Source organism: Amblyraja radiata, chromosome 29, assembly GCF_010909765.2.
Source record: "Amblyraja radiata isolate CabotCenter1 chromosome 29, sAmbRad1.1.pri, whole genome shotgun sequence".
In the NCBI taxonomy this organism is placed as follows: Eukaryota; Metazoa; Chordata; class Chondrichthyes; order Rajiformes; family Rajidae; genus Amblyraja; species Amblyraja radiata.
Window position 1 is genome coordinate 10,118,402 of NC_045984.1, and position 62,804 is coordinate 10,181,205.

The window sequence follows — 62,804 nt, forward strand, 5'->3', positions numbered from 1 at the left end:
TTGTAAACGGAAGGCCTTAGGAGAAACGAGAGGATTCATGGTAATGTTAGTGTCCAAAAACAGCAGCTGAGAGATAGAGTTATACAACATGTTGATGGGTGTAGGGAAGAACCTGCTCATGAACCTGGACATTACATTTTAGGTTCCCACTAAATAAATACCCTTAGGCCCAGTTGATTATTGACCAGAAAGAGTCATCAAATTAACTGGCTTAACTGCCACCTTTGCCTCATACTGCAATGGATATCTGGGTCATATCTCCATTATAGCTACTACATAAATGCATATTGTCCCTACTGCTTCTACATTTGGGTCAATGACAGCATTTGTCACTGGATGGAGAGTGAAATTCCATATCTCAATAGCAAGGAACAGGCAGATTTTCTGGACTTTATAGGCCTACATCACGATGGTTCTATGTACCGAAACAAAGCATTATCAGGATGACATCTGAAGAAGGGTCTCAAACAGAAGCGTCACCCATTCCTTCTCTCCAGAGATGCTGCCTGTCCTGCTGAGATACATCAGCATTTTGTGCCTATCTTCAAAGCATTCTATTCAGTGAGCAGAGCAAGGGTATTACGGCGGTGGAACAGGCAAAATAACTCCTGGTTTATAAATATTTCTGTGAACTGAAAGGCAAACTAACGAGACACAAGTTCACTCTGACAAATTTATTCCATTCTTCCAATTGTTGTTGTACAATGTATTCATAATAAGCAGTTGATTATCACTTAGTCCTTTTTTTTCTCTCCTTCTTGCAGGATAACGTTGTGCCCTTTCCAAAGGAAATGGGTTCCAGAGAACGGGAATCAAGAATCAGAGGACATAGGTTTAAAGTGAGATGGGGAAAGATTTAATAGGAACCCGAAGGGCAACCTTTTCACACAGAGTGTGGTGGGTATATGGAACGAGCTGCCAGAGGAGGTAAAATGTGTAGGAAGGAACTGCTTTATCTTCAGAGATGCTGCCTGACCCGTTGAGTTACTCCCACATTTTGTATCTGTCTTTGCCATAGGAGGTAGTTGAGGCAGGTACTATAACAATATTTAAAAGGCATTTGGACAGATACAGGAAAGGTTTGTCGTGGCATGAAATGTCACCCATTCCTTCTTTTCAGAGATGCTGCCTGTCCCGCTGCGTTGCTTCAACATTTTGTGTCTATCTTCGGTTTAAAACAGTATCTGCAATTCCTTCCTACAAGCAAGATTTTGCTGGATTTGGGCCAAACATGGGCAGGTGGGACGAGTGTAAAACGGGCATCTTGGACGACATGGGAAATTTGGGGAAAAGGGATTGTTTACATGCTGCATGACTCTACGAGTCTATGACTATGGTCAGATTTATTTAGCTACATTGCATCAATGCAAACCAGTTGCAGAACCTGGTGCTGTGATGGACAACTTCTATCTGACCAGAACGTGTTGGTGTCCTTAGAAAGCTCAGCTCTGCAGTTGTTTGGGAACTGACCACAAGCTCTGGAATTTTGGTATGACTCAGTATGACGTCTTCAAATTCTCCCTGGTCTGCTTTTAATGCTTGCAAATGTGCGTTTGGCAGCACAGGGCCTCTACTCGCTGGAGTTTAGAAGGTTGAGGGGAGGATCTCATTGAAACTTACAAAATAATGAAAGGCATAGATAAAGTGAACTTGGAAAGGATGTTTCCACTGGTTAGAGAGTCTAGGTCCAAAGATCATACTCAGAATTAAAGGGCGCTCAATTATGAATGGGGTGAGGAGGAACTTCTTTAGTCAGAGGGTAGTTAATCTGTGGAACTCATTGCCACAGAGGGCTGTGGAAGCGAAGCCAGTGAATATTTGTAAGGCAGAGATAGACAAATTCTTGATTAGAACGGGTGTCAAGGGTTATGGGTAGAAGGCAAGAAAATGGGATTAGGAGCCATGATTGAATGGCAGAGCAGACTCGATGGGCCGAATGGCCTAATTCCAGTCCTACAACCTGTGAACTTGTGCGGCTGATCTATTTCACCAATCATTGATACCGACTGTGTTAGTACATTCCCTTGAAGGCAACGATATTTAGGATAATGCAGTTTATCCAGCCCATAAATAAATCTTCAGCCACATTCGTAGTTTCTTTGCTGTCTCTGGAGCTTTATTGTTGCTTGAGCGCTGGCGTCACCAATGGATTTAAGAACAAAATACCATATGCAATCATTTTACGGCGCAATTGATGAGTTACATTTTTATCTCCTACTGTGGAATTATCAGTGAAAGTTATTTGCATCTTGTTATTTGTTTGGATTTAGAGTCATACAGCACAGTGACAGGCCCTTCAGCCCACTATGTCCATGTTGATATTCTATACTAATCCCACTTATTGGCTTCAGTTCAGAGATACAGTGCGGAAACAGACCCTTCGGCCCACTGAGTCCGCGCCAACCAACGATCCCTGCACATCAACACTCCCCTACACACGAGGGAATGGGGGTGGGGGGGGTGTAGGTGGGACCACAAAGGACAATGGGGACCCGGCGTGGGGGAAATGTTGGGAGGAGGGGGGAGGGGACAAAAGGGGGAGCCAGCGTGCTTTGTAACTTTGTCAGTGCCGTAGGTGGCCGCTATTTGTATACATTGTGTATTGAAGCAAAGAATCTCACTGTGCCTAGTCACATGTGACAATAAAGATCTCGGAGAAAACCCACGCAGGTCACGAGGAGAATGTACAAACTCCGTACAGACAACAGGCCCGTATGAAGCTTTCCAAAAAGGGGGGTGGCATGACAGGATTACAAAATTTTTAATGTGAAATAGTGTGCGCGCTGCACACATCATGAGCGCGAAGCATGAAGTCCCTCGATGCCAGGGTCCAAGGCCCGTTTAAGGGCCCTGGAAGCTCTGGGGTTTTAGATACTCTCTGGTGCATTCTGAGCCTTATTTTGCAGCATTTTTGCACCAAATTTATGACCAATATTTCAGAAATTAACAGGAATCTGAGAGGTATCTTTTTCACACAAAGGGAGCTGGGTGTATGGAACGAGCTGCCAGAGGAGGTAGTGAAGGCTGGGACTATCCTAATGTTTAAGAGACATTTGAACCTCGGTGACTGCCAATCACCCCTCCCCCCCGGACACTTATTATTATTTATTCAAATCATTTGCTATGTCGCTCTTCCAGGGAGATGCTAAATGCATTTCATTGTCTCTGTAATGACAATTAAAATTGAATCTGAATCTGAACACGTACATGGATAGGACAGATTTAGATGGATATGGGCCAAACACGTGTGACTAGGTTACATGGGACATGTTGGTCGGTGTGGGCAAGTTGGGCTGAAGGGCCTGTTTCCACACTGCATCATTCTATGACTAAAAAGTTAAGAAGAAAAATGAATGTAGATAAGTAGAGCAGATTTGAAAGAGGAGTGAAATGTAAAGGCAGAGAGAGGTTTATGGGTGGAAAGGAACATAGGAAAGGAGGGGGGAGAGTGGGCTTGGGCAGATGGGTGAAGGGAAAATAGACACAAAGTGCTGGAGTAACTCAGTGGGTCAGGCAGCATCTGCGGAGAATATGAATAGGCAACGTTTCACAGAATGCTGGAGTAACTCAGCGGGTCAGCCAGCATCTCTGGAGAACATGGATAGATGACATATCACAAAGTGCTGGAGTAACTCAGTGAGTCAGGCAGCATCTCTGGAGATTATATTTCAGGTCAAGACCGTTCTTCAGTAATATTCATGATGTGGCATGCATAGACATTCCTGAATGTTACCCAAACCATCGTGAGCTACTTTGTTACAGTGCTTGCCCTCTCCTATAATGTCTCTGCTGCCTTGGGTGATGCAGGACAGGACACGAGCTTTGGGACATTGTGTGAAGCTATTGCAGTCTGTCCCAGCCTGGTAAAAACCTGGATGGAGTGGATGTGGAGAGGATGTTTCCACTAGTGGGAGAGTCTAGGACCAGTGGCCACAGCCTCGGAATTAAAAGACATTCGTTTAGGAAGGAGATGAGCAGGAATTTCTTAAGTCAGAGGGTGGTGAACTGTGGAATTCATTGCCACAGACAGCTGTGGAGGTCAAGTCAATGGACATTTTTCAGGAGGAGATTGATAGATTCTTGATTGATACGGGTGTCGGAGGTAATGGGGAGAAGGCAGGAGAATGTGTTTGAGATGGAAAGATATATAGAGCCATAGAGTGATACAGTGTGGAAACAGGCCCTTCGGCCCTGCATGTCCCATCTACACAAGTCTCACCTGCCCACGTTTGTTCTATATCCCTCCGAAACTGTCCTATCCATGTACCTGTCTAATTGTTTCTTAAATGTTGCGATGGTCCCCGCCTCAACTACCTCCGCTGGCAGCTTGTTCCATACACCTACCACCCTTTGTGTGAAAAACATACCCCACAGATTCCTATTAAATCTTTTGCCGTTCACCTTAAACTTATGTCCTCAATTCACCTACTCTGGGCAAAAGACTCATCCATATCTATTCAAATCATGATTTTATACACCCCTATTAGATCATCCCTCATCCTCCTGTGCTCCATGAAATAGAGTCCCAGCCTACTCAACCTCTCCCTATAGCTCTGGCCCTCTAGTCCTGGCAACATCCTCGTAAATCTTCACTGTACCCTTTCCAGTTTGATGACATCTTTCCTATAACATGGTGCCCAGAACTGAACACAATACTCTGAATGCGGCCTCACCAACTTCTTATGCAACTGCAACATGACCTTCCAACTTCTATACTCAGCCTGACCAGCTAAGTTACTCCAGCACTCTGTGAAACGTCACAGAACAGGGCAAGATTAGTAAGTTTGCTGATGATACAGATGTGAGTGGTTTTGCATATAGTGAAGATGGTTGTGAAAGATTGCAGCAGGATCTGGATCAATTAGCCAGGTGGGCAGAGGAATGGTTGATGGTTGCATGGTTCCTTGAAGGTCGTGTCGCAGGTATATCAGGTGGTCAAAACGTATTTTGGCACTTTGGCCCTCATCAGTCAGAGTATTGAGTATAGAAGTTGTGAGGTCATGTTGCAGTTGTATAAGACGTTGGTGAGACCGCATTTAGAATATTGTGTTCAGTTCTGGGCACCATGTTATAGGAAAGATGTCAAATTGAAAAGAGTACAGAGATCCTCATCCTGGATCAGTCCAATCAGGGTTGTGTCATCCGCAAACTTGAGAAGCTTGACAGAGGTGTCTGTGGAGGTGCAGTCATTGGTGTGGCGAGAGTAGAGGAGAGGGGAGAGTACGCATCTTATGGTGCTCCTATGCTGAGCGTTTGCGGGTCCGAGATATGCTTTCCCGTCTCACATGCTGCTTCCTGTCTGTCAGGAACCTGGTGATCCACCGACAGAGGGATTCAGGCACAGTCAACTCAGAAAGTTTGGAGCGTAGTAGCTCTGGCACAATGGTGTTGAATGCAGAGCTAAAATCAACAAACAAAATCCTCGTGTAGGTCCCCTGGCGGTCTAGGTGCTGGAGGATGAAGTGCAGGCCCAGATTGACTGCATCATCCACAGATTTTATTGGCCCAATGTGCAAAATGCAGAGGGTCCAGCAGAGGGATTGTGATATTTTTCAGCTTGGCCAGCACAATCCTTTCAACGGTCTCCATGACTACAGAGGTCAGTGCGACAAGCCTGTAGTCATTATGACCGGTAATCCTTACCTTTTTGGGTACAGGGACAATAGTGGAGACTTTGAAGCAGGCAGGGACAGTGCATCTTTGCAGGGACTGGTTAAAAATGAGTAATTGGGTGTGAAGTGTTGGTGGGGGTGGGAAAGCGTCCACTCTTTTCATTACTGGAGTCTTGCCTTAAGTAGGTGTGAGGTGGTGAATGGGGAGGAGAGGGTGCAGGGTCCATTCTTTGCAGACTGGGGTCTGGCTGTGTTTGTTGGGGAGGGGGTACCAGGGTTACGTTTCTGATTTTCAAACCTGCAGTAAAACTCGTTCAGGTAGTTCGTCAGCTGACGGTTGTCCACAGAGCGGGGGCCTTTCCGCTTATAGCTGGTGATTTCTTGCATGCCCTTGCAAACTGAAGAAGAGTCACTAGTTGAGAACTTGCTCCTCAACTTCTCAAAGTACCTTTCCTTGGCGGCTCCGATTCCTCTTCTCAACTCTTTAAAAATTAGGCTATCTTTTAACTCTTTAACGATTAGGCTATCGGCTTGATGCATATTTCTCCCCCCCCCCCCCCCCCCCCGATCTCGAAATGGAAATGTTACATCTGTATATAATGATCCCATTAAAATGTATATTTATGTCACAAACTATGGAATTCATATTTTTCAGTATTGTTATCAAGGAAAAGAAAGCAGTTCCAATTGTATTATTGATATTGTTTCATATTACTCATGTGGAGGAGAAAATATAATAGAAACATAGAAACATAGAAATTAGGTGCAGGAGTAGGCCATTCGGCCCTTCGAGCCTGCACCGCCATTCAATATGATCATGGCTGATCATCCAACTCAGTATCCCGTACCTGCCTTCTCTCCATACCCTCTGATCCCCTTAGCCACAAGGGCCACATCTAACTCCCTCTTAAATATAGCCAATGAACTGGCCTCGACTACCCTCTGTGGCAGGGAGTTCCAGAGATTCACCACTCTCTGTGTGAAAAAAGTTCTTCTCATCTCGGTTTTAAAGGATTTCCCCCTTATCCTTAAGCTGTGACCCCTTGTCCTGGACTTCCTCAACATCGGGAGCAATCTTCCTGCATCTAGCCTGTCCAACCCCTTAAGAATTTTGTAAGTTTCTATAAGATCCCCTCTCAATCTCCTAAATTCTAGAGAGTATAAACCAAGTCTATCCAGTCTTTCTTCATAAGACAGTCCTGACATCCCAGGAATCAGTCTGGTGAACCTTCTCTGCACTCCCTCTATGGCAATAATGTCCTTCCTCAGATTTGGAGACCAAAACTGTACGGTAATAGCTCTAAAACCTACCTTAATTTTGCAATCTCACTAAAGATAATCCCCCTTTCCCTCTTCCCTCCCCCATCTCTCTCTCCCCTCCCTTCCCCTCTCTCTCTCCCCCTCCCACATCCCCCCCCCCCTCTTTCTGGCGGAGGGGATGAAGATGAAGGCGGCGTGGGCCCAGCGAGGCCCAGTGGGGGTCAGGGGGGGTTGCATGGGCCCAGTGGGGATGGCTTGGGCCCAGTGTGGGTGGCTTGGGCCCAGCGGGGGTGGCGTGGGCACAGCGGGTGTGGCGTGGGCCTAGCAGGGGTGGCTTGGGCCCAGCGGGGGTGGAGTGGGGCCCAGCGGGGGTGCCTTGGGCCCAGGGGGGTGGCTTGGGCCCAGCGGGTGTGGCGTGGGCCCAGTGGGGGTCAGCGGGGGTGGTGTGGGCCCAGCGGGGATGGCTTGGGCCCAGTGTGGGTGGCTTGGGCCCAGCGGGGGTGGCGTGGGCCCAGCGGGTGTGGCGTGGGCCCAGCGGGTGTGGCGTAGGCCTAGCGGGGGTGGCTTGGGCTCAGCGGGGGTGGCGTGGGCCAGCGGGGGTGGAGTGGTGCCCAGCGAGGGTGGCTTGGGAGCAGCGGGGGTCAGCAGGGATGGCGTGGGCCCAGCGGGGGTCAGAAGGGGCGGCTTGGGCCCAGCGGGGGTGGCGTGCGCCCAGTGGGGGTGGCTTGGGCCCAGCGGGGGGGTGTGGGCCCATCAGGGGTGGTGTGGGCCCATCAGGGGTGGCTTGGGCCCAGTGGGGGTGGCTTGGGCCCAGTGGGAGTGGCGTGGGCCCAGCATTGGTGGCGTGGGCCCAGCGGGGGTGTCGTGAGGGGAAGATGGTTAGGGCCCCGGCAGCGGGAGGAGGCGAGGGGAGCGGGCCCCGCCGCAGTGGCGTCTAGTTTTGGGGTTACAGCCACTGGGTTCAGAATCAGCCACTCCCGCCCGGCGACGGGAGGATGGTCTCCTGTTGGTGAGGCTCTGACGCTGGAGACGCAGGACTGGGCGGGCAGACACCGCACCCCACCCCCCCCCCCCCCGGGCCCGGAGAAATGGGCACCCCCTTATCCCGTGGGCCAGATTCTTTTCCAATTTCTTTCTTTTTTTTCCTCTCGGGATTTTTTCTTACTCTGGGGGAAAAAAGGGGGGTGCGGACGCACCCAACGCACCCCCCCCCCTTCAGACGGCCATGGACAAGCAGCCATACCCAGGATCGAACCTGTGTCTCTGGCACTCTAAGACAATAGCTCTACCGCTTTGCCACTGTGCCACCTTTAGTTTAGTTGAGTTTAGAGATATAGCATGGAAACAAGCCCTTCGGCCCACTGACCATTGATCACCCATTCACACTAGTTCTATCTTATCGCACTTTCACATCCACTTCGTACACACCGGGAGCACTTTTTTCTTTTTTTTTAGGCCAATTCACCTGCAAACCCTCACTTGGCCTCTCATGATATTAATACACATCTGTCAGATCACCCCCTCAGCCCTCTCCAGTCCAGTGAAAATAAACTTAGCCTATCTAATCTCTCAGTGGTGCAACTGAGAGAGCTGCTGCCTGACAGTACCAGAGGCCCAGGTTCGATCCTGACCTCAGGAGCTGTCTGTGTAGAGTTTGCTTCTTTTCCCTGTGATCATGATGTGTTAGGAAACCGGAGCATCAGGAGTTTCATCCCAAAATGTGCGGGTTTGCGGATTAACAGGCCTGTGTAAAATTGTCCCTAGAGTGTAGGGAATGGATGCAAAGTAGAATAACATAGAACTAGTAAGAACGGGTGATCAATGTGGACACGGTGGGCCGAAGGGCCTGTGTCCCTGATTTATCTCTAAACTAAACCAAACTAAAGTAGACAAACGTAAACTAAATGAAACAAATGCATCTGCTTTCACTTTTAATAATAAATTGCAACTTAGTGACATAAGTAACACAGAACACCACTGGCAGGCAGAATTAAGGTAAATCTGAAGGCGTTTCATTTGTATATTAAGGACAAAGAAATAACCAGGTAAAGTAGGAACTATTAGGGACAATCCTGGGCATGGAGGGACAAATGAGATCCTAAAAGGACACTTCTCAAAATTCACAAGAATTAGAACATAGAACGTAAAAATGACTTATGGTGCTATCTGTGTGGAGTTTGCACGTTCACCCTATGACCACGTGGATTTCCGACAGGTGGGAACGACATGCGAGTTTGTAGGTTAATTGGCCTCAGGAAATTACCGTAGAGGTTGCAAAGAAACTCCTTCAAACTTCAGTCATGATGCAGCTTTATTGGACTTTGGTTAGGCTACATTTGGAATGTAAACATCACAGTTTTTAGGCAAGATAAATGACTTGCAGAAGGCTTCAGTCACCAGACGGTACGTACATTCCTGCAAGCAAGCCTGAGTGGATGGTGAAGGAGTGTGCACTCAACATTGAAGTACCCATGTGAGAATATAACCCACAGATGTAAATGTGTAATGCTTTTAACACTATGAATCATTGAGTCACGCAGCACAGGAACAGGTCCTTCAGCCCAACTTGTCCATCTACACGTTCCACCTGCCCGCGCTTGGCCCATTATTATCCCTCTAAATCTTTCCTATTCGTGTACTTGGCCAAATATTTTCTAAGTGTTGTTTGGATTGAGGACAAAGTTCTGGATGCTGAGATTATTTCCAAAGAGCAGAACAAATTGCAGGAAGTGTGGCCATAGAATTCACCGTTACATAAGTTTCAGATACAGGGTATGGAGTAAAGTTCGTTCATCTGATTTGAGGAAATGAGAGGCCATTGATTTAATGTTGTCACCGTAAGCATGAGGAACTGGATGAGGAAAGTGGTGACACAGGAAACTGCAAATGCCATATTCTTGAGCAAAAAAAGTGCTGGAGGTACTCAGCAGATCAGGCAACATCTATGGAGGGAATTGGACAGGCAGCATTTCAAATCGGGGCCCATCTTCAGACCCAATAGACAGACAACATTTAACTTGGGATTAGGAATTTATTTTTAATGGGGAATATTTGGAACACGGCATTCCCTGAACACATTCCACTCAGTGCAGTCAAAGCAGGACTGTAGGTTTTCAATGCCCTCGTTTGTCCACCTTTGCACATGGAATAGTTGTCATTTATGGGAAAGATGACACATTGAATGCAGAAGACGTGGAGCTATGGGGAGACCAAAATCATGAGAGGGATAGATCGGGTAGACGCACAATGTCTCTTGCCCAAAAAAGACACACAGAAGGGGAATAACCAGAGGACATGGGGTTGGGGGGGGGGGGGGGGGGGGGGGGATTGGACAGGCTAGATGCAGGAAAAATGTTCCCTGGTGCAGCTGGTGATTTCTTGCAAGCCCTTCCAAACTGAAGAAGAGTCATTAGCTGAGAACTTGCTCCTCAACTTCTCGGAATACCTTTCCTTGGCAGCTCTGATTCCTCTTCTCAGCTTGTACTTTGCCTGCCTGTAGAGGTCTGCATCCCCGCTCCTGTAGGCCTCCACTTTAGTCTGGCGGAGCTGTCTGAGCTGCAGTGAACCAGGGCATGTCGTTATTGAACCAGATCCGGGTCCTAATGGGAATGCAACTGTCCTCACAAAAACGGACATATGATGTCACAGTATCTGCTTATTCATCGAGGCTTGTGGTTGCTTCCCTGAACACATTCCACTCAGTGCAGTCAAAGCAGGACTGTAGGTTTTCAATGCCCTCGTTTGTCCACCTTTTCGTTGTTCTGACCACAGGCTTAGCAGATCTTAGTTTCTGCTTGTAGGTCGGAATGAGGTGAACTAGACAATGATCAGAGAGACCTAGAGCCACCCGGGAACAGAGCGATATGTGTTCTTGATTGAAGTGTAACAGTGGTCAAGTGTTCTCTCCCCTCGGGTGGGGCAGGTAACATGAAGTCTGTACTTTGGAAGATCGCGGCTGAGGTTAGCCTTGTTAAAGTTCCCCCAAAACAATGACCATGGAGTCCAGGAAGTCACTCTCTACCCTCATTTCCTGGTCAGCGAGTTGCGTTTGCGCCTCACGTACGCAGGCATGGGGGGGAGGGGGGCGAGGATGTAAACTTCAGCGAGAATAAAAGAGGTAAATTACCTCAGTGAATAAAAGGGTTTGCAGTTTATAAAGAAGGACTCTAGGTTGGGAGAGCAGTTGTTTGACATTACCGTGATGTCGCTGCATCTGCCCTGGTTAGTGTAGAAGCTTATTCCACCGTCTCTTGACTTCCCCGCTGCCTCCACTTCGCGGTCCGCTCTGTGAAGTTGGAAGCCAGCCAGTTGCAGCGCATTATCCGGGGTCGACTCACACAGCCAGGTCTCGGTGAAGCACAGGGCAGTGGCTCAAGAGAAGTCCTTGTTTGTTTGGCACAGGAGTTGCAGTTCATCCACTTTGTTGTTGAGAGAACGTACGTTTGCCAGGAATATACTCGGGGGCGGTGTGTGTGATCCTTGTGGCCGGAGTCGGGTGAGTGCTCCAGAGTGCTTCCCACGGGTCCTCCTCCGTCTCAAGACTTGAACACAGCAACAGCCACAGCCCCACCGACGAGTATGTCCAAATAATCCAGCGAGTGAGAGAAATCCGGAATGATGTTTGGAGGTACCGTATGTCCGATGTTTATGAGTACCTCTCTTGTGAAAGTGATCTTTGCGGGATTTTCACAGACGACACAAACTAACAACACATACAAAACAGCAAGGAGAAGTACACCGTGGCAGCCATCGTCAGCCGGACTGTTGATTGGCGATGTTGGCTCGAAGGGCTGAATGGCCTACTCTTGCACCTATTTTCTATGTTTCAATGGCTCTACGATTGTGGACTTTGGAAGGAATAGGATGGGGACTCACAGCCCCATTTATATCAATGGGTCAATGGTTGAAAGGGTCAAGAGCTTCAAATTCCTGGGCGTGCACATCTCTGAAGATCTCTCCTGGTCCGAGAACACTAATGGAATTATCAAGAAAGCTCATTAGCGCCTCTAGTTCCTGAGAAGATTACGGAGTCAGTTTGTCAAGGAGGACTCTCTCTAACTTCTACAGGTGCACAGTAGAGAGTATGCTGACCGGTTGCATCGTGGCTTGGTTCGGCAACTTGAGCGCCCTGGAGAGGAAAAGACTGCAAAAAGTAGTAAACACTGCCCAGTCCATCATCAGCTCTGACCTTCCTTCCATCGAGGGGATTTATCGCAGTCGCTGCCTCAAAAAGGCTGGTAGTATCATCAAAGACCCACACCATCCTGGCCACACACTCATCTCCCTGCTACCTTCATGTAGAAGGTACAGGAGCCTGAAGACTGCAACAACCAGGTTCAGGAATAGCTACTTCCCCACAGCCATCAGGCTATTAAACCTGGCTCGGACAAATCTCTGATTATTAATAACCCATTATCTGTTATTTGCACTTTATCAGTTTATTTATTCATGTATGTATATATTTATATTATGGTATATGGACACACTGATCTGTTTTGTAGTAAATGCCTACTATGTTCTGTGTGCTGAAGCAAAGCACGAATTTCATTGTCCTATCAGGGACACATGACAATAAACTCACTTGAACTTGAAATACGGGACAATGGGAATTATTTTTGATTATTCAGTAAGACACCTGTCAAAGTTCATTCTTCTTTAAACATTGAAGTTTACTGATTCAGATCACCTGTCCCCCCAGATCCTGACCAACTTTTACCGCTGTACCATAGAAAGCATCCTGACCACCTGCTTCACGGTATGGTACAGCAGTTGCACCGCAGCGGATAGGAAGGCACTACAACGGGTGGTGAAAACCGCTCAGCACATCATCGGTGCCCCACTCCCTGCCATGGATGCCCTCCACCGAAAACGGTGTCTGAGACGGGCAAGGAAGATCATCAAGGACCCCTCTCACCCTAACCATGGACTGTTTGCCCTCCTCCCATCAGGGAAGCGGTACAGGAGCCTCAGGTCTCGAACTAGTAGGATGAGGAACAGCTTTTTCAACAACACACTTACATTGCTGAACTCGGAGTCCCGTCGCTAGATATCATTGGTCTCTCCAACCACATTGTTAACTAGTACTCTCCTTACTCTAATGTATGCTTGTTCTGTATTTTTTTTTTTTTTTCCTATCTTGCACTATGACTATGACCAGACGCCAAACTGCATTTCGTTGTACCTATACTTGTATCTGTGCAATGACAATAAAGTTGAATTGAATTGAGATGTGATTGAAGAAGTGGTTTGATTCTCACCTAACCTTTCTGGTGTCTATTGGCACCAGTTGTGCTTTTCTATAAAAATTCAAGCAGCCAAACAGCAAGTTTACTTTAAATATCTGTGAATGGTTTACCAGTAAAAATAAGCTTTCTAAAACAAAAGATAAAGTATTGGACAAAAATGATTTGTTCTTCAGTCTGGTTCACCATTTTATCTCCCTCACCTCCCTTATCTGCTCGAAGGGTCTTGACCCGAAACATCACCCATTCCTTCTCTCCAGAGATGCTGCCTGTCCCGCTGAGTTACTCCAGCATTTCGTGTCTATCCCTTATCTGCTCGTTGCATTTCCTTCTATGATTAAAGTGATTAAAGGGGCTGTCCCACTTTCACGACTTAATTCACAACCTTTTTTACTCGTGAACATTTTTCATCAGGCTAGAAAAACGCCCCGACCTACTTGATGCCACGAGTACCTACGACTAGCATCACAACCTACCTACGACATCCTACGACCATGCTGCGAGTATGAGTCAAGAGCAAACTTGGCAGAGGTCGTGAATTAGTTCATGAAAGTGGGACAGGCCCTTTAGTCAACAGCAGACCTCAACCAATTCTCAAGAGTCACACAAAACACCCACTGAAGCTACGATGGGAGTCTACAGACAATTTTTATTATTTATTTGTTTTGCTTTATTAAGGCAAATTTACTATCTTCATAAATCAAATTCTAAATTATGAAAAAAACTTGGCAATTGTCATTCAAATGTTTTAGTTGGAGAGGGAGGTAAATTATTTCAATGAAGGTTTGAGCCGGTATAGACACACCATATATTGGTGGAAGTAAGAAATTCTACCTTTATGTGATTTAAAATAATACGTCAATTAAAAAGAATTAGGCTGTGGGCCGAGCATCAAAAATGTGTCTCGAAAACGATTTCGTGACCCACGTCATGGAACTACATGAAATGTTCCACAGATTTAGATGAAATATAATTGAGAAGGATGTCATAACTCGTCATTGCCAAAAGTTGCACATTAATTAATTAAACTAATTAGAAAATCAGATCCGGAAAGTAAGCGCCATCTAGTGGCCAATGCCCATATTACACCATGGGCAGACTATTTCCGTGTTGCAGTCCATTTAAACTATATATTATTATACCTATATATATGACTTGTAAATATGACTGTAATCATATATAATTAAGTATAATTATATTATGTAAAAATAATATGATGAATATAATTGTGAGTGTTTTTTTAATGACACTGTCGCAGAGGTCCTGCTCCTGAACCAGCCTAATTAATGGGTGAGGGCAGTTCTTGTGGGTTTCTCCCTTTACTGAACCCCACTGACTGCCAGTGTGCAGAGTGGGGGTCACCGCCATAGTGGGACTGGGGCTGTTCCAGGCTGGGGGACAGTCCTGCAAGGCATCTTCCAGTTACTTTAATAGGAAATTTAATGGCCCACAGCCTAAATTGATAGACGGAATAAAAATAATTCTCACATAGATTCATAGAATCATACAGCATGGAAACAGGCCCTTCGGCTCAACTTATCCATGCTGATCAAAATGCTCCATCCAAGCAACTCCGAGTTGCTCATGTTTGGTCCATATCCCTCTCAACCTTTCCTACCTATGTAACTGTCCTAATGTCTTTACATGCTTTTAAGAAAGTCCAAAATGCCTATCGGTACCCAGGCAGGGTTGGCTGTGACTAACAGGGATGCAAGATTAAAGATTACTAATAAAGATTATTGGAATATCACATCATAGAAAAACACCATTCAGGCGCAGAGAAATAAATATGAGATCGCACGGAGTTTAGTTTAGAGATACAAGAAGGAAACAGGTCCTTCGGCCCATCAAGTCCACACCGACCATCCATCACCCATTTATACTCAACCCATGTATCCCACTTTCACATCTTATCCCTACACACTAGGAGCAAGTTTTTTACAGAGGTCAATTAACCTACAAACCTCCACGTCTCTGGGACGTTGGAGGAAACCAGAGCAACAGCGTCACAGGGAGAACATGCAAACACCACACAGACAGCACCCGAGGTCAGGATGAACCCGTATCATAAAGCAACACCTCTGCAAAGCCTCGCTAATTCTTCCGACACCATAAATACGACAAAAAGGTTAGTTTTCTTCTGGTAAATGTCAATTTTGGCACAAACTCAAGGATGATACATTAACAAATAATCTAGATCAAACAGACCCTCTGTGGCAATTTTGGAGTGGTGACGCACAAAACGTGTTCATTAACTGATAAGCAATCTTTTCTGCCCCATGCTCCCACGTGCCTTCTCTGGATTAACCTGTTGGTAGTCAAAACCAGATACTCTTAATCAGTTAAACCGCAGATGAGAAGCATTCAGACGCCAGCACTCTTTCCTGAAGCATTTTTAACTTTCCGGTATTTCTGTTTAATCATTGACCTTGGTGGGCACTGATGGACCAGCAGGTCAGGCGATGGAATCTTTCGTAGGGTGTGGGGGTTTGCATACCACAGGTTTGAGACTTCCAGGGTCGCTGTTTCTGATAAGACCGGGCGCTGCAAACCTGTGTCTCTGTGAAGGTGTCAGCGGGCTGCACAGCAATGTAACTCCTGTGGCTTTCATTCTCGATAACTGTATTAGCAAGTAGGTGCAGGAGTAGGCCATTCAGCCCTTCGAACCAGAACCGCCATTCATTATGATCATGGCTGATCATCCAGAATCAGTACCCTGTTCCTGCTTTTCCCCCATATCTCTTGATTCCGTTAGCCCTAAGAGCTAACTCTCTTTAACTCTCTCTTGAATACATCCAGTAAATTGGCCTTTCACTGTCGTCCTGATTAAATTTACTGATTGTATGCCTCTTGCTAACAATGAACCATTCGACATTTCCTTGATCAGCATCTGCTTTAATCTGTCTTTTTCACACTTTCCCCTTCTATATCTCTAGTCTCCCTCTCCCCTGACTCTCAGTCTGAAGAAGGGCCTTAACCCGAAACGTCGCCCATTCCTTCTCTCCAGAGATGCTGCCTGTCCCGCCGAGCTACCCAGCATTTTGTGTCTATATTCTGTGTAAAAGTTCTGTGAGATCAGCGTCATTTCCCTCTCATCGTGTTCAGTCTTTAGTCCATTAGTTACAGTCACATTTCTTTGTTTTGTTCATTGTGATACGTTCAGTTTTTTCGTTGTCTGCAGATATTTTAATGCTTTGCTCTGATGACGTATAATTGTTGTGCTTGAATAAAGGTCTTAAAATGCTGTTGCACTCCGCAAATCATTGAGAATTCAGTGATCCTACACAGGGCACGGCCAGAGTCCTTCTGTGACCTACCGCACGCTCGCACAATACGCAGAGCAGCCCCTCCACTTGTTGCTATTTATTTATAAATGAATCCCGATAAATGGATCAGCTGCCTTGAGCAATTCCCTGCAATCCAGCACTGGACAGCACTTCAATAATACATAATTGGTTGCAACAATAGACACAAAAAGCTGGAGTGACTCAGCGGGTCAGGCAGCATCTCTGGAGAAAAGCAATAGGTGATGTTTCAGGTTGAGACTGTCTGGACCCGAAACATCACCTATTCCTTTTCTCCAGAGATGCTGCTTGACCCATTGAATTACTCCAGCTTTTTGAGTCTATAGAAACATGGACATAGAAACTAGGTGCAGGAGGAGGCCATTCGGCCCTTCGAGCCAGCACCACCATTCATTGTGATCATGGCTGATCGTCCCCTATCAATAACCCTTGCCTGCCTTCTCCCCATATCCCTTGACTCCACTAGCCCCTAGAGCTCTATCTAACTCTCTCTTAAATCCATCCAGTGATTTGGCGTCCACTGCCCTCTGTGGCAGGGAATTTCATAAATTCACAACTCTCTGGGAGAAAAAGTTTTTTCTCACCTCAGTCTTAAATGACCTCCCCTTTATTCTAAGACTATGGCCCCTGGTTCTGGACTCGCCCAACATTGGGAACATGTTTCCTGCATCTAGCTTGTCCAGTCCTTTTATAATTTTATATGTTTCTATAAGGTCCCCCTCATCCTTCTAAACTCCAGTGAATACAAGCCTAGTCTTTTCAATCTTTCCTCATATGACAGTCCCGCCATCCCAGGGATCAATCTCGTGAACCTACGCTGCACTGCCTCAATCACAAGGATGTCCTTCCTCAAATTAGGAGACAAAAACTGTACACAATACTCCAGATGTGGCCTCACCAGAGCCCTATACAACTGCAGAAGAACCTCTCTACTCCTATACTGAAATCCTCTTGTTATGAAGGCCAACATTCCATTAGCTTTCTTCACTGCCTGCTGTACCTGCACGCCAACTTTCAGTGACCGGTGTACAAGGACACCCAGGTCTCGCTGTACCTCCCCCTTACCTAACCTAACCCCGTTGAGATAATTATCTGCCCCCTTGTTTTTGCCGCCAAAGTGGATAACCTCACATTTATCTATATTATACTGCATCTGCCCACTCACTCAACCTGTCCAGGTCACCCTGCAACCTCCTAACATCCTCTTCACAGTTCACACTGCCACCCAGCTTTGTGTCATCCGCAAACTTGCTAGTGTTGCTCCTAATTCCCTCTTCAAAATCATTAATATATATGGTAAACGGTTGCGGCCCCAACACCGAGCCTTGCGGCACTCCACTCGCCACTGCCTGCCATTCTGAAAAGGACCCGTTCACTCCTACTCTTTGCTTCCGGTCTGCCAACCAATTTTCTATCCAAGTCAACACCCTACCCCCAATACCATGTGCTCTAATTTTAGTCACCAGTCTCCCGTGCGGGACCTTATCAAAGGCTTTCTGAAAGTCTAGATACACTACATCCACTGGCACCCCTTCATCCATTTTACTTGTCACATCCTCAAAAAATTCCAGAAGATTAGTCAAGTACGATTTCCCTATCTTCGGTTTAAACCAGCATCTGCAGTTCCTTCCTGCACATTGGTTGCAAAGCTCTGGGTCGTGAGATTAAAAACATGAGGAATAGAAGCAGGCATAGCCAAGTTGGCCCCTGGTGATTGTTTTGCAATTTAATAAGATCATGGGTGAAATTTTACCTCAGCACCACTTATATCCACAAATTTCCTTTCTCTTGATACTATTAATCGCCAAAATTCCACTATCCTTTTTTTGATGTGGGCTCTTATTCATCGCCAAGACCAAACGTAGACTGGGCGATTGTTTCGCTGAACATCTTCGCTCAATCCGCCTGGACCTACCTGATCTCCCGGGTTGCTAAACACTAATTCTCCTTCCCATTCCCAAACTGACCTTTCTGTCTTAGGTCTCCTCCATTGTCAGAGTGAGGCTAAATGCAAATTGGAGGAACAACATCTCATATTTCACTTGATCTTATAGAGGTGTATAAGATCATGAGACGGGTGTCAGGGGTTATGGGGACAAGGCAGGAGAATTGGGTTAGGAAGGAGAGATAGATCAGCCATAATTGAATGGCGGAATAGACTTGATGGGCCGAACGGCCTAATTCTGCTCCTATCACTTAGGGGTGATCTTATAGAGGTGTATAAAATCATGACAGGAAAAGATCGGGTAGATGCAGAGAATTTGTCTATCTTTGCCTTAAAAATCAAGAATTTGTCTATCCCTGCCTTAAAAATATCCACTGACTTGGCCTCCAAAACATCCTTTCCACATCCACTCTATCTATGCCTTTCATTATTTTGCAAGATGACTTTATGCATACATCTTTTTGTGTGGATAAATTTGGCATATTTGCAAAACCTATTTAAGCAGAAAGACATATTTTCAGATCATGAACCCCTTTGTGAAATAACTAATGTTTGCTGCCATCTTTCTATTAATTGGTCCGGGCAGACATTGCTTTCACATTTTCCTGTTTACAATGTGGTCATTTGGTGCTGGCTAGTGGAGAAGTCAGGTACTGCTACTTGATTTCAAAACCATTGAAATAAAACAAAATTAGCCCAATTCTATCAGTAGTAAAAAGAGACACGGTCTCTTAATTTATCCACAGCTCAACCCAACTACTGTCTTGAGAACTATTTCAACAAAACAATATTAGAATCCCGACAAACCTTGGTTTTTTTTTTCTCTAGTCTATCCAAAATCAGGAATCCTTCAACTAGTAGGCATCGTCTAGGTGGCACGACCAGCGTTGCAGCGGCCTCTGCAGTCCGTCTGTCTTAAAACATTTTTAGCACCGTGGAGCGGCCTCCAACCGGAACGACCTGGGGGCTCCAGTCGCGGAGCCGGCGGAGCTGCGGACTTACCATCGTGTGGCTGGCCGGCTTCGGAGCGTGGAGAGCTGCAGTGGCACGCGGCTGTGACCCGGCTCCGGAGCTCGGAGGCTCCAGCCGCAGGTCCGGTGGACGGTGACATCGGGAGCTCGTGGGTCCCTGGTGGGAGTTAGAGATTCCAGCCTCTTAACCCCAAGCACCGTGGTAGATCAACGCTTACAAAAATAATCAGGCAACTTCTCCCCCCCGAGTTGCGTGGTTGAAAATGACCTGGAGCGGGGCCTTGCATCGCCCAGCGCGGCTTTAACGGCCGCAGGACGTGCCATTGTCCGCCGGGGGCTCTAACATTAAGACCCGGAGCGGGGCCTTACATCGCCCGGCGCGGCCTTAACGGCCGCGGGACTTCCCATCGCCCGCCGGGGGCTTTAACAGGGGAGAGACAAGACTTTGCCTTCCATGTTTGTGTAAATTGTGTTGGCTGTGTGTCTTGGTTCTTTTCTTGTTGTATGACTGCAGAAACCAAATTTCATTTGAACTTCTTTTGAGGTTCAAATGACAATTAAAAAATTGTATTGTACTGTATTGTAGAGTAATAAAGACATACAGCACAGAAAAAGGCCCTTCGGCCCAAATTGTTCATGCTGACCAAGACGTCCCATCCAAGCTAGGTGCATTTGCCGATGCCTGGTCCATATCTCTCTAAATGTTTCCTATCCATGTACCTATCCAAATGTCTTTTAAAACATTGTTAATGTACCTGCCTCAACCACTTCCTCTGTAGCAGCATTTTACATATACTCACCACACTCTGTCCCTCAGGTTCATATTAAATATTTCCCCCCTCACCTTAAACCTATGCCCTTTAGTTCTTGGTCTCCCTCTTCTGGGGAAAGGGGCACGATGCAACATGGTAAATCAATAGCAAAATCAACAACCATGAAGACTTCCAGGGCAGTAAGGAGACTCTTGACAAGGCTTGTGTATGAAGGAACTACAGATGCTGGTTTAAACCAAAGATAGACACAAAAAGCTGGAGTAAATGGGCGACGTTTCAGGTCGAGACCCTTCTTGGGACATGTTGGGCATTTTCATCAAAAGAGAGTCAAGAGTGTTCAATTGTCATATGTATCAACAATGAACAATGGAATCCTTAGTTGCTGCAGCTCAACAGGTCCAAAAAGCAATACACACAGATAATATCATAATTTAAAAAAATCAATATATTAATAACCGTAATACTAGGTTACCATAATAGTGCAAAAATCAAAATCTGCAGTGCAACTAAAGACAGTCAAAATCAAAAATTAAGTTCACAGTTGCTGTGGTTAGAGTTGTGCACTGTTGAGCCGTATGGTTGCTGGGAAGAAGCTGTGATGTTCATGGTAAGAACAAAATGAGAACGTGGCCAGGGTGGTGTGGGCTTAGATGATATTGGATGCCTTTTCAAGGCAACACCTCTGATAGATCCCTTTGATGATGGAGAGGTCAATATCTGTGATGAACCAGGCAATGTCTACCAGTTTCTGTAGCCTCCTTCATTCCATGGGTGTTGGCTGCCAAGACAGGATGTGGGTGGAATCAGTATGCTCCTTTACTCCCCCCTGAATTCTAACTCATTAGCTATATGATGAGGCAACGAAATTTCATTCAGACCGCAAGGTCTGAATGACAATAAAGGCTACTTTGACTTTGATATGACTAAAAGTCTGATCTTGACCACTTCCAGTTGTTCTGTATATTGATTTTAGAAAAAAGCTGCCACTTACGGCTGTGATTTTTGGCCATCTTACTCATAGTCCCCCTCCGCTGCGCAGGACAAGAGGATTTTTCCCATCGATGAAAAATAAAAGAGTTATTAGTGTTTAAAAAAGGTTGAGATTCTCTCTCCTGAAGGCCACACCCCTTCCGGGGGGACTATAAAACCCGGAAGTGTTGAGTGCCTCAGTCAGTCTCTGCAAGATGGGGGGAGCAAGAGGGTCACGTCTCTCAGTCTGTGCTGTGAATAACACTGAACACATGTCTACAAAACTGTGAGTGATTTTACTGACCTGTCAGTGCCCTTAATGTGGTTTGAAAATTTAGTTTGGAAATGCTAAAGCTGTGTTGCCTTTGGTTTGGAAATGCCAACGCTGTGTTGCCTTTGGTTTGGAAATGCTAAAGCTGTGCTGCCTAATTAAAGTTGCCTTGCCTTCTATATAATTAAAAGTCTAATCTTGACCACTTCCTGTTTGCGCTTTATATTGATTTTAGAAAAAACACTACCACGTACGACTGTGATTATTGGCCATCTTACTCAGAGTCCACCTCCGCTCATCAGGTGCCGAGGATTTTTCTTATCAATGAAAACTAAAGAGTTATTAGTGTAAAAAAAGTTGAGATTCTCTCTCCTGTCAATCACGCCATGAAGGCCACGCCCCTTCTGGTTGCAGGAACTATAAAACCCAGAAGTGTGGGCGTGACACAGTCTCTGCAAGATGGAAGAGGGAGAGGTCATGACTCGCTGTCTTTAGTGGCCTTGCACCCTGCTTGAAATGGTATGAAACTGCACTTGAATTTGGTGGCGATGCACCCTGCGTGAAGTGGAATTTCAAGAAATAGCCATGTCAACTGCCAGCCCCTCCCCCTCCCTCTCACCCTCCCGCTGCCCCTTGAGCCCACCAACCGTTCTGTAAAATCAAGGCCAATCCCAATGTAACTGCAATCCCACTGGTAATCTTTCACCACTAGGCGTATCCAGAATTCTACCACCGCCTGAAAAATAATCTAAGGCTTGTAAATTAGTGTGGCAAATCCTCCAAAATTATGGAAGAACTCGGATAAGGACATGGACATTTTTAAACCAGATTTGCTGGCTGCAATGGAAAAAACCCCAATCCACAAAGGAAGAACCAGTTTCGAACCTGTCTGTGGGCCTGGGCATTACACCATTATGCGAATGGTATGAGCAGGAAAGGCTGAGACGGAGATAACAAGATTATCTTGGAAACACAAAGGAAGGTACCGAGCCTCAGCAGACAGTGGTAAACAGGCCAGCAGCAAGCACAATCACCATCGTGGATGACCCATCCATCGGGACAATGTGAGCCCATCTAGGCGATGGGATAAAGATCAGGCTGAGGGATCATGACATCAGCAAACCCCTTATCATCGGAAGCCTATTGTTTATGCCAGATCAAAACTGGGAATCATCAAAAGACCCTTTTGTCCAGAGGACGACCTTGGGGGTTTCAAGGGAGAAACTCAGGTATAAAAAGCAGGAGTCAAGCCAGAACTCTCTCCTTCTGCTCTGCTGGATGGCTCGTGACCTTGCATCAATCTAGCTGTAAGTACCCCAGTGACCTGGTGAAGTTCCCAAAATAGGATAGAGGTTGAGAGAAGGGGAAAGGGGGTGTACTTGCAAGTAAAATTGTGTAAAGTAAGTTTTACGACGTGCCCGATAGTTTTCCTTCCATAGTCTTAGTTTAAAGCGTAAGTTTAGCCACGTATTATGTAGTGTTGGTGAGATTCGATTTCTCATTGTTTAATAAAGCCTGTAAATTTTAGACTTGCTTTGAGTCCATCTTGGTTTCCGTTTTCTCTCATCAGCACACTCTGGTCAAGTCAACCTTTTATCATATCCCACCATAATTCCGAGGTCTAGAACCCAGGGGAATCCCTGTTGTTGTATTCTCTCTCTTGGGAACCGCTCGAGTGGAGTGGTGGCCGTTTGACCCTCCGACAAGGGAGAGAATAACTCGGGCAGTTGGGCCCGAAGTGGAGTAAAGGGAAATCAAAACCCCTACAGGCTCAACTTCCACTGAGAAAGAATTCCAAAGACTCATTGTTATACAAGAATTTTCCCGAACAGTCTGTGGTTATAGCGCTATGTGTAAAGCCCATAGCGCTACATTTTGAAACCATAGCTCTGCAGACAACAGCTCTGTTTAAATTTCCACGCATTAAACTGACAGCGCTCTGTTTAAACCTGGAGCAGGACAGGCAATGACTGTGGAGAGAAGGAATGGGTGACGTTTCTGGTCGAGACTCTTCTTCAGACCAAAGTGAACTCTCGTCGGTGAGTATTCAACCTGAAACGTCACCCATTCATTCTCTTCAGTCGCTGCCTGTTCCACTGAGTTACTCCAGCTTTTTGTCTATCTTCAATTTCAGAGTTAAATAAAAGGAACTCAGTAGCATCTGTGGAGGGAATGGATTAGGAGTTGTTTCAGGCCAGGTTCTTCTTCTATAGGAAGAAACTGCAGATACAGTTGTCTTTGCAAAATGCCAAATGATTCCAGGAATGCTGAGGTGAGAGAGGGAGTGAGAGAGAGAGATGGGGAGTGGGAGGGAGAGAGCAAAAGAGACAGATACAGCGAGAGAGGGAGGGGAGGGAGAGGTGAGAGAGAGAGCGAGAAAGAACGAGATAGATTCCAGCCTCTTAACCCCAAGCACCGTGGTAGATCAACGCTTACAAAAATAATCACCCAGATCTTGAAATTTAAACTAATAGATTTAATCGGCTATAATTTTTAGAGGCACATTATAACGTTTTATATCCTTGCATTTTTTAAGCAGCAAGAACTTGTCAATTTCACTGGGTTATTACTTTTCCATTGGCGAGTGGTATGTTAATGAAACAGGAAGTCGGGCCGATCTCGGATGTTCCCACCTGCCAGCTGCACCTCTGCCGGTACAGCGGTGACTTGCTGTTACCATTATCTATGGCCGGGTTTTTTTTTAATCCGTATTTAACGCAAAATCATACATCAGTATTCTTACAGCATTTCCGTACAAAATACGGAAAATCCGTACTACTTGGCAGCTCTGTTCACAAAGCTGGCTGGCAAATCTTTCAAAGCAGATTGGCAAGACTATAAAGTATCACTACTCATCTTGCATTGAGCAAATTGGCTCTAGTTCAAAATCCAAGACATAATTCACTGATCCAAAGGAATAGTTTATTTATTGATTCAGTTAAAGTCACCAAGTTAAGAGGATGAACAATATGAATACATTGCAAAAACCCAAAACATTTCCCATTATTAACACATGCAGATGCATCATACAGCATTCAGTAACATGCAGAGAATCACACAATTCTCTCCCCCCTCTGCCTCCCAACTCAAAGTTTTGACTGAATCTTCTCGATTCAGCTTAGATGGCTGGAAATCCTTGCGCTAACTTCAGTTGCCTGACCGTCGTAATCTCTCCAAAGTTATCCGGCAACCTTAATTTATTTACAATTCAGAGGCCTAGCAGAATCTCCCTGTAAAATACAAACATTCAACATTGAAAAAGTACTTCTACAATTAAATGACATCTGATAAATGATTTTTTTTGCTTGTATCTCCATTACAAATTTGTATTCAATACAATGTATGAAATAAACAGTTTCTGCAAAAATAAATACATTAACAAAAGTTTTGTTAATTGTGTGGATAAGGCAGGTAAAAAAGCAAAATAGAAGACTGCTTTAGAACAGTCTCTTAGCTGGAAACCTGCTTTTTTACGTTTCTGGCCAGTTGAAATTAGCTCTGATCAAACACATATGTTTAATTTTAGATATAAAAATAAAGGATAAAATAATGAAAATTCTTCTGCATACGACTTCATGCTAATTATATTGTCCTTTTATGCAGTATGCAAGTTCTATTTTGCTGATCTTCCGTCCGATATATATGTGCCAAATTAAAATAATTTTTATACAAATGCAGAAACAAGGAATTGCAGATGCTGGTTTAAAAAGGACACAAAGTGCTTGAGTAACTCAGTGGGCCAGGTAACATCCCTGGACAACATGGATAGGTGACATTTTAGGTTGGGACTCTTCTTCCGACTGATTGTATAGTGGTTGTGGAGGGAGGGTTAAAAAGCTGACGAGAGGGGTGGGACAAAGCGTGGCAGGTAACAGGTGGACACAGCCTTGCCTGTATCTACCTAATACTTACCACACTTAGCCTGGCTTCTCCTCTCACAGCTTTCTTCCAAAGCCCCCCCCCCTCACCACAATCAGCCTGAAGAAGGGTCCAGACTCAAAACATCACCTATTGATGTTAGCCAGATAAGTTGCCTGCCCTGCTGAGTTACTTCAGCATTTTGTTTTTTTACATTTGTTATTTAGGTTATAGGTATAGAAATACTTATTTTGAAAAGATGTACAGGTGAAAAGTAATATTTTGGAAAACAAAGTATGGGAAATGCTTACTCACTATTCTCCGCAAAGTCACAATTTTTTTCTTGCTTACTTCGCCGGTGGATATAACAAAGGCAATTCATTACATTCCAGACTGCGCACAATGCTTACGTATTTTCTTCTTGCAATTTCTAAGATATTTTCCTTTATATCTCCTCAGCATTGCACACATCAAACTTTTGGATTTCAGAAATTGCTTGCTTCTTTCGTATTAAGCTGCAAATGAACAAAGTACAAAACAAAATGTAAAAAGTTTGCATTTCATAATCTTATCTCATCCCAAGTAACACGCTAAGAGGAGCACCAAATGCAAAAATCACAAAGGGCAGTGAATTTTACTATTGTGGATTGAGGTAGAACACGGGCCAGGGCATAAGAATTGTTGAAAAAAAACAATCTTTTGGTAAGTTCAAACCAAACAAAGGTTGATTGAACAGCTAGCTACTGGCTACATTATTTAGACTCCTGATAATTCCAAGTCTTCACAGAACACAGGAAGTAACCATTCAGTCCATGGTTCCAAGATGGCTCTATTTATATGGACTAGCAGCAATCCTACTGCCCCGCACCCTTTCTCAAACCCACAAACCCTTTCCTTTCCGCAAGACACAGAATTGCTAATTTAGTGGTACAAAAAATTAATTATTCAGAATCATAATCCTGGGTTCTTTTCTGCATTAATCAACATGATAGCAAATGTTATTTTTAAAGTTAAAAATGTTATCATAATCAAAAACAACCAGTCCATTGCCAAATGGTTCTGCAATGGAAAGAAAAAAAAGCAGAACATTTAGCAGTTCTGCAAGCAGATCATCGGTCAAATCCATACTCCAAATCCGCAAGAGTTAAATGCATGGCTTCATCTTAATTCAGTGTCTAAAAACATCCTCGATGCTGCTCCCAACACATTGACATCCGTCCTTAAACAAGTAAACCAATACTGTAGGTTTGACTCTCACCAATGCCCTACATAAAATGAAGTACAACCTTCCTGTCCCCCTAGCGATTATTAAAAAAAAAAAAATCTTCTCCATTTGTAGTATCTGCACGTTAGTCTATTGTGAATTATGTATCGGTACCCAGAAAATGTCTCCGTCTACCCATTTAGATTTGCCTCAATTTTTTTTCTCCTGATTAAGTGGGCAATTTTACATTTTCCCAACAATAATCAGTTGTCAGCACCATGCCCATTTATTTAGGTTATTTATTTTGTAGGCTCTTCAAATCTTATTGCTCTGCCTATCTTTATTGCTGGAAAATTTAGCAAGCATCATGTGGCCACACGCCAGTACCTCTTGCATACCATTCATTTTCTCTTGACCATCTGATAAACACCTATTTATTCTCACTTTCCATTTCTCATTGATCAGCCAAATTTCTATCCTTGCCAATGTTACTGTTAACACCACGAGCTTTCATTTTTTACAATGACCTAAAACGAAAACTGTCCCTACACAAGTAGACAAATTTCAGAATAACTATAAATGGCCTGCTGCAGCACAAGCATGCACACATTGGCATTTCAAGCTAACTACACGGAACTGCAGACCAGTTCAAATGTGAATTCAAACATACCGTATTAGGGACACCACAGGCTTTTGCATTCTGTCACTGGTCCATTATCAACATTATTCACACGAAGTCAACTATTTCATTCTGTAATATGGAAAAGAAATTATATTTGGACATATGCAGCAATTTGACAAAACAAACTTTAAGAGCAAGGATGTGATTATGTTAACATAGTAATTATATTTTTCAATAAACTGTTTTCTGAGTCACTAGCAAATCAAATCCTATTTAAGGAAATATCTAACAGTATAAAATTCTATTTCCCCACCCCACGAGAGCAATATTTTAGATTGCTCCCTTTGTTACAGAAGAATATAGCAAGCAGCATAATGAACAAAAGATCAAGAGATGAGGCATTATGACAAGGTTTGCTGTGGTGGTCAATTTTAAGTGTTGGGTTCTATTAGAGAACTAATCCAATAAATAAATGAAATCTTGTCAGCATATCATTTCAGAATTGTTTTGAATGAGTCAATGTAAACTGCCCATGAGAGTAAAATGAGTTACCTCAAATCTAGGGCTATATCCACATTTGCACTTAGCCATGTACTGTTTTCATCACAGGTTTCATTGTAGGTGGCACAGCACTTCGTTCTCCAAGGCCATTTCTTTCCAAATGCTAGCAAAGATCCTTAGAAGTTGTGAATTGTTATAAAGATCTTTAATGGACTTGGAACACCGTCCTGAACAGATGACTGCACAAAATTTAGATATGCCCAAATTTAATTTATGATAGCAGCAGATAATCCCTTTGAATTATTAGAATACTTATCCCAGTGTTTATCATAAACTGATCCTGTTCTAGACCATTCAGCTCTTAGTACTGGTTTTATAACTTTATATTTAAGTTAAAGATGGAAATTTTCTATTTTGATATCATAAGTTTCAACATTATTGCAAAGCCACCATCCTTTGAGGAACACAAGATTGAAGGATTTCAAAAAAGGGATGTTTCTTTCTGAAATGTCTGCCGTAAAGTTTTTAAAAATATGCTTTTTACTCCAATTTGGCAATGGCACAAACGAAGCCTCCACTTCAAAATTTACCCTTTTCCAAAAATGAAGTAATGGAGAGCGCAGCACCACAAAATTGGTAATGACATCATGCATGCCAAGCATGGGAGAAAATGAGCAGTACTGATTTATTTCTATTCTTTTAACTGTTGCAAAGGGACAGTTGAGGTTTTAGTGCAGGCCAAATTATTTAACACTGCACTATGGTACTTTATACAGTAATGGCAAGACAACTTAGCGGGAAATTTGATCCTTTATTTTAGTTGTGAAGGTTAAGTGGGGCATCAACTACATGGCTCTACTCTGACAACTGAACAGTGATACTTAACTTCACTGCTAACACCAGGGTCATTCCCTACACCTCCCCCGGCAACATTCAATTATAAAATTTCCTTTCGCCCACTGTTTTTCCAACTATGGAGTTAACATTTCCTATACTCTTTCCACTATATCACATCCCACAAGAATCCAACTACAGGAAGATCAGCGTTATAAGTCAGGTATTTCTTTTAATGAGGCTTCGTGAAGCCTGTTTCCAGTACAAAAAGGTCAACTCTAAACCACTTGAACATACACACAAAAAGCCATTTCCAAATATTTCTCATCCAGTACATGTCCATCTTATAAAGATACATTGCTCAGAACTTCATATGTTAATTTTGAAGAATCTGGAACATGATTAACTTTGTTTACAGTGTACAGAACGCTTGAAACTACTGAAAGATGCACAGATGTCCAATTACGTAAAAAAAGATACCATTTATCTTCAGCAGTATCAAGGCGGTTTGAGAGGCAGGCAATATCTTCGGTTCCCATGTTGTTTTCCTACCTTGCTACACTAAAGGAACGTTTCAAATGACACCCTTTTACAAGAATAAGTGGCTATATGAGCCTTTATTTTGAAATAAACACCACAGCTTGTTCAGCTTCTATAAAACATCAGTTTGCTTACCATAAAAATAGACTGAGAACACACTGTTAACCCTTTTTTGCATTTTTCCCCACCAAAATTCCAGTCACCTCCACTCAATTCAGAAATAGCTAAACTTTCTGGAAATGTTTTGAGCAATGTTAACATTAAAATAAAGAAACTGATCTAAACTAAAATGAAAACCTTGCAATATTGCTTAAAAACGCAAATTAACGAGGGCTTTGTCAAGTGCCTGAGCATGCTACTGTTTGTTAGCTCGTTTAATTCCAAAATTACTGAGACAACACTTAAGTGTGCATCCTCATGTCAGAAGCTGTCAGGCTGTGATTAACAAGGCCAAACTGAAATACTACAAGGTATGAGAATACAAGTACACAATGCGATTCCACGAAGCTTCGAAAATCTTTATAAATACAGCCATAGGAAGGACGATCTTGAGTCAAGAAGATTTATTTATTCGTTGTGTGTAGCTGAGAACAAGAAGCAGGTACAATTTAAAGACTGCAACAGTAATCATAGTTTCCTCTTCCTACTGTTAGATCAGTGGCATGGACTGACAATCATAGTTTAGCACCATTGGTATATAGATTATCTGAAGCATAATGCAACAGCAAATATTAAAACATTTGCATTCCCATGTCAGTGTAATTGCAACAGCATATGGAACATATCATGGGAAGACAGCAGGGAGATGGTTATTAAGAGTTGTGATGAATTTAGTCCAATAATGAACTTACCTAAAACACATATTTCATAAAATTAGAGTACACTGCTGCTTCTTTGGTTTTGGTTCAACGTAATTGAACACCAATCAGTTTCCAACTCCTTTGGCTATCCAAATGACAGTTAAAGTGTTTCACATGCAGAACAAGTGGAAAGATAAACTAGCACAAGATTTCAATGAACCAAAATGCATTAGGCCAATGTCACTATGTTTGATATCAAACTTTGCAATCATTTTCTAAAGTGTGTACTGCTGCAGTTTACCTATAGAACTTGGTAGTAAGGATGTAATACTGACCAAGAACTGGTTCTTCCCTCCCAGGACCCAACAGAACTTCAAGGACAGAATCTACCATCGGTAGATCTTTCTGGCCCCAGAGATGGAGTGAGCTTTTAGGACTTTCAGTACAGGCGTTGTTAAATAACCCATGCTATTTTGGGCTAATATTGACATGCAGGTAAATTGGCATTCCACATTACATTTCCCCCCAAAATATCAAGTTAACTAGATTATTACAGAAAACTATAGTGAGAACCCCAGCCTGGCCAGTTTATTTCTATTTTTAATAGCACCTACCTTAACTGTCATAACTGTCCCGGTAAGAGCCACTACCGCCATAGCTCCATTGACTCCTGGGAACAAACAAACATCCCTGTAGTGTTTTGCAATCACTTCACAGTACATAATTGATGATAAAAATATTATCTAAAAAAAATAGAATATAATGTGACAAATGATAAAGAAACATTTTTACCTATCTTTGTTTTGGTAATCCTTCGATCCCGAGTAACCACTTCTTGAATCATAGCGTCCGACGTACCCTCTGTCTCCACCACTGCCTGATGAAGAATTCAACTAAAGGTGTGAATACATTCACCCCACAAGGATGCTTCAACAACTGAAGCAAACAAAAAATGGAGCCCAGAGTCATACAGCACAGATAGAGACCCTTCGGCCCACCCTGCCCATGTTTGATCCATATCCCTCGAAAGCTTTCTGATCCATGTACCTGTCCAATGTCTTTTAAATGTTGTTATAGAACCTGCCCATACCTGTTTTCCGCAGGGCAATCATTTAAAAGAAACTAATGGTAATCATAACTGTGAACTATGAAATACTTTAAGCTGTCAAAAAATTACATACCTCTAGAAAACCCTCGTGTTCGACGCCCAGACCCACCACGGAAAGACCCACGGCTGCTTGCATTTCCACCTCTATAACCCCGGGAACGGTCTCCAGAGGATTTTCCAGCTTGATCCACTCTAATCTGACGCCCATCAATAGACTGCAATTGGAGAACAATGGCAAAAGGTCATTGTTTTATCAAAAGACCTCATTTGTAAATACAAAGAGGACATGAATTTATATAGTTTTTTTCACCGTATTCAGTATGCCTGAAGAATTAAGCATAGCACTTCTGCACCATGTGCCTTTCAATGCAACTGTGCCTAATCTTGAAATTCTATTGAACTGTGGATTTTATCAATAGTGAAGCAATTAAGTTATGATATGCTGACAAGTTGAATTTAGCTTTCAAGTGTTCAAGTGAGTTTATTGTCATGTGTCCCTGTATAGGACAATGAAATTCTTGCTTTGCTTCAGCACACAGAACATAGTAGGCATTTACTACAAAACAGATAAGTATGTCCATATACCATAATATAAATATATACACACATGAATAAATAAACTGATAAAGTGCAAATAACAAATAATGGGTTATTAATAATCAGAGTTTTGCCCGAGACAGGTTTAATAGCCTGATGGCTGTGGAGAAGTAGCTATTCCTGAACCAGGTTGTTGCAGTCTTCAGGCTCCTGTACCTTCTACCTGAAGGTAGCAGGGAGATGAGTGTGTGGCCTGGATGGTGTGGGTCTTTGATGATATTGCCAGCCTTTTTGAGGCAGCGACTGAGACTTCACTGATCATATAAACCAATAAAATGTCCAAGTTGCTTCGTGGGATGAACAAGGGGAAAAAAAGTAATTCAATCAAACGGTGGAGAAAAAAAGTGGCACCTCAAGGTTTGGCCAAAGGTGATGGTGGGGATGGAAGTCCAGAATTTGAGGATCAGAGATCTAAAGATGCAGTAGTCAAATGATGGAGTGGAGACATGCACAACGGCAGAGCTATGCATTTCAAAACTGTACAACTAGAGGTGGTGACTAAGACCGTGCCATTGATGCAGAGGAACAAGCACAAGAATGTTAAATTAAGAGCTTGCTGCACAGGAAATTAATGCAAAAGAAAGAAGTGGGACGGGTTATCTCAAAATCATGACAAGACACAAAGTGCTGGAGTAACTCAGTGGGACCCTTCTTCCCAACCCAAAACGTAACTATTCATGTTATCAAGACATGCTGCCTGACCTGCTGAGTTACTCCAACACTGCTTTTTTGTTGTAAACCAGCATGTGCAGTTCCTTGTATACACACCAATTCAACCGATTGGAAGACTAGATTCAGGCTTGGAGACTTATGGAAAAACTGTCCAAAAATATTTGACGCCTGTATTAAGATCTTAGAGGGCAAGAAGGAGCGCAGGTAAAAGGCACAACATTAGAAATCAAAGACTGCTATGCTACAATGCAGAAAATGATTCTGCACTCTGGTATCTTTGTCTTCGCTCTACCTTTTGTACTTATGTTTGGCTTGATGGTGTATATATGTATGGTATCTGATTTAATTGGACAGCATGTACACAAAAGCGTTCACAGTAGTTTGTTACACGTGACAATAATAATAAAACTAAATCTAAACAAAGCAGGCAATATTAATGGTAAACGTGGGTTTGGGAACTTGGTCACAAGGTTAGTGCAATCCTGATTGTGAGTTAAGTTGCCAGGAAGATCACTACAATGGATCATGGATTTTCTATGTGATTGGAGCCAAAAAAGTAAATAATCCCAATAGTCATGCTGGATTGCATGCTCATAATTTTGGATTGGGCAGGTGAATCTTTGAATTTCTTAAGCATAAATAAAGCTCGTCAACCAGAACATACACTCAAACTCAACCAATTTACAAAGTATAAAACATACCTTCCCATTCATAGCTAACATAGCATCCTTTGCATCATCAGGATTTTCAAACGTGACGAAACCAAAACCCCTTGATCGTTGTGTCTCCCGGTCTTTAATGACAATAACTAAAGCAGATAAGCAAAAAATGATTCAAGTTACCAGATGCCGCCTCGCGACCAACAAGAAAAAAACACTTTTACAACCAGTTATAAAACACATTCTATAATTTTACGATGCAATAGGAAATTTCCTCCAGATTATCCCTGTGTAAAATACTATATTAACCCTGAGCTTTTATAGGCAACTGAATAATATAGAAGTTTAGACCCCAGTAGGCCATTAAGCTCAATGGGCTTTAGTTTCTGAGTAAGCTTCCACGTACTACATTTTCTGCTGCCTTTCTAAAATTGTCAACATTTGCAAATTCCGAGAAAAATCAATTACATTACAATAATTTGTCATAGTGTCCTGAATTTCAAGGTTTGGAAACAGAATACAAAGTATCATGAACAATGGAATAAACACCCAAATGACTGATTACTATCCGGCAAACCTAACACCAGTAATCCAGCCAGCAAAAATGGGTAGTATCTAAATCCTTACATTGTTAACGCGGCTGATTATATTTAGCGGTGATGAATGTACAAACCTTCGGAGATCTGCCCATATTTGGAGAAGACGGATTCCAGCGACTGCTCGTTCGTGTCGAAGTTGAGTCCACCGACAAAGAGCTTGCCTTCGTCCGACATTCTGCTTCACCTGCTGGGAGGGAGGAGAAGAGGATGGGGTTTGGATAAGCCATGGCTGTCTGCAGAACAAAAGGGGCTTCGGTTGTGTGCGAGGCGACCTCCCTTCAGTCAACCCCCCCCCCCCTACCACCACCATCCCACCAGGCGCTCGCCGCACTGCGGCAGGATCCGGGTCCCCGCCGTCCGTCGCGTCCTGCTCGCCCGGCTTTGTTCGCACCACCCTCCCTCCCTCCCTCTCCACAGGGCCAGCTCTAACCAAAGATCCCCCGTTCCCCCAAGACAGGAGTATGGATGGGGTTCTAACCCCTCTCCCCCACCCTCGGGAGTTCTGCTCCCCTCTCCTCCCGATAGAGTGCGGGGTGGTTCTACGCCCCCACCCACCAATTCAGATGAGGGAGTATTAATACTCCTCTCCCCTATCCCAAACCCCAGAGAGTGGGGGGTGGGGGTTCTAACCCTCTCTGCTGCCCCCCCCCCCCCCGGCTGACTGGCGAGTTCTAACCACCCTTGATGAAGCTGAGGGAGGATGGGCTCTAATCACCATTCCCCAGCCGGGAGAGGGTTGTTTCTCCCCCACAGCCTTCTGCGCCCTAACTGGTGTTCTAACTGATTCTCCCTCGATAGAGGCCCTCGGGGAAGGTCTAACTCACTCCCCTCTCCTCGCCCCATGCTCCCGGGGTAATGAAAACGAGTGGGTGTTAAGTGGGTCTGAAGAAGGGTTTCGGCCCGAAACGTCGCCTATTTCCTCCGCTCCATAGATGCTGCTGCACCCGCTGAGTTTCCCCAGCAATTTTGTGTACCTTGGGTGTTAATAATAGTCTGCTCACGACCGATTCGTCCCTCCGGCGGGCCGGCGCCGAGGGAAGGGGCCCGCCCGCCCGCCCACTCAACGGGCCGAGACGAGGACCCACCCACCCCCGAGGTTAAAGGGAGCCGCCGAAAAAAAAAAAAACGCACAAAACTCTCCGCCCGACGAGAGGGTGGGGGTTCAACGCAGCGCCTCCGACCGACACTCACCGTCCTCACACTCCGATTGCCAACTCGGAAATGGCGGCGGCCCCCCAACGCCGACCGATATTTGAAGGTGCGCCCCTTGGCGTTCTGAGCATGCATTGCCGGCACTGGGCAACTCCCCCTCGCTTTGCGCATACACTGCCGGCGCTGGGCAACTCCCCCTCGCCCTGCGCATGCACTGCCGTCGCTCAGCTTCCCTCCCCATTCTGCGCACACTCCAACATCCTCCACCACTACAGCGGCTGCCGGCGTCTCGGCACCGACGGCAGGTAGAACCAAAGATCTTTGGGTAGAACAGCAGCACCAGACAACGGGGGCATTTAAACATGATCGAACGGCTTGAATGCATTAATGGTCGGGTACACTGCTTACACCCCAACGGTGGTCGGGTACAACGCTTACACCCTTGCTCTCCATCCTCCCCCTCCCAGTTCTCCGACCAGTCTGACTGTTCCTGATTACGTTGTATCTGTCTGCTTTGTTGTCACATTCTCCTAGAACTGCATCTCTTTTGATTTGTTACGTCCTTATCTCTGTATCTCCTCTGACGCTGTCTCGACCCAAAACGTCACCCATTCCTTCTCTCCAGAGATGCTGCCTGTCCCGCTGAGTTACTCCATCATTTTATGTCCATCTACACAGTGCTTGTAACCCGACCTTTATCCAACAGCGTCATGTCAAATGTGTAGGAAGGAACTGCAGACTGAAGTACATTTTAACTTGAGTGAATTGAATTAATGTACTCTAAAACAAACGGCATTCTAGCAATGTCCCTCATCATATGTATCATCCTCATACTTTATTAGCCAAGTATGTTTTGCAACATACGAGGAACGAATATGTACTAAAGAAAGCAAACTCAATGCTATCATTTATTTCAAGAGGGCTTGCATACAAAATAGGATGTAATGTTAAGGTTCTCTCTAGAAGGCGCTGGTAAGGCTGCATTTGGAATATTGTGAGCAATTTTGGGCACATCATGAGGATGTGCTGGCTGGAGCGGGTCTAGAGGTTGTTTCCAAGGATGATCCCAGGAATGAGGTTAGCCTATGATGAGCATTTGTTGGCACTGGGCCTGTACTTGCTGGAGTTTAGACGAATGACGAAGAGGGAACTCATTGAAACATACAGAATAGTGGAAGGATTGGATAGAGTGGATCTGGAGAGGATATTTCCACTAGTGGGAGAGTCTAGGACATAGTATCAGCCTCAGAATTAAAGGACATTCTTTTAGGAAGATGAGGAATTTCTTTAGTCAGAGGGTGGCAAATCCATGGAATTATTTGCCACAGAAGGCTGTGGAGGCTGTCAGTGGATATTTAAGGCAGAGTTAGATAAGATTTGTTTTGATTAGTACAGGTTTCAGAGGTTATGGGGAGAAGGCAGGAGAATGGGGACCGGAGGGAGATAGATCAGCCACGATCAAATGGCAGAGTAGACTTGATGGGCCGAATGGCCTAATTCCTCTCATTTCTTATGCCTTAGTAGTCTGAGCAACAAAGCACAAAGGGTATTGAGACCAAGACCTCTCAAATTCTGCATTAAAAGATGCACCATCTCAAATAACACTAAACTTCAGACTGAAGAGTCGCGACCTGAAATGTCACCCATTCCTTCCCTCCAGGGATGCTGCCTGACCCACTGAATTACTTCAGCATATGTGTCTATCTTCAGCGTCATGTTAAATGTTTCAATTTGTTCTGGAGCACAACACCAAAAGGAAATATACAATAGGTATTAAAAAAGAAACAGCAGGCTATGGATTGGGGAAAACGCTTAAAGCATGCAGTACGGAAACAGGCCCTTTGGCCAACTCATCAAGAATCACACACACGCTATTTGCTCACGTTTGGCCTATATTCTTCTAACCCTTTCTTATCCCCGTATGAATACGTTTTAAACGTAATCACACCTGCATCAATATATCCACTACCCTTCGAGTGAAAAAGTCCACCAGGTTCCTATTAATTTTTTCCCTCCCACCTGAATGTTTGCTCTTTAGTTATTGAAAAATACTGTTTGTTCTATATATTAGCCTCAATTTATACACATCAGTAAGATCAGTCTTCTTGTCGTGTCGCTACACTTTTCCAAGCCACTGCCTAACGCAGGCCCTGGCACATGGGTTGAAGACCTTGAGATCTTCTGGTTTGCAGGGATCTGGGAGGAGGGGGCAGGGAAGTGCATAGTTTGGGTTGCCTCCCCGCAGTCACATTCGGTTGGTCCATCGTTGTTGTACCCCCACTTCTGCATGAGGGCTTTGCACCGTCCGACCCGTGTTCTGAGGCAGTTGAGGCAGAGCCGGACAGGCCATGTTTCTTTCGCTCCCAATGGAAGTGACTCCTCAGGGTATAGTGTCAGTGTGTGAGGTTTTGATTGTAGGCGTCACCCAAACATCTATCCTACAGGTGCAGGGGTTATCATTCAGGGATTGAACTGCATGTAGGAAGCTAATTCTCGATTTTAACCCTTTGGTGCTTGGACGAGTTGGAAGAGAGGGTCATCGTCCTGCTTGGTGCTTTCCACTTTTGAGGATACTGCTCACAGTTCAAGTCTCCTATGCTTCATTTAACAAGATTCTCAATTCCACTGTCTTTACTCCACAACCCTGTATTTCCCTATAATTTAATGGTGGCATCTACTGTTTCTTAAATATACTATATTTTAACGAGTGAATTGAATTCCTGTACCCCAAAACAAATGGCATTCTAGCAATGTCCTTTATCTCAATAATTTTTGATCCACAAATGACAAACTGTAAGGGTATTGAGAGGAATACTTCTCTCAAATTCTGTATTACAAGAAGCACCATCCCAAATAACACTCAATAATCCTGGTCCATGACATATGGGTAAAATAATCAACCTCACTTCTCAGGTACACACGTCCTGCAAACAACAGGCTGACCATCACCTAAAAAACTACCAAACCTAGTTACATACCGCATGATCACCTGTGCAAGAGCATTTAGATGATAGTCTTCAGTTTCCACATTTGATTCAGCCATCTTATAGAATCTAAGCCAGAAAGATTTTGAGGGACTGCCGTGAAATTGGAGACATATGCCCCAATTACAAAAGGATCACAACTGTAGCTCATGTTTGTTTTGTGCTGGGCATTAGGTGTTCACTGAAACAAAACCCAGAGTTCAATTCATGAAAACTAGCAGGAGTAAGAGCACCACCACAACCCCATTTACAGATGCTCACTGCAGTACAGTAGCATTTAACTTCAAAAATGGAATGCAAATGTATCCTGAGCCAATTATTTTGATGCCTCTAAACCCAATCCACATACAAACAATTAAACAACCGATTGAATGAGCATCATCTATCAACATGTTGCCATCAATGCCATAGCTCAGCAGCAAATTCAAGACAGAAATATTTGCAACCAGAATGTATGGTCAATCAATTACATGGTTTATTTTACCATAGGAACACTTCTTCATGCAATTTAACTCTATTAATCAAAGAAAAAACCAAGTTCACCATCTATGCATGGCGTCAACATACAAACTGCGCTGCTGAAGGCATTTTCAATTAATTACAAGTCAAGCTACTCCAGTATAACTCATTGAGTCGTTAAAAAAAAATAGCCATAAGGAACAGTTAATTTTGACTACATTTAGCCCTTTCGATCTTGCACGCTTAACTTAAAAAATGTTACCACCGTATGTCAGAACACAACACTCTAGTGGAAGTTACTGTTGTAGCTACATCAATATCAGATTCAGTCCCAATTTGAATGCCATCTGTGAAATTTGCAGTCTCTTTGGGAGATTTCCCAGCATGGATTTCTTCACATATTCCGATTCGCCATCGCACTTCAAAGACAAGTGTCTGGCTAATTGGTCACGTACGTGGGTCACGGGCGAATTAGGGAGTTAGTTGGCATGGTTTATGGAGAAACAGGACCCATGAGAATGAAATGGAATACAAAATATACATTAGCAATCAAAAAATGTCAAAACAATCATTCAAGTAACACACAATACATAAAAAGCTCAACCAAAGATGACACACAAGTCAATTTAACAGAATGCGTTTTTTCCACCTGGTAATGGAATGCCTGTGAATGTTCAAGGAATGGTACTTTCTGTAAACCTAACTATAATCAGTTTTATTTATCTAGAGGTAATATTTAATTGAAACTATCACAAGATATTTCACTATAAAATGCACACTTTAGCAAATCCCCTCTCAATAGCTGCTTTTTTCTAGGTTGGCCAAAAATGAGCTTTTTTTTTAAACAAGCAGAAGTTTAGCAATTGCTTATTCCTTCACATTTTGTACCAACATTTAAGTTTTGCTTGGAAGAAAAACACTGCAGGTAATCTCATCAATATAAAAATTTTGTATGCAAGTCTCCAATAATAATCTGCCATCCATTCATTTGTTCATAGAGTTTCAATCATTTTTAATTGTTAAAGTAAAAAACATTAACCATGTTCAATAGAACTAAAACATTTAATTGAAATACATTTTAACAATAAGGAAAGTCTTCATTTACAGTACAACGTTGGTTTCTTTTCTAAATTAATCGGGGATATAGAATTAGAATCTGATTTAGTAATACTCAGCTAAATGGAACATTTTTGAAAAGGAATTGATGCAAAAGTATGAAGGAAAAATTAATATCCAAAGTGTGCACAAACTTGGTTCATTGGGAAAGTACATGAGACAACGGGTTTCTCTTGCCATGCAAGGGAGTGCTTTCATAGTTTAGTGCAATCAATAGTTTTGTAGTCTCCTCGATTTCAGTTTAAAACAGGAGAAAACAAACTATGCTGGACAATTTTATTGAAATGGTCTCCAGTTACCTAACTGCAACTACATTAATTTTTTTTTCAATTTTTCTTCTTTTTCTTCCCAACAGAAGGATCAGTCTGAAATAAGTAAATAGACCATTAAAATACTATTCAATTAAACACTCACTTAGAGCTAGATCAACTCACGGACTAGGATACACACAAAAAACAGGAAAAAACATCGACGTTTCAGAATCATCACAGAAACGGACACTTTGATCCACAAAACATTTATTTTTCCATCCTTCCCATCTTAACCAACATGCATGACTCGTACACATTGGGGCGATTTACATTGCCTCATTAACCTACCAGCCTGTATATATTTAGAATCTGGGTGATGGGGGGGGGGAAAAGGAGGAGAGAAGAGGAACTGGAGAAACCGACATGGTTGTGGAGAGAATGTGCAAACTTCACAGACAGTACCAAGGTGGGGATTGAACACGGATTGCTGGGGCCGAGGCAGCAGTTCAATTAGCTGCGCTATTGTGCTACATCAGTTAGAACCCTTATGTAAACCTGCAATAAACTCAAGCTAAACAAACAAAACCAAATTATATAATAGTAACCAATGTTTCATAACTTAGGAAATGTTTCCTTGAAAGCAAAATTCACATCTTCCCCCCACCCCAATCCCAGTATGACGGAATGAACACAGCAATTTCAAAATTTGAAGTAATTCCTGCAAATTTGGCTTTTTGATGTACAATTAGATCTGCACCGAAATGCATTGACTTCCAAGCCATGTGACAACAGTACCACTTAGTCATACAGTGTGGAAACAGGCCCTTCGGCCCAAATTTCCCACACCGACCAACATGTCCCAGCTACACTAATCCCACCAGCCTGTGCTTGGTCCACATCTGTCCAAACCCGCCCTGTCCATGTACCTGTCTAACCGTTGGGATAGACCCAGCCTCAACTACCTCCTCAGGCAACTTGTTCCATACACCCACCACCCTTTGTGTGAAAAAGTTACTCCTCGGGTTCCTATTAAATCTTTTCCCCTTCACCTTGAACCTTTGTCCTAGATTCCCCCACTTTGGGCAAGAGACTCTGTGCATCTACCCAATCTATTCCTCTCATGATTTTGTACACTATAAGATCACCCCTCATCCTCCTGCGCTCCAAGGAATAGACCCAGCCTACTCAACCGCTCCCTATAGCTCACACCCTCTAGTCCTGGCAACATCCTCGTAAATCTTCTCTGAATCCTTTCCAGCATGACAATCTTTCCTATAACATGGTGCCCAGAAGTGAGCACAATATTCTAAATGCAGTCTCACCAATGTCTTATCCAACTGCAACATGACCTCCCAACTTCTACTCTGACTGATGAAGGCCAATATGCCAAAATACTTTTTGACCACCTTATCTACCTGCAACTTGACCTTCAAGGAACTATGCACGTGCACTCCTAGATCCCTTTGCTCTACAACACTCCCCAGAGGCCTGCCATTCACTGTATAGGTCCTGCCTTTGTTAGACGACCCAAAATGCAACACCTCGTACTTCTCTGTATTAAATTCCATGAACTATTCCTCAGCCCACCAGGCCAATTGATCCAGATCCTGCTGCAATCTTTCGCAACCATCTTCATAATCTGCAAAACCACCACCTTTTGTTTCATCAGCTTGTTTCATCAGCTGGCCTGTTCATTTGTACATGGATAGATGGATGGCATGGGAAAGATTGAAGTTCTGATACTTTACATATATTCTAATATAAAACAAGTTGTGCAAGAAATATTAGACAGGGCCTTTAATTATAGTTAATCCTGGTTTTGTAATTAACCAATTTTTTATTTTTTTATTTGAACAGCTGTGAAATTGACTACAATCAATAAATCCTGAAACTTACATTCATTGAATGCGACATCATCTCTTCCAAAAATTGAACCACAAGTCTTTTCTCTTCACCTTTTTTTATTCTAAAAATAGAATAAATTAGTATTAATTTCTTATATTTTCAATACATACATCAAAAATATTGTATATAAGCAGAAGACTTCTGCACAATTAAGTTGTACTATAAAACCTAAAATTAGACCCCACTTGAAAAACAGTTTAAAATCTAAAGTATTACAAATTCATGAGATGTGTACAGCTTTGTAAGTTACATAACATTTACCTCCAATTTAAAAAACATGTATTTACAGTGCATGTCATAACCTTATCATGTCCCAAAAGGACTTGTTTTGAATTAGAGCAATATTATAGCGTGGGAGATAGCTGCACACAGCAAGCTCGCTCATACATGATTACAATATTTAATTCTGATTTAGAGGCAATGCTGACCTGGTACAAAGGACAGGTCTAATGCTCTTCTTGAAAGTGCCATGTCCATTTGAGGGCCAGAATGGAACCTACTGCTCTCAGATATCAGTTTTAGTTGTGACAATGGAGGAGGGCAAGGAGAGACTCTAAGATGTAAACATAAAAATGGTCAGTTGTCCAAATCTATAGTTGTTTTTTCTGATATGAAGTCACTTTGTAAGTGTTCAACAACCCAAAATACCCTATATTCCAACTTCCTAAAGTTAGCACGGCAAGTCTACAAATGATACACTTAAAATGAATTTATTCAATGACAAAATTATAAAACGTAATATCACCCATTGCTTGTGGGATGCGGGGCCGACTGAAACCTGAGGACGAACCACAATCTGGAAATTTTGCTATATAAAATTGACAATAATTTACATGAAATTGGTATTTGATAAAAATTGCTTCAGAAAATTCTTCTCCTTATTTTGCTCAACTGTACTACTGTTGACCTTCACATCCATATTGTTGCGTTTAATCACAAGCCCAGGATATTATGTAGACAATGTCATGTTCACATACATCCTGCATTGAATGGAAACAAGTCATCTGCTGTATACAGAAGGGAAAGTTGTGTCTGTTGGAACTGATGGCAATGCAACCAAATAAAAGGATCCAAGGAGAAAAAACACTGGTTTATTCTGAGAACATCACCATAACATTGAAAATGGATCAGCTTAACAAAATGGGATAGTGGACATTGCACAAGAGCAAAAGGAGTTACCTCGAGGCTATGCTTATATCCATTGGTGCATTAGTCATAACCAGCTGAAGTTTCTTTGCAGGAGGAATACGTCATTCTTCAATGCCACTACTTTCATCAGAGCCAGCAAAAATCTTGACTTTATAAAGTATATGAAAAATCTTTGACAGGAAATATGGGTTGATATCTTAATGTTATTACTGCACAGGGTTAAAAGGTCAATGCAAGCAGGAAGTACTCACAGGTGAGAATCCAAAATACTTGGGGAAGGGGAGAAAGGTGGAAGAGTTTAAGTTCCAAACTAGAACCATTTTAAAAATCTTCAGCATTTTGATAGAACAGTGATTTACATCTCCACCCAAAGTGTCAATTGGCTACTTTTCCACAATGGTGTTGGGAATTTCTTGAACAGTTATGCAAAATGAATTCATTTTAATTAATCACACTAACACGGTTGTTTAATCTATAATGGACATTCCTTTATCTATAAAATTAGTCACATCACAATTTGTTAATATACTAGTTAAATAGAGTGAGCCAAGTGGTTTCTTATATTTAAACTAAAATGCTTTCCTAAAAAATAAATTTAATGATACAAGGTTTTAGTTTAATAAAAGTTTAATAAAGATGAGCTCAGCTAGAGAGTGGGAGTACTAGGGTAACGTCTTAAGGAAGAAATAATTTGTAAAAAGACCATGATTTCATTTTCCTTGCATATCACCTCCAAAATGTCAGTCCCAAATATCCTCACTGTTCAAAGTATAGGGTACTCAGTGGTTTCTAATCTTGTCAAATCTGAATTTCTACCACTATAGAAAGGTTTTTAATCATAGAGCTATTATATAAACTAATTGCTTTTTAGGAATGTATTTGATTTCCTCGTACTTTTTGGTAAATCTTCATGCACTAAATAAAAAAATATTGAGCTTAAAGTGCAAATAGTAATAAGTTAATAATTGGATTACATGTTCTTCATCCAGACACCCCAAACTTCTGTTAACAGGATTCACTATAGCACTTACGGTTGATTAAAAGCCACAAGATCTTTGGGCAAGTTCTTTAATCAGTTTCCAAAAAACCAAGTGTATACAAAAAAAAGGTTTCATCCTCAGCACGAAATACAGCATGAATAAATGACCAACTTATCAGTATATAATTTTCCAAAAACAAGCCCATCAGAAATGAATGCAGTTTTGTAAATTGTTTCTAAACATGTAAAGTATGCAAGATCCAGCAGCTTTGAACATTCTACAGCAATTTTCAGTGACAGGCAGAACGACTGAATGTTGATTTACCATCAGGAAAGTCCATGTATAAATTTATTCCAAAAAAAGTCAAATACTCTGCAACTCCGGAAAAAAAGCCTACTGATTATAGATAGCAAATGGAAAAGGCCAAGCATCAAAAATGCAAAGGAAAAAAATGGATAAAAAGGGCAAAAAGAAGAGTGATCAGGTCTGTCTTTATAGCCTATCGGCCTGAACGTGAAAATTTTGTGATAAATAAACTGAAATGGTCAGTGTTGACCTAAAAGTAAATGCACATTCAAGTCAGAAGTTACTGTCAATAAATTTGATAATATTAAACAGACAAGTTCAGAAGACAACTGCTTTCTGCTGTTCCAAAACTCAAGAGCCAAAAGGATGATGATCTTGATTCAAGGAGATTGATTATTCATTTGTAGCTGGAGGAGGAGAAGCATGGACAAGGTAAAGAATTCATAATACATTTTTAATTCAGCTTCCCCATATTCTATCAGACTAAAAACAGTAATGGACAGGCATTAATTTTCCATGTCAATTGCATTAATCAACTACATGCTAAATTAGGTGTCAGAACCATATAGGCTCCAACACAAGTATATTTAAAACAATTGGGGTAGCTAGCACAAGATTCCATTGGAAGTCTATTGTCAGAGCTTTTCTGCTAAATTTTCCCGTCTTTTTTGGTTGAAGCCAAAAGGGAAAGAAGTGTAGGAATGCAGTTAGCAGATGAAACACCTTCTCCCAAAAGCAATATCAAATACCACTGAAGACCTCATGGTAACACCCACATAACAAGTTACGATAAAGTTGACGTATGTAGGTAGAAGAGAGATATCAAGAAAAGCTTTAAAAAAACAAACTATCATTGGTCAAAAAAAACCAGTAGAAAGCAAAATGTCGTCGAGGAAGCTGTTATTGCTGAAGAAAACAGTTTGTAAACTTGGAAAATAGTTTAACCATGGAACTACAACACGGAAATAACATGCTAATTAGATGTGCCGTTTACTGTGAAATAAGAGTTTTGGTGCTCAACTCTTGGAAACCTTCGGGCTAACAAAATTTGAGTTGTTCAATGCCATGGAGCACAATTTCAGCTTTAATCTGCCTCAATAACTCCAATAATGTTATCTAACACATTTTAATAAACAAAACTCATTCTGCTAGATAGTAGTAGGCAAGGTAAAAATGGCGCAGAAATAACATTTTAAAATTCTAGAATTCATTGGCCCAAAAGACAAATATATATTGGACAGAACATTATTCCAGTCTTCGAGGATATAACAAAATTTTCATTTGTGAATTTTGTTGTCTGGATGTGATTTTCTCATCTTGTGAAATTTGGTTTAGAAATATTTGCAGAGAAACAGACTCAAGTGATCAATACTGGAGAATATCCAGTATTTTCTGTAAGAATGCATAACAAATAGTAACACTCTTTTATTCAACTCTCAAAATTGAACTTTGAAAATAGAGGGGAAAAAATTGGGAGTGGAAAATACCAGCAATCTGGATTCCGCATTTTGAATTTAACTAATTTGCAAAACTGATAGGAGAGTCTTAAAACACATTCTATTAAAAAGTATAAATTGAACAAAGACTTTTTTCAAAATCCTCTTCCACAGTATTTCCTCTCAAAAAAATGCAGCACCATACTTGTGTAATAATTCCAGATTTTAAAAATACCCCAAATATAGTTTGACTATCAATTAAGAAATTACTCTCGTTTATTTTCATTCAAACAACCGCAGCCGTTCAGAAATGTATTAATCTTTCTCCCAGCTTCCAATTCTTGTCTAGAGGAAAGGATGCATTTCAAGAAAACAAGTGCATTTGCAGATAAATTGAATCGCAAATCTCAACGACTACTATAGCTTCACTAAATTAAGTGAAATCTTGCGCATTAACTCTTACCACAAAAGTTACTATTAGCAATGTTCAATATTGTACAATTGTACAAGTTCAGATGTACAGGAAGTAAACATGTCGCTTTTGCAACTTGATGCCCAAGCACTTTTGAGAAAAGGCAAAAGAACCCCGAAATAAAAAACCTTATTTACCCAAAGATGATGAGGCATGTATTTTTCCCCCATAAAATTGAATCCCACTTGTTCATAGGCACTGAACAGAATGGAAAATGCATGCCAGCAAAGTTCTTGGATTTCCAACAAAGAAATCATTGTGAAATGAAAAACATTGATATTCTTAAACCCAATAATTTAATAGTTACGATACAATACACTTTTCTAACCGTAATTGTTTTCAGTTAAATTCCAATGCATTGGAAGCTTCCTTTAATGGCCTAACTGCCGATATTAAACCAATCTCAAACATTAGAATATCTGATAAGGCACCCTAATATCTGTGGCAGACAATATTGGAATTAACTCCTTTTTCATCTGTCATAGATGTACTTACCATAATTATCGTAGTCATCCCGGTAGGTCCTTGAGGATGAATTGTTAGAGCCGTACGAACCAGAGTTTTGGCTCCTAGAACTAAAAAAAAAAATGCAATTTAGTATTTGCAGAACTAATGAGACTTAAAATAACATTATTGTAAATATTTACCTGGAAGAGTAGTCATTTCTGTAATTGTTTCGTCCACTTCTGTCACCATCTGCAGGAAAATTGATCGAGTTAGTTTGGTTTTTGTTGGAGTGAGAGAAGTTTTACATCTCATGGATTACATAATAATTTACTAGACTAGCATCCCTCATAGCATACAGTGCCCTCCATAATTTTGGGGACAAACACCCATCATTTAATTATTTGTCTCTGTACTCCACAATTTGAGATTTGTAATAGAAACAAATCACATGTGGTTAAAGTGCACATTGTCAGATTTTAATAAAGGCCATTTTTATACATTTGGTTTTCACCATGTAAAAATTACAGCAGAATTTATATATAGTCCCCCCATTTCAGGGCACCATAATGGTTTGTGCATTGATCGATCCACAACACCACGTCTTGACAATCTAATAATCAAATCCACAAACCTCTTTGGCATTTTGTACAGCATAGTACTCAATGCCAAGTTCATAAGCTCAGAAGTGATAGAAGCAGAATTAGGCCTTTTGGCCCATCATCTGCTCCGCCATTCAATCAGTACTGATCTATCTTTCCTTCACAACCCCATTCTCTTGCCTTCTACCGATAACTCATTACATCCATACTAATCAAGAATCTATTTATCTCTGCCTTAAAAATATTCATTGATGGCCCCCACAGCCTTCTGTGGCATTGAATTCCAGATTCACCACTCCCAGACTAAATAAAATCCTCCTCATGTCCTTCCGAAAGGAACGTCCTTTTATTCTGACCTCTGGTCCTATACTCTCCCACTAGTAGAAACACCCTCTCCACATCCACTCCATCCAAGCCTTTCACTATTCGGTAAGTTTCAGTGGCCCACCCTCATCCTAAACTCCAGCGAGTAGAGGCCCAGCACCATCAAACCCTCGTCATATGCTGACCCACTAAGGCAGGCATGTTTGGATTTTATAATAGCTGTATAATATTTATGATACAAGCTAGCATTAGAAGTTCGAATTATTTCAATTTCAAACTGCAACGACAGGACTTGAATTTTTGACCTCTAGATAACAGGACCAGTGACACGGACCAGCAGTCTACATCATATTATAGATTACCTCTGTAAGATCCACGGCCACCTCTTCCTCCACGAAATCCGTAACTTCGTGACTGACTGCCTTGGTAATTCCGAGATCGTCCGCTAGAGCCTTTTCCTGCCTGGTCTACACGAATTTGCCGACCATCAACTTCCTGATTAATAAGAAATTTGTTAATTTCACAATGCAGCAATTTCAAAAGCACCATCTCAGAACAAAGTGTTTGGAATCCAAAACAAACTTCCCTATTTTGCAATATCTATCAATGTTGGGTAAAGAATAGCTAAAACACAGAAACATCACACAACATGATCAATTAGATGGGTTGATGTACTATTTTACAAGACTCTGTTTTACAATGGTGTCTTACAATCCTATCATATCAATTTGATTATGTCTAGACCAAATGTTTAATTTAAGTACCTTGCATCAGTTACCTATCCTTTAAAAGAATGTTAGCTAGAAATGTATACCTTTCCATTCATGGTCAAGGCGTCCTTTGCATCGTCAGGATTTTCAAAAGTAATAAAACCAAACCCTTTAGATTTGTGTGTCTCTTTATCTTTGATCACAAGTACTGTACATGCGCCAGAAGAAAAGAAAAGAAAATTAGAATTTACCTTTTAAATCATGAGTGCATTTAAAAATTTTGAAGTAGACATTGTAACACTGCATTTATTAACAGGGATTTTAGACCCAGTTAAGCAATTAGTAAAGAATATATATCTTGGACACAGTTTATGAATCAAGGATTAATTAATCAATGCTAAAAAAAATCTTCAGTTGGAAGGTAAATTCTACTACCTTCAGTGCAGCGTTTCAGATTAGTTTCATTCGTTAATCTGGTAATTCTACTTAAGACGAACAATACATTACAAAGGTGCCTTTTTGATGAAACTATACTTAAAACCCAGATCATCAAAACTACTCAATTCTAACGCTACCCACCGTTATCCCTCAGGTCCTTCATTATAGCATATCAACTTTCAACAAAATTCAACTGCACATTACCCCACACAAAATGAAATACCAATCCTTTCTGAAGCTTATCCTGCGCCATCTTAATTATCATATCACACTTTCCAACAGCACAATCTTTTGCATCTCTATAAAAAAAGTTGCTTCTTTGACTCAAATCATAGGTCTAGGCCCAAAATAATCGGCCTCTCCATTTTCACCTCACTAATCATGTTTAGAATCACTTCCCCAGTACACATTATGCTCCAGCAATTGCTTCCAATTTCTGTTATGCATTTACATCTCTTGGCCCATCATCTATAAATATGCCTAGAATCAATTTCAGAGCATAAATGCAGTATGAATAGCTAATCGTGTCCAGCTTCACTGCATCCTTCTACAATGGATCTAATTGAAATGAGCAGTCCAAGTCCCAATGTTCATTGTCATGCAATATTGATCATCCACAGAGCAATACCTTATTTTCTGTAGGACACTGCATTAGAAGGACTTGGACCTACAATCATTTTGGAGGAGGAGCTGTTAACCGAGGAATGACACATTGGGATAATAATCCAAAAATAAGTGTTGACAAGACTGTTGGCTTGTGAGTTCATGTTTTCCAGGTTAAATAATGATATTGTTATCCAACAATCAACTATTTGAACAATTTGTTGCATTTCCAAATACCAAATTCAGAGAGAATCCCATTTTTTTGTCTGTGAAGTCCTGGAGCTGCCATTAACAAAGTGCAAATGGCACAAACAGTCTTCTCCCACCCCTCCCACCATAACCTAGGTAATGAACACATGAAATTACACAAAATGAACAAGAACTTACCATCACGAACCTCGCCATACTTGGAAAACAACTGCTCCAATGATTGTTCATCTGTTTCAAAGTTCAGCCCACCAACAAAAATCTTCCCTTCATCAGACATAGTGTTTTCTGGAAGGGAACAAAACATTTTGGATCAAAATTTAAGTTAAAAAAAAAAAACTAGCTATAGCAACTGTGTTTCAAAACAAACAAAAATATGGAGGCCATTGCTTCTCTGAACTTTTGGTTTCACCAAAAGGATTAAGCAAAATAGTAACACAGCATGAACAATAACAATAAGCAATTAGGTTGTACAGATGAATTCTTTAAAAAGTTGTGTTCCAATTTCTGTAAATACTGAAGCAATGGCTTCAATCCATACAGTTAATAAACTTAATGCAGCTGTGATAAAAAATACTTCATTTTACAGTTTGTCCAATGTGAGCTTGGGATTTTAGAACACCTGCTCTTTCCAGCTGAAAATATTTAACAAATAAAAATGGAGAATTGAAGATTAGGATGCACTAATCAGGAATATTGAATAAAACCAGTTGCATACATGATCTCTGTCCTTATTGTTAAACTGAATTCTCAAGTGCAGTCTTTAAAAGATCAAATTATGTTTTAAAAAGAACTAAATGCAAATCGTAAAATATACCATTAAGCTCCAGTGATACTTTTTTTTATAGTTTAAAACTGGATAGAATAAAAAAAATAAAATCAAACCATCTTCACTTATTAGTCAAGAATGTTTTATTAACCATATAACCATATAACAATTACAGCACGGAAACAGGCCATCTCGGCCCTACAATTCCGTGCCGAACAACTTTTTACCCTTAGTCCCACCTGCCTGCACTCATACCATAACCCTCCATTCCCTTCTCATCCATATGGCTATCCAATTTATTTTTAAATGATACCAACGAACCTGCCTCCACCACTTCCACTGGAAGCTCATTCCACACCGCTACCACTCTGAGTAAAGAAGTTCCCCCTCATGTTACCCCTAAACTTCTGTCCCTTAATTCTGAAGTCATGTCCTCTTGTCATATGTCTCAAAACAGAACCAGGGTTCGGAATTAACGGTTGCCAATTGTCACCCAAAGTCCCGCCGGTCAACCTAAAAGCCGTGCCATTTTGCTCGGCTTGGCCCGGGACACTTGCCATTCAACTCTGGGCGGGGGCCCCCCTCTCTATCTCTCACGGTCACTCTCCGTCTCCGGGCCTCTGGGCTCCGCTGCGCCTTGCACATGCGCACTGCCACGGCCTGCACATCCTTCCCCTACACATGGGCACTGCCACGGCAACTGGTTGGCGCCGGGCACTTTCTCCCTCATTTTGCATTATGGGAGATCTGGCCGCCATTGCTGTCTGGTCGCCGCGACCGCTGAAAGCCAACGCAGAATCACTCCCTGGAGCAGGAGTAACTCCCTGAAGTAACTCTTGCTTCAGGGTGCAAGAGTTACTCCAAAAATATTCCAAATGGAATTTAAACTGGAGGTGGTGAAGGGTCCACCACCAAACTCCAAACAATAACAGCCTATTGCACTTATCTGTTTATTTATTGTGTATATATATATGGTCTATGGTATATAGACACACTGAACTTTTATCTCCTGTTCTGTATTATGCTTACATATTCTGTTGTGCTGCAGCAAGCAAGAATTTCATTGACCCATCTGGGACACATGACAATAAAATTCTCTTGACTCTTGACTTGGACTTAAGCAAAAAAGGATTATTGGGAAAAAAGAGCTACCTTAAATTTAGTTGCGTCTGGTTGGGTAACTATGGTAGGGTGAAGACTATTCCATGCTTTAATTGTGTGGGGGAACTCCATGGAGCAGCCAGCATCTCTGGATAGAAGAAATTAGGTGACGTTTTGGGTAGAAGCCCTGCTTTAGACTCCCTCTGGTTTTAGTGTTTTTAGTTTAATTTAAAGATACAGCATGGAAACAGACCCTTCGGCCAACCGAGTCCACGCCGATCACCGGTACACTAGTTCTATCCCACACATTAGCGACGTAGTGTGTGTCCATTATATACCCACACACAATTTCCATCCTGGGATTAATAAAGTTCTATCGCATAGTGCCGTGTGTGTAGGAAGGAACTGCAGATGCTGGTTTAAACTGGAGATAGACACAAAAGCTGGAGTAACCCAACAGGTCAGACAGAATCTCTGGACAAAAGGAAAATATTACAAAAAATTGGGTCTGACAAAGGTTCCTGCACACCTTTGGAAGGAAACAAGAGCACCCGGAGAAAACCAATGCGATCAAAGGGAAAAGGAGCAAAATCCAGAGATTTTCTGCACCCATATTCAGGATCAATTCCGGGTCTCTACCACTTTTAGCCAGCAACATTATGGCCAATGTACCAATGGCCATAGTCTTGAACTGTATTAAAACATACAGTAGCTGTAAGGGGGACATAGCGTCACTTAGAGATTTAAGACTGAAAATGGATCGTTTCTTTTCTTTTAGTAACCAAAGTTATCAACGTATAATTTTTTGTGTGTTGGAAAACAAAATATAGTGGCACAGCTGGCAGACTTGCTGCCTCACACACCAGAGATCTGTGTTCGATCCTGTCCTCGGGCACTGTCTATGTTGAATTTACACATTCTCCCTGCAAGCGTGTGGGTTTTCTCCCACATCCCAAAGACGCATCGGCTTTGTAGGTTAAATCGTATCTGTAAAATTGCCCCTAATGTGTAGGGAGTGGGTGAGGAAAGTGGGATAACAGAACTTGTGTGAATAGGTAGACAAAAATGCTGGAGAAACTCAGCGGGTGAGGCAGCATCTATGGAGACCCTTCTTCAGACTAATGTGAGGGTGGGCGGGAAGAAGAAAGGAAGATGCGGAGACAGTGGGCTGAAGGAGAGCTGGGAAGGGGAGAAAGCTGAGACTGAAATTGGAGGTCAATGTTCATACCGCTGGGGTGTAAACTGCCCAAGCGAAATATGAGGTGCTGCTCCTCCAATTTACGGTGGGCCTCACTTTGGCCATGGCGGAGGTCGGATTCGGAATGGGAGGGGGGAGTTCAAGTGCTGAGCCACCGGGAGATCAGGTTGGTTATTGCAAACTGAGCTGAGGTGTTCGGCGAAGCGATCGCCAAGCCTACGCTTGGTCTTACCGATGTAGAGCAGCTGACATCTAGAGCAGCGGATGCAATAGATGAGGTTGGAGGAGGTGCAGGTGAACCTCTGCCGCACCTGGAAAGACTGCTTGGGTCCTTGTATGGAGACAAGGGGGGAGGTAAAGCGACAAGTGTAGCATTTCCTGTGGTTGCCAGGGAAAGTGTCAAGAGAGGGGGTGGTATGGGATGAATTGACCAGGGAGTTACGGAGGTCTCTGAGGAAAGCCGATAGGAGAGGAGATGGGAAGATGTGGCCAGAGGTGGGATCCCGTTGGTGGACAAAACGCTGGAGAAAATCAGGTGAGGCAGCATCTATGGAGCGAAGGAATAGGCGATGTTTCGGGTCGAGACCCTCTTCAGACTGATGTCGGAGGAGGCGGGGCGAGAAAAAGAAAGGAAGAGACGGAGACAGTAGGCTGTGGGAGAGCTGGGAATGGGAGAGGAAGGAGGGAGAAAGCAAGGACTACCTGAAATTGGGGAAGCCAATGTTCATACCGCTGGGGTGTAAACTACCCAAGCGAAATATGAGGTGCTGTTCCTCCAATTTGTGATGGGCCTCATTCTGGCCATGGAGGAGGCCCAGGACAGAAAGGTCGAATTTGGAATGGGAGGGAGTTGAAGTGCTGAGCCACCGGGAGATCAGGTTGGTTATTGCAAACTGAATGGAGGTGCTGTGCGAAGCGATCGCCAAGCCTGCGCTTGTTCTCACCGAGTTTGATCATATGCTGAATAATCCAACCACATTTATGTTTGGAAGTGGAAAGAAATAATAGAAATTGCATTCATTGCAATGCGTAAAAAGAGTTGAGATACTGTATTATATTTTTGCTGCATGTCATTGTGGTATCTATCATGTCTTGATTGATGAATATGTTTAGTTTGTGACTTTATTTGAAGCAGAAATAATATGTGGATGCTTCATTGAGCATAATTCCGACTGGTAACTATGCACTTCGTCCGAGCACATTATCGCACGCGTCATGCAAGCCGTCTTAGATGACCACCTAAACTGTCATTTGGCAACCTAAAAAGCTGCCAAGGTTACCCGGCTAGCAACAGAGAAAAAAAGTTAAGTGAGAGCCCCGAGAACCATGAAATTCTTACTTATAGCAGCACAATAGATATGTAAACAATATTCTGCAAACCCAATAAACTCAGTTTATTGACATAAACGGGTTCAGTATAAAAAAGAAAGCATACAAACAATAGTCTAAAGCACAAACAATGCCCCCCCCCCCCCCCCCCAACAAAGTAGTGTGGTGCTCATTTGGAGGTTGTAGTGTTCAATAACCTGATGGTTGTAAGGAAGCTGCTCCTGAACCTGGACGTTACGGTTTTCAGGCTCCGATGTCAGGAGTGAAATGAATGTGCCAGGGTGGTGTGGGTCACTGATGATGCTGGCTGCCTCATAGGCAGCGACTTGTTGCAATCTTCTTCATTCCTGGGCGTTCAAATTGCTAAACCAGGCCATGATACAACCAGTCAATATGCTCTCGGTAGAATTTCAAGAGAGTTTGACGACATAAATTAAACCTTTAAAGAGTTGGGTCCAGGACAGATCGGCAGAGATATGCATGCCCAGGAATTTGAAGTTTTTTTTTACTCTCTCCACTACTGTCCTGTTGATGAAGGCATGTTTGTGGATCCTTATCCTTCCTCTTGCAAAGTCAACAATCAGCTCCTTAGTTTTACTGTTGTTGTGAGCAAGGTTGTTGTTCTAGGACTATTTGGTCAGTCAATCGTTCCCCCTTCTACATCCGGATTAGGCATCATCGGCAATTCGCCCAACAACGGTGTACCAATGGCGAATTTGAAGGGAGTTGGAACTGTGTCCGGCAACAGTCATGAGCATGGAGTGAGCAGAGCATGGTGCTGAGCACACAGCCTTGAGGTGCTTCTGTGCTGAAGGTTATTGAGGAGAAAATGTTGTTGTCAATTGGTACTGAATGTGGTCCGTTGATGAGGAAGTTGAGGATTCAGTTACAGAGCGATGCACAGGGACCCAGCTCCGAAGAAAGGTTCTGACACGAAACTTTACTGATCCATGTCCTCCATAGATGCTGCCTGACCCGCGGAGTTACTACAGGACTTTGAGTCATGTTTCTGATAGGCAACATGATCAGTGCGGACAAATTTGGATGAAGGACCTGTTTACATGTTGTACAACTCAATGGTTAGGAAGGAACTGCAGATGCTGGTTTAAACCAAAGATAGACACAAAAAGCCAGAGTAACTGAGCAGGACAGGCAGCATCTCTGGAAAAGGAATGGGTGACATGACGGGTCGAGACCCTTCTTCAGAAGAGTTACTCCAGCTTTTTGTGTCTATCTTCGATTTGAACCAACATCAGCAGTTCTTTCTTACATATGTGTATGTGCGTACAAGCACAAGTGTATATGTATGTCAATGTAAATGCATGCATGTATATATAGAAACATAGAAAATAGGTGCAGGAGGAGGCCATTCGGCCCTTCGAGCCAGCACCGCCATTCATTGTGAACATGGCTGATCGTGCCCTATCAATAACCCGTGCCTGCCTTCTCCCCATATCCCTTGACTCCACTAGCCCCTAGAGCTCCATCTAATTCTCTCTTAAATCCATCCACTCTCTGAGTGAAAACGTTTTTTCTCACCTCAGTCTTAAATGACCTCCCCTTTATTCGAAGACTGTGGCCCCTGGTCCTGGCCCCTGCATCTAGCTCTATAAGATCCCCCTCATCCTTCTAAACTCCAGTGAATACAAGCCTAGTCTTATCAATCTTTCCTCATATAACAGTCCCGCCATCCTAGGGATCAATCTCGTGAACCAACGCTGCACTGCCTCGATCACAAGGATTTCCTTCCTCAAATTAGGAGACCAAAACTGTACACAATACTCCAGATGTAGTCTCACCAGAGCCCTATACAACTGCAGAAGAACCTCTTTACTCCTATACTGAAATCCTTTTGTTATGAAGGCCAACATTCCATTAGCTTTCTTCACTGCCTGCTGTACCTGCACGCCAACGGTGTACAAGGACACCCAGGTCTCGCTGTACCTCCCTCTTGCCTAACACAACCCCATTGAGATAATAATCTGTCCCCTTGTTTTTGCCGCCAAAGTGGATAACCTCACATTTATCTATATTATACTGCATCTGCCCACTCACTCAACCTGTCCAGGTCACCCTGCAACCTCCTGACATCCTCTTCACAGTTCACACTGCCGCCCAGCTTTGTGTCATCCGCAAACTTGCTAGTGTTGCTCCTAATTCCCTCTTCCAAACAATTAATATATATGAATGCCACTGCCTGCCATTCTGAAAAGGACCCGTTCACTCCTACTCTTTGCTTCCGGTCTGCCAACCAATTTTCTATCCATGTCAACACCCTACCCCCAATACCATGTAATTTTAGTCACCAGTCTCCCGTGCGGGACCTTATCAAAGGCTTTCGGAAAGTCTAGATACACTACATCCACTGGCACCCCTTCATCCATTTTACTTGTCACATCCTCAAAAAATTCCAGAAGATTAGTCAAGCATGATTTCCCTTTCATAAATCCATGTTCACTTGGACCAATCCTTTTACTGCTATCCAAATGCCCATTATTACCTCTTTAATAATTGACTCCAGCATCTTTCCCACCACCGAAGTCAGGCTAACTGGTCTGTAATTCCCCGTTTTCTCTCTCGCTCCTTTCTTGAAAAGTGGGATAACATTAGCTATCCTCCAATCCACAGGAACTGATCCTGAATCTATTGAACATTGGAAATGATCACCGATGCATCCACTATTTCTAGAGCCACCTCCCTGAGGACCCTGGGATGCAGACCATCAGGCCCAGGGGATTTATCATCCTTCAGTCCCATTAGCCTACCCAATACTATTTCTCGCCTAATTAAAATTTCTTTCAGTTCCTCTACCCCTTTAGATCCTCTGTCCTCGAGTACACCTGGGAGATTGTTTGTGTCTTCCTTAGTGAAGACAGATCCGAAGTACCTATTCAACTCTTCTACCTATTCAACTCTTTTTCCCTTAACATATCTAAAGAAGCTTTTACTGTCCTTCTTTATAGTGGGGTTGCACGTAAGGTCACTGGGTCATAGGGCTTGACGCACGGAGCCGCCCAATCCATCTGGAGGACATCCGTAACTTCCGGTATATGTTATTACTGCAAGAAACGCGTACTTTCCGACCTGTTAAAAACCACCAAAATGTTGAATTTTTGCGCTGAAAAAAGTTTGGAAGTTGGGGTAAGTGCGAGAGACATGTACCCAACTTTAGAATTCCAAAAGTGAAGCGAAATGAAGGTAAAGAGAAGCGAGAGCTGAAGGGACAACAGCAGCTAAAGTGCTTGGCGAACATTGGCTGTGCAGGTATCAGAGTTGAAAATATTGGGAATTATCGCGTTTGCTCACTGCATTTCATCGAAAGGTCTGAATGACAATAAAGGAATCTAATCTAATCAAGGCATTATTTGTGTTTTTTCTTGATTCCTTTGGTATCTAAAAAGTCTCAGAAGTGATAAATCTGGCTGTAAATTTTTCTTCAGATGCGTTTTCATTTTGTTTGTAAAAACCCACTTGAGAACCATGGGCAATTAAAAAAATTACAGCCAGATATATCACTTCTGAAACTTTTTAGATGCCAAAGGAATCAAGAAAAAACACAAATAATGCCTTAGTTGATGAAATGCAGCGAGCAAACGGCCAATGTTCGCCAAGCACTCTGGCTGTTGTTGTCCCTTCAGCTCTCGCTTCTATCTACCGTCATTTCTCCTCACTTTTGGAAATCTGAAGTAGGCTAAATGTCTCACACGCTTATCCCGATTTCTATAATTATTTACAGGCAAAATTTGACATTTTCTGTGGGTTTTAACGGGCCCACTATGCTGGAAACAATGGTAAGTGCCTACCTGCAGTTCATCGCGTGTACTCCATTTGGAGTAGCATAGCAACAGTACGGGTCATGGGTCGTGACCCAACTGCCGTGAAACCTCCCTATATTCCTGGCCAGCTTCCCCTCGTACTTCATCTTTTCAGCCCGTACTGTTTCTTTCTGTTGTTCTATGAAAGATTCCCAATCCTCTGGATTCCGGCTACTCTTTGCTGTGTTATACATCTTTTATTTTAGTTTTATTCTATCCCTAACTTCTCTTGTCAGCCACGGTTGCCTCCTACTCCTGTTAGAATCTTTCTTCCTTTTCGGAATGAAATGATCCTGCGTCTATGTCTTCTGGATTATGCCCAGAAATTCCTGCCATTGCAGTTCTACCGTCATTCCTGCTAGGATCCCTTTCCAGTCAACTTTGGCCAGCTCCCTTCTCATGCCTTCATAGTCCCCTTTGTTCAACTGCATCACTGCCATTTCCAATTTAACATTCTCCTTCTCAAATTGCAGATTAAAACTAATATTTTGATCACTGCTTCCAAGCGGTTCCTTTACCTCGAATTCTCTTATCATATCTGGTTCATTGGACAACACTAAATCCAGAATTGCCTTTTCTCTGGTCGGCTCCATTACAAGCAGCTCTAAGAATCCATCTCGGAGGCATTCTACAAACTCTCTTTCTTGGGGTCCTGAACTAACCTGATTTTCCCAGTCTACCTGCATATTGAAATCCCCCATCACCACAGTGGCATTATCTTTGTTACATGCCAGTTTTAACTCATGCTGCAACTTACACCCTTACATCCAGGCTACTATTTGTGAGTCTGTAAATAACACCAATTAGTGTCTTCTTGCCTTTACAATTCCTCAACTCAATCCAGTGACTCTACCTCGTCAGTCCCTATGTCTTCCCTCGCAAGGGACTTAATTATCTTCCTCACCAGCAGAGCTACCCCCCTTCCTCTGCCCACCTGCCTGTTCTTTCTATAGGATGTATAACCCTGAATATTAAGTTCCCAGGTCCAATCCTCCTGCAGCCACGTCTCAGTAATCCCCACCAAAGATCTTATAGCGGAGCAAGATGGGTTACTCTCACGCAAACGTGTAGTACGCTCATGGGCGGATTCATGGGTGATTATATGACCCATTTTAGCAACCAGCCCCCGCCACCTTGCTCCGCCATCTTGCTTCCGGCCAAAGATTGGATCTTTGTTTCCGCAGCGGGGAGAGGGAGTGCGCGGCCCGGGGCAGCGGGGAGAGGGAGTGCGCGGCCCGGGGCAGCGGGAAAGGGGGTGCGCGGCCCGGGGCAGCGGGGAGAGGGAGTGCAGGGCCCGGGGCAGCGGGGAGAGGGAGTGCGGGGCCCAGGGCAGCGGGGAGTGTGGGGCCCGGGTCAGCGGGGAGAAGGAGTGCGGGGCCCGGGGAGAGGGAGCGCGCGGCCCGGGGTGAGGGAGAGGGAGTGTGCGGCCCAGGGCAGCGGGGAGAGGGAGTGCGCGGCTCGGGGCAGCGGGAATGGGGGTGCGCGGCCCGGGGCAGAGGAGGGGGGGAGGGGGGGAGACATTGTAGTGAGGGGGCAGGCGAGGGAGTGCCGGGGGGTGGGGTAAGGCCTAATGTGTGTGAAGTTGCGGGGAGGTTTACAATGTTTCTTATTTAATGTCCCTTGTCTAGTCTGAAATAAAGTTAATCATTGGATCAGAAGAAATATAATTGTGTGTGTTATATTATTATATACATTTATATCACATTCATGTATGTGTGTTTATAAACATTTTATTCTTTAACAAGAATTAACAGAAGTATGAACTAACAGAATTATGAATCTAACCCTATATCACGCACAAAAACTTTCCCCGCAATGTCAATTACCCTGCGAGTCGGGTCGGTTCCGGTTACTACAAAATCAACCCAAGCACTGCTTGTGAGCCATTTAAAAAGAAATGATTTAAAAAACATTAAAAAAGACAATTACCAGAGTCAATTTTTATTCTTGACAAGAAGTATGAACTGACGGAATTATGAATCTAACCCACACAAACTGTTGCCCCGCAACATTGATTACACTGGGAGTCGGTTCGGGTCAGATAGGCTCCGTTTACTAAAATGGGCGGGGGAAAATGCCCAGGATCCCCTCCGTAGCGTACTACACGTCAGCCCATTGTCTGAAGAAGGGTTTCGGCCCGAAACGTCGCCTATTTCCTTCGCTCCATAGATGCTGCTGCACCCGCTGAGTTTCCCCAGCAATTTTGTGTACCTTCGATATTCCAGCATCTGCAGTTCCCTTTTGAGCCCATTGTATTTCGCAGGAGTAGCCTATCTTGCTCCGCTATAGGATCTTTGATCCCCACAATGTCATATATACCAACCTCTAACAGAGCCTCAAGCTCATCTACTTTACTTCTAATACTTCGCGCATTCATACTTCATACAATACTTTTAATTCCTTTTAATATGTAGGGGTGTGCCTGTGTATGGCAATGAACATGTGTGCGTGCATATATGTAGTTGGGTATATCAAAGTGTACGCTTGCGTGTATAAAAGTACTCATGTGTGTATGTATGTCAATGTATGCGTGCATATACGTACGGGTGTATGTATGCATATATATGTGTGTATGTATATATGTAGGGGAGAAGGGTCTAAAAAGGGAAGTATTAGCGATAGAGGAGCCGTTTTACCCACACCGGGTCAGGGAGGAAGGAGCAGGCGCGGTGCCGCCCAGCCAGGCCGCGGGGGCAGGCGGCAGCTGGGCCGCCATCTTAGCGCCCAGGCGCCATTTTATGAGCGTCCGGTCCCCATCGCACCCCTCGTCTAAGACCCGGTCCGGGCAGCGCCGGAGAGGAACAATAACACGACGTTTCAGATATACCCGCGACGTGGCGAGCGGTAAGCTTCTCAGCCGCAATAACGTGTAGATTCATTTAGATTTCTTTCCTCGCCACCAACCCAAGCGCCCCTTCGTCGCCCCGAATAAAATCTGGCCTCGGCCGACTGCAACACCGGGAAACCACGACTTAAATCGACAATTGAGCTAATCCCGAGGGCGGTTATCACTCACCGTGTTATGTTTTCGTGAGATTGAGAGCGACACTGTCTTTCCTCTCAGTATCACCTCTTCCGCTGTACGTCGAGCGACAGAATGCGAGCGAGGAGCAACAAAAAAAACTTCCTCCTGGACTACCTTCTCAGCACTGCGCAGATGCGGCGAAAGGATCCCCCCTACTTTCCTTCCGAGCAGGCGCCGGAGCTCGACAGTGCGCACGCGTGGCGAAGGGATCCGCGTTTTTAAATAAAACGGTCGCCAGCCCGCGGCGACGGAACTACTTTCCTGTCGCACTCGCAGCCGAACAACATCCCGCAGTGCGCAGGCGCCGACCCTGGGCAGCATCAATGGGCCACCAGTCAGTCATCATGTGGATGTCTTCTTGGGAGTTACCCTTCATCCCCAAATCACAATTCCCCTGGCATTTCGAGATCATATCTTTAAATATACCCAGTAACATAGCTCATAGGCTGCCAAGAATATAGAGTTCTCAAGCTTTTTTGTCTTTGCTTTAGATTGCTTTATAATGAAATATTTGTTGTTTATTATATTATCTATTGCATACTGTGTTTATAAATCTGTTCTGCTGCTGTAACAAAGAGTTTCATTGTTCAATTTCAGCGTATATGGCACTAAAACACTCCTGACTGGAAATTCTTCTTCGTTTCTGCCTCAAATTAACCATTGTACTGAAAATGCAGGGCTGCCAACTCTCACGCTTTGAACGTGAGAATCACGCATTTGAACAAATTCTCACGCCCTCACGCAGATCACAAATTTCTCACGCTTTGTCGTGAGAAATTCTGTGATCAACGAAAATGTCAAAACTCATATAAACTGCATGGGCCGCGGGTGTTGGAGAGCCGGGGCTGAGGGAGAGATAGAAGCAGAACCAGCGGCGGAGACAGTGCGGGTTGCCGGCGCTGGCGACTGTTTGCCGGGGCTGGCGAGTCGCTCGCTGCAGCTCCGGCCATGGAGCAGTGCAAGTCCCGGGCCGTCGGAGGCATCGGAAGCGTTGCGCCGCTGCCGTGAGAGTCTGTGCCGAAGGGACAGAGACTCTCAAAGGGAGGCGGAGAGAGAGAGGGGAAGGAGACGGGGAGACAGGAGGGAGAGAGGGGGTGAGAGAAGAGAGATGAATGGGGAGAGAGAAGAGGGAGGGGGGGGAGAGCGAGGAGAGAGAGAGAAGGGAGAGAGAGGTAGGGGAGAGAGAGGGGGAGAGAGAGAGGAGAGAGATAGGGAGAGGGGGGAGAGAGAGAGGGGGAGTGAGGTGGAAGAGGGGGGAAGAGAGTGAGGGGGAGGGAGAGAATGGGAGAGAGAGAGGGGGAGAGAGGAGGAGCCATCTTGGGGAACGGCTGCTAATCCGCAGCCGTCCGTTTAATTCACTTTTTTTTTGTAGTTCTAGTGAGTCCTGTGTTTTGTTTGTGGGAGAAATAGACTTTTTAATGTGGGGGGAAGGGGGTAACTATATTTCTAGGTCCCTACCTGGTCGGTGAGGCAGCTTTTTCTCCGGGCTGCCCCGTCGACCCGTCCTCGTGGCCTACCAGCGGGCGTGGAACGCCGTTTCCTGGCGGGGACCGCCCAGCACCTCGGCTTCGGTGGCGGCACAGCGCTGGAGCGCTATCGCGGAGCGGAGCGGGCGATGCCTTGCCTGGGTCGCCGCGCTGGATCGACGCGCTGGAGCTCCGGTGAGCTGTGACCGCCGAGTTCAACACCTCCGGCTGCGGGTCTGCGGAGCGGAGCGGGCGGCGCCGACTTCAACATCGGGATCCTGGGAGCTCCAAACCGGCGCGGCCTTGTCGGCTTCGGAAACCGCGGTCACCGGTAAGGAAGCGGCCGTTCCAGGTGGCCCAGCCGCTGAGAGGACTCTCCCGACGCCGGGGCAACAGCACCCTGGCGAGAACGGCCAGGAACATTGGGCCTCCGTAGAGGCAATAGCGGAGGCCTCAATAAGCCTGACTTTGGGAGAACTGGTGATGGGGACTGGACATTGTGCCTTCCCCCACAGTGGTAACCATTGTGGGGGGATGATTTATGTGTGTAAGATACTATTTTAGTTTGTGTCCAAGATGGCTGTCGGAAAGGAGAGTGTACGCTGGCGCGGTTTAGCTGCCGCTGCACTCTCTTTACATTGTGTTTTTGATTTTTTTGTCTTTGGATCGAATTCTGTCTTTAATTTGTGTATTGGTGATGTCTTTATTATTTATTTTACTCCGATTATATGTTTTTTACTCTTGTTAAATTCTGTACGGTGTCCTTGAGACTTTTGAAAGGCGCCCATAAATAAAATGTATTATTATTATTATTAAGAGAGGGGTGGTAAAAGAGAGAGGGGGAAGAGGGGGAAAGGGAAAGAGAGAGAGGGGGGAAAAGAGAAAGAGGAGATGGAGAGAGCAGAAAGAGAGAGGGGAGAGCAAGGGGGAGAGTGAGGTGGGAGGGAGAGAGGGGGAAAGAGAAACGGTGGAAAGAGAGAGAGAGAGGGGGGCAAAGAGAAAGAGGAGATGGAGAGAGGAGAAAGAGAGAGGGGAGAGAGCAAGGGGGAGAGTGAGGTGGGAGGGAGAAATTGGGGAGAGAGAGGGGAGAGAGAGAGCTAGAGAGAGGTAGAGAGAGGGGAGAAAGTGTGTGGAGAGTGAGCGAGAGGTAGAGAGAGGGGGAGAGAGAGGGAGGGAGAAAGAGCGAGAGGGGGGAGAGAGAGGAAGAGGGGGAAGAAAGGG

The 62,804-nt window shown here is 43.4% G+C and overlaps 2 protein-coding genes across 10 annotated transcripts; both read right to left on the reverse strand.

Moving 5' to 3' along the window:
* Positions 1–24,248: 24,248 nt before the first annotated feature.
* On the reverse strand, positions 24,249–44,026 carry LOC116989301 (cold-inducible RNA-binding protein-like). Of its 7 annotated transcripts, XM_033046528.1 has the most exons (11): positions 42,389–44,026; positions 41,201–41,270; positions 33,417–33,526; positions 32,786–32,892; positions 30,889–31,030; positions 30,500–30,584; positions 30,322–30,377; positions 27,585–29,491; positions 27,081–27,161; positions 25,522–25,721; positions 24,257–24,578 (listed from the first exon to the last, which is right to left on the reverse strand). In XM_033046528.1, the coding sequence occupies exons 3-7, from the start codon at positions 33,514–33,516 to the stop codon at positions 30,323–30,325; spliced, it is 489 nt and encodes a 162-aa protein (XP_032902419.1). In that variant the 5' UTR covers positions 33,517–33,526; positions 41,201–41,270; positions 42,389–44,026; the 3' UTR covers positions 24,257–24,578; positions 25,522–25,721; positions 27,081–27,161; positions 27,585–29,491; position 30,322. The 7 variants fall into 7 exon arrangements, with proteins under 7 accessions (XP_032902423.1, XP_032902421.1, XP_032902419.1 ...); XM_033046527.1 differs by lacking the exons at positions 41,201–41,270; positions 42,389–44,026 and adding an exon at positions 34,534–34,633; XM_033046531.1 differs by lacking the exons at positions 41,201–41,270; positions 42,389–44,026 and adding an exon at positions 34,534–34,633 and having other exon boundaries at positions 30,322–30,374; positions 33,417–33,529.
* LOC116989300 (cold-inducible RNA-binding protein B-like) lies at positions 38,925–60,295 on the reverse strand. 3 transcript variants are annotated; one of them, XR_004416210.1, is made up of 8 exons: positions 60,109–60,295; positions 49,061–49,168; positions 47,737–47,840; positions 47,285–47,417; positions 46,200–46,248; positions 46,048–46,127; positions 41,201–44,051; positions 38,925–39,418 (listed from the first exon to the last, which is right to left on the reverse strand). XR_004416210.1 is itself a non-coding variant. In XM_033046525.1 (7 exons), the coding sequence occupies exons 2-7, from the start codon at positions 49,158–49,160 to the stop codon at positions 44,038–44,040; spliced, it is 474 nt and encodes a 157-aa protein (XP_032902416.1). In that variant the 5' UTR covers positions 49,161–49,168; positions 60,109–60,265; the 3' UTR covers positions 43,413–44,037. The 3 variants fall into 3 exon arrangements, 1 of the variants encoding a protein (XP_032902416.1); XR_004416209.1 differs by having other exon boundaries at positions 41,201–46,127; positions 60,109–60,265; XM_033046525.1 differs by lacking the exon at positions 38,925–39,418 and having other exon boundaries at positions 43,413–44,051; positions 46,048–46,121; positions 60,109–60,265.
* Between the last annotated feature and the right edge of the window lie 2,509 nt (positions 60,296–62,804).

Excerpts from the sequence above, each read along its gene's own strand:
- LOC116989301 (XM_033046530.1), bottom strand. The coding sequence starts at position 33,516 with ATGTCGGACGAAGGCAAGCTCTTTGTCGGTGGACTCAACTTCGACACG. Across the intron at positions 32,893-33,416 it reads ATATGGGCAGATCTCCGAAG|TTATTGTCATTAAAGACCGG; the intron begins GTTTGTACATTC and ends TATCTGCTTTAG. Across the intron at positions 30,585-30,888 it reads AACACGAGGGTTTTCTAGAG|GCAGTGGTGGAGACAGAGGG; the intron begins GTATGTAATTTT and ends ATTCTTCATCAG.
- LOC116989300 (XM_033046525.1), bottom strand. The coding sequence starts at position 49,160 with ATGTCTGATGAAGGGAAGATTTTTGTTGGTGGGCTGAACTTTGAAACA. Across the intron at positions 47,841-49,060 it reads GTATGGCGAGGTTCGTGATG|TACTTGTGATCAAAGATAAA; the intron begins GTAAGTTCTTGT and ends GCGCATGTACAG. Across the intron at positions 47,418-47,736 it reads CCTTGACCATGAATGGAAAG|GAAGTTGATGGTCGGCAAAT; the intron begins GTATACATTTCT and ends CTTATTAATCAG.